This window comes from Dendrobates tinctorius, unplaced genomic scaffold (genome assembly GCF_039654945.1).
Source record: "Dendrobates tinctorius isolate UK_male_01 unplaced genomic scaffold, ASM3965494v1 ptg000073l, whole genome shotgun sequence".
Classification (NCBI taxonomy): domain Eukaryota; kingdom Metazoa; phylum Chordata; class Amphibia; order Anura; family Dendrobatidae; genus Dendrobates; species Dendrobates tinctorius.
In genome coordinates this window covers 29,515,214-29,587,302 of record NW_027361741.1, presented here as the reverse complement: position 1 = coordinate 29,587,302, position 72,089 = coordinate 29,515,214, and the positions used below count along the sequence as shown (strand labels likewise).

General features: G+C 43.1%; 1 long non-coding RNA gene across 1 annotated transcript; it reads right to left on the bottom strand.

Moving 5' to 3' along the window:
* Positions 1-20,832: 20,832 nt before the first annotated feature.
* LOC141096317 (uncharacterized) lies at positions 20,833-62,243 on the bottom strand. Its single transcript, XR_012233651.1, has 3 exons — positions 62,108-62,243; positions 43,237-43,378; positions 20,833-20,887 (listed from the first exon to the last, which is right to left on the bottom strand). It is a non-coding gene; the product is annotated as an uncharacterized lncRNA (long non-coding RNA).
* Positions 62,244-72,089: the final 9,846 nt, after the last annotated feature.

Sequence of the window (72,089 nt, the reverse complement as noted above, 5' to 3'; positions counted from 1 at the left end):
AAACACGACATGGTGTCCGCTAACGATTGGAGCTAATTTTCCATTCAAAAAGTCAAATGGTGCTCCTTCCCTTCTGGGCCCAAACAGTGGTTTATGACCACATATGAGGTATTGGTGTACTCAGGAGAAATTGCCCAACACATTTTAGGATACATTTTATCCTGTTGCCCATGTGAAAATGAAAAAACTGAGGCTAAAATAATATGTTTGTGAAAAAAAGTCCTTTTTTTTTTTTTACAGATCAATTTTTGAAGCACCTGGGGGTTCAAAGTGCTTACTGTCCATCTAGATAAGTTCCTTGGAGGGTCTAGTTTCCAAAATGGGGTCACTTGTGGGGGAGCTCCAATGTTTAGGCACACAGGGACTCTCCAAACTCGACATGGCAACCGCTAAATATTCCAGCATAATTTCCATTCAAAAAGTCAAATGGTGCTTCTCCCTTCTGGGCCCTGACGTGAGCCCAAACAGTGGTTTATAACCATATATGAGGTATCGGTGTACTCAGGAGAAATTGCCCAACAAATTTTAGGTTCCATTTTATCCTGTTACCCATGTGAAAATGAAAAAATTGATGCTAAAAGAAAATTTTTGTTGGAAAAATGAAAATGTCCATTTTTGTCCTTCCACATTTCTTTAGTTGCTGTGAAGCACCTGAAGGGTTAATAATCATCTTGAATGTAGTTTTGAGTAGCTTGAGGGGTGCAGTTTTAAGAATGGTGTGAGTTTTGGGTATTTTCTGCCATATAGACCCCTCAAAGTGACTTCAAATGTAAGGTGGTCCCTAAAAAAATGGTTTTGTAAATTTTGTGGTAAAAATGAGAAATCGCTGGTCAACTTTTAACTTCCTAACAGAAAAAAATGTTGTTTCCAAAATTGTGCTGATGTAAAGTAGACATGTGGGAAATGTTATTTATTAACTATTTTGTGTCACATAACCCTCTAGTTTAACGGAAAAAAAATTCAAAATGTGAAAATTGCGAAATTTTCAAAATTTTTGCCAAATTTCCGTTTTTTTACAAATAAATGCAAAAATTATCGACCTAAATTTACACTATCATGAAGCCCAATATGTCACAAAAAAAAAGTCTCAGAATCGCTAGGATCCGTTGACGCGTTCCTGAGTTATTACCTCATAAAGGGACACTGGTCAGAATTGTCAAAAATGGCCAGGTCATTAAGGTCAAAATAGGCTGGGTCTGAAGGGGTTAAGTTATCGCTCTTTTTATCTTACAAAGTTCTGAACTTTTGTTAACCTCTAAAATAAAAATAAACCTTTACAAATTTGGTCATTTTGTGTTTGTGCTGCCCTGGAGAATCAGGTCATTTTTACAATGAATGCTGTGAAAGCAAACTCCCCAAAAAACAATGGCGGAATTGCGATTTTTTCAACATTCAATGCACTTGGAATTTTTCTTTGCGTTTCTCAATGCAGTATACGGTAAAATGAATGGTGTTATTCAAAACTACAACTCATCTCATGAAACCAAGCATATCACTATTTCAAGGGAAAAATGTTAAAAATGTACAGCTCTTGGAAAAAAACAAATAATGCAAAGTTACTCAGCATTATATATATTGGATCCATATAGAAACTGTACATTAATGATCCAAGGTAAACCATATAATGTTCATCCATACAACAACGTTACGGTGCTTTTGTTTTACAGAAAAATAATGCGGATAATGCGAGGGAGGCTACTCTTGAAACTGAAGGATTCAATTAAACATTTCCTTAAATGTGCCAATTCACCATCAGTGCCGTTTATGACGTCATGGATTTTATTTTTTTTTTACCTTCATTTCAATGTGATGACAACTTCCATGTCTCAGGGTTTCTAATCTTAAGGCTGCCATACATATTAGATGAATGTCGACTGAACCTGCTAATTTTGGACATACACTCCAGCCGTTTATGTATATGGTAGTGGCCCAACTTTGCTTGACATCAAAAGTCATAAGAAAGAAGTATTGGGCATGTTGGATGTCAGCATGCCCCATCTTTTTTCCTCAAGGAAGATAAGCCAACACAAGAGTTCATGTGGACGGTGGGTCATCAGGAATAGGTGGCTGAAAGAATGAAGGTTCAGCTGAAAGTTATCAAAGGAGGATGACCAACACTGTGAAACATTTTACTCACTTAAATTGAAATCAGATAATAGGAGATTTTTTTTAATTCTGTGAACAGATGTCCCGTAGGATGTACCATATTTAATTTTAAGCTTGCCATATTATACCATACTTATAGCTGTTTTCCTTATAGTTATGCCTTCTTTTAAAATGAATGTAAATGTAAAAGGGGTTTTTCCATCTGACATATCAAAAGGATAAACCAGAAATGTATGATGGCTGCAGGCCCCAACCCTGGGACTTAAAGAGAACCTATGGTGGGGCTGTGTTATTAATAGGCTGTAAGCCAGATGTTCTGCATCCTTTGTGTGTGAACAGTGCCGCATACAGATAGTGTTTGTTTGCACTGGTGTACCAAATAGCCAGTCCCTGATTGTAGGTTGGCTGTCTCATCGGTATTACTGTACCTGTGTAGTCGCCACCTTTATTTGGGTCCGCTGCACCCTTATAGTGCATTTGTCTTTAGGCCTAGACAGTTAAGCTTCTTTCCCTGTTTTTTCATGTGTTTTTACCATATGGAGGACTATGAGGGTGCATTATAATGTATGGAGGACCAAAAAATTCATAATAGAAGGAGCGTAGATACCTGGCACTTTATGCTTTTCTACAGATTCTATGCTGATAGTTCCCTTCATATTATTTTTTTTCTTACTAGGGATCTAGATCCTGGATGGAAGACTGAGGAATTTAGCGAGCAATGTGATTGTTTAGTATTAATTATTTAATATGTCTGTACATATTCTAAAATATATGAATAAAAAAATGTTCAAAAAATATTAGGCACCCAAAAGAATTTAAGAAAAAAATCGATTTTAGTGTGGAAAAGTAGGAAAGCATTAAAAAAATTTGTATTAATCTGATATTGCTGTAATTGTTCTGACCTAAAGAATAAAGCTGTCTAATCACTTATATCGCACGGTGAATATCATGAAAAAAAATAAATATAAGCCAACTTTTATATTTATCCTGCGCTCTATGCTGAGAATGATGTGAGTTGTAGTTTCACAAAACCTGGAATGTCCATAGTTCCTGCAGCTACAAAATGTGTGAAAATGTGAAGCAATGGGAATGGTTTCTCTCACAAACAATGACTCCTGCTCTTACATGTCATTTGTGTATTGTCAGATGTATCACCAGCAAAGAAACACTCAATGTTCTTGTTTTAAATGCATTTTACTTTTGGGAACTTTCCCTTACTCGCCCGCCTCCTCCAGCCTTGATGCTGACCAATGTGATCTGCAGATTATTACTACTTGTTATCAATATTAATTAACTCCTGTGGAGAAATCACTCATGGTCATTTGTGACATCATCAAATACAGGAGGCCATTGTTACCTCACAGCATGATGTCACAATGACTGTGGGTCTATATAAACGGGTGTTCAGGGGGCAAAGGCTCATTTCAGAAGATGAAGATGAGGAGAGCAGAGGATACAGGATGGAGGATACAGGTAAATAAGAAACCTTACAGGGATTTCTCAGTGAACTTACCTCCAACATGGACCCTCCACGTCTACAGATTGTGGCTGTAAGGTGCTGGATTTCTTCAGTCCTTGCTGGTAGAATCTCTACACTTGGGTGATCAAGGTTCTTTGTGAGGTCACACAGCGGAATGTTGGGCACTGAAAGTTCTATGCAGAAAACATGGGGACATCAGAGAGGTCAGCACAAAGATGGCACCTCCAATGGAGACATTACAGTAGTTACTACGGTCAGTGGCTGGCACAGATTGTTGGTGGGGGTTCTGTCACTTTAATTTAAGATTATTGGGGCAAAAAGTCTACCATTGTGCCCCTACCTGGGAGAGAGGTTGGTGTACATACAGTATATTGGGGAAATATATTTATTTATATACTTTCTATTTATTTTACTGTTTATGTTACTTATATATAAAAGCATTTGAAGCAATTTTTTTTTCAAATCATATTTATTACACCATTTTTAATTGCCTACATCAAAACTTAAAATTCGCAGTAACAGGAACGTGGATACCTGACACTTTATGCTTTTCTACAGGTTTTATACTGATACTTCCACTTATATGTTTTTTTCTTTCTAGGGAGAGAATCTGGATCCTGGAAGACTGAAGAATCTAAAGCGATCAATGCGATTGTGTAGTATTAATCATTTAATATGTCTGTGCATACTGTACATATTTACATGCCTTAGCACTATAGAGTGCAACTTTATTTGTTTTCTAACTGTATACGGTCCTGATAGGACAGTTATATGTCTGTATATTAAGGGGTAGTGTTTGTAGGGGGGTAGTGTTCTGTTTTTTTTACAGGGGAGATGAACATAGTCAGGCTATGAGCTCCAGGAAGATCTGCAATCCGGAAACGAGTCTCCATATTGAGTATCATTGCTCTATACTTATCAGTTAGTTAGTTTGTTGTTCGGCCTTGGTCCAGGGTTCTCGAACTGATCGCCTTTTCCCGGGGTCAAGAAGGAATTTTTTCCCTGTAACACAAATGTGTGCAGGTTTTTTGCCTTCTTCTGGATCATTGGCTTTAGGTAGGGGAAGAGATTGTAATTAATAAAATATGTTTAAAATCAATGATCTGTGTCCTTATATCTTTATTTCATACTCAGGTATTTGTATATGTTAGTTCTCATTTATGATCCATGACTATGAAGGTATACAGAAATACAAGGGTGGTAATTATGTGTCTCCTAATGTAATGTCTGTATTTATAATGCATACTGTACAAAGAGCCATAGACAAAATATCTGAAATAGTGGAAATTATTATCCTCATAGAAAATAATTGCGGTCTTGACTCAAATATCGAGTATAATGGAAGTCAATAAGAAACTCAAGCATTTCCTAACAGGAGAGCTGGCGGGGCAGGAAAATCACTGAAAAATGGATATAAACTATGCTCAAATGGAATGGGAACATCACGTGGAAGACGCCAGGATGCATCTCTAACTCCAAGATCTCTGCTGGAAACTAAGTAAATAATTTTAAATGATGTGGGGGTCCTCATTATTTTTTAAAACCAGCCAAGGCAACGTAGACAGCTGAGGGCTCATATTATCACAATTGAAAGGCCATGATCATTTGTCACTTCCCAGCCTAAAAAAACCCTGCAGCCTCTCCAGGATTGGTACATCACAGTAAATGTGCCAATTCTAGGGCTTTGCCCATTTCCTCCGGATTGGGGGAAGTTATGGGGGTGTCTTATAAACACCAGGATGCATCTCTAACTCCAAGATTAGAGATGAGCGACTTTGCCTTTTTTCGGGTCGAGTCGGGTTTCATGAACGAAATCGGCCGATTATCGTGAAAAGTCGAAGGCCAACTGAAACACGAAACCCAATGCAAGTCAATGGGGAAGCAAAGTCGGCAGGGAGTGGAGGACATTAAACACACTTACAGTGCCCATTTGAATGGCAAAAACATCAATTTTTATTACTGAAGCTTGTCAACCTTAATTTACTTCATAATAATAGTTACACACTGAAAAATGGGGGTTATTTGGCTAAAGTTGTGGAGGGGTAGGGCTGGCTCCAGGTTTTCATGTGCCCTGGGCCAAAGAGCGCCCCTTTAACACATACCACAACTCATGATGCTCCGATTCGGTGGAGAAATAGCAGTATAGTACAATGAAAAATACTTCACTTTTTACATCTCATGACTGATATCGATTTTAAATTCTCCAATAGCTCCAAAAACGGACAGTATATTACTCCATACAGTATTATGGGCACCGCATAGTGCGCTATACAGAGTAATGAGGCCCATATATTTCTCCATACAAAATCATTGGTCCCATATAATGTTTGAAACAGTATATGATGAGCTCCACATAATGCTACAGTATATGTTGGTCCCCATGGATGAAGCTCCACTGTCTTATGGGCCCAAATAATGCTCCATATATAATGGGCCCCATTTCTAATGCTCCAGTGTATAATGGGCCCTGTAAATGCTGCTCCAGTGTCTGATGTCCACCTTTGGAATGCTCCAGTGTATGGTGGGCCCCATCTATCATTCTCCAGAGTATAGTGCTCCCCAAAAATTGCTGTCCCAACATTGAAAACAATTAAATAAGTTTCCTCGCTAGGGAATCCCTGTACAAGTATGGACTCATCGTAGTCCCCATCTTCCATCTCACTGCACTTGGCTGTTTAGGCAGAGGGCGTACAGACGTGATGTCATTGAGCTCTCTGATCAGAATATCACTGTCAGGACATGCGGAAGACGTCATGGCGGTGGAGCAGGGAGAGGTAAGTATTTCAACTTTGCAAGTGCTGTGATCCGGAGCAAGCAGGGGGGCCCACTCGGCGACGGCACTGGCACAGGGCCCCTCATAGTACGGCGGTGTGTCTGATGGCGGGTGGCCCCTCCCACCGGCAGAGACACTTTTGCGTACTATGAGGGGCCCTGTGCCAGCACCGTCGCCCATGAGTATGCCCCCCACCTGCTCAAGGAACCTGAACTTTCATCTGCACCTTCCTCTTTGTCACCTTATTAAAGCAGTGGGGAAGATATCTAATGTTAATTTAATAACAAATTAAATATAATAATATAATATAAACTAAATGTGCAAACAGCCCCACTGAGACAATGGATGGCAGACCATCCGGTAACAAACCACTATGCACACTGAGTTTGGTGGAAGGTGAAACTGACAAGGTGTCATATACTTGTAATGAATGCAGCAACACAATGAATAGATAAAATACCCTTTATTAAAAAATTATTGATGGGTGTACACATTAAGCATAAAAGGCATCCCCAAAATTTATACATGGCATAATATCATGGTAGGCTATAAAAATTTTTTTATAGAAATGGCAATGTGGTCCCCAAGATAGCTGTATATAATATATGGTACTATTGGAAAATAATATATATGTGCCTAAATCAAAAAGCAATTAATTCCAGTGTGTGATACAAATTCATCATGCAAAGAGCAAAAATCGCATTGTACAATGGGGAAAAAAAAGTGTTAAAGAATTAATACCTCATGAGCCAAGGGTGGATGCCTGAGAACGCTCCCCGACGCGCGTTTCGGAGAAGAAAGCTCCTTCGTCAGGGGGACGAAGGAGCTTTCGTCTCCGAAACGCGCGTCGGGGCGCGTTCTCAGGCATCCACCCTTGGCTCATGAGGTATTAATTCTTTAACACTTTTTTTTCCCCATTGTACAATGCGATTTTTGCTCTTTGCATGATGAATTTGTATCACACACTGGAATTAATTGCTTTTTGATTTAGGCACTTATATATTATTTTCCAATAGTACCATATATTATATACAGCTATCTTGGGGACCACATTGCCATTTATATAAAAAAAAATTATAGCCTACCATGATATTATGCCATGTATAAATTTTGGGGATGCCTTTTATGCTTAATGTGTACACCCATCAATAATTTTTTAATAAAGGGTATTTTATCTCTTAGTCACCTTGTAAGGTGGTATAGTATGCGGGAAGGGGAACCTGAATTTCCTCAGGGTCAGATTCTGGCTGTGTAGAGTGTGAGGGGAATGTAGTGGTCTGTGTCAATGTACCAGCAGAATCATCTAGCAGTGGCTGGGCATCAGTGCACTTGTGGCGTCCCTAGGAGTACGGTCACCACAGTGGCATTACCTTCCTCCTAGGTAGTGTGATGTCATGCTTGGGAGCAACGAAGGATCTCTCTAGCAGTACAACCAACACACAACACATTTCCCACTCCAGGCCAGCAGGGAGACCTCTGAACCTGACTGCTGAGGAGCTGCTCTCTGTGGTCGGGAGGAGGTAAGTTAGGGCACTCTGTGCAGGGAAGGGGAGCTGGAGGATGAGCAGAGTTAAGGCTCACTCCTAGCTGGAGCGCATGGTCCGGATTCCGGTCTCCGAGTTTGTAGGGACACTGACGTTCCTGCAGCAGAAACCGGAGGAAGAAGCAGCTGTAAATGCTCTGTACCCAATAAAGGCTCAGAGGCCCCAGCATCGACGTGTGGGAGCCAGAAGGAAAAGGCTATGGCTGCCTGGCATACGAGAAAGTTCCAAAAGAGAGTCAACAGGGGGAACTTCATTGAACTCAGCACTGCGAGTACCTCAGATAAGCGCTAGAACGGAGGCCACACTACCTATCTGCAGAGAGAGAATTCGAAATTGGCTTCCAGGCTGACCAACTCCTCCATCTGTACTCTGGGTCCTGGACAGCACTTACCAAGTACAGGTAAAGGAACTGCACGACTGTGTCTGTCATCTTTCTCCTGCGTCTGGCGCACGGCTCTGCTACATCCTGCACTGCACACCATCTACCAACTCTTTCATCTGCCCTGCGACTACGGCCCTACCTGGGCAGGGCTTCTACATCTTAGCTGCACCACAAAATCTGTCCCAGAGAAGTGACACTGCAGCGCTGGTCAATCTAATCAGAAACCACAGGTGGTGTCACGTATCATTCACCTATAAACATAATTCACCCCTTTGCATGGACACCCAGGGCCACGGAACGGGTCACCACCACCGTGACACATCCCTGTGAGACACCGACCAAGTACCGATAAACCCCACTGCCCTGGCTGGCCACCCACACTCCATGTCTGATTCATCTTGGACTTGGGAATTCACGATTTGACTTGATAACCCAGGCATGGCATGATAGAAAGAGCTACATGGACTAATGTGAAGTGTGGCCTGCTGCATCATTCACTTTTGGTGGGGGTGAAGGACACAAGGAAAGGGGTTCTTCCCGACCAGGAGCCAGCACTTGACGACAGGAGTAACTCATAGACACTCAAACGCTCAGGATGGATCACACCACAATATAACAAGAAGATCCGTAAGAAATAATCACACATGTGGGACAATGTTCCAGGTGTCAATGATACACTTAGTGTTGGCTGGAGGAGAACTTCCTGGCAGAAAGGGTACAGTATCACCAGATACCAGGTATATATAGCATAGTTTAAACATTAACAATGTACTTCTATATATCAGGAGTAGTGTTGAGCCACCCCACTAGTGTTTTGGTTCGTCGCACAGGAGGCAAGTTCGTCAAATGTTCGTCGAACGTTCGAAGAACACCGTCGAACCCCATTGAAAACAATGGCAGGCAAACACAAACACATACAAACACATAGAAAACAATTACAAAACACCTTTAAAGGTGTCCCAAAGCAGACAAAATGCTCAGAAAAAAAAATAACATATGGAAAAGGGCAACTACATTTAGAAAAGAGGTGGAGGAGTAAAAGGAGGAGGTGGAGGAGACACAGATATAGGCTTGTCATGCCTTTATGAAGTCAAGAAAGGCTGGATTAAAAAACTTAAAATACAAACCAAAAAAAAAAAAAATTCTGAAATCGAACACACGATCATATACCTTCAGACTTCCCACCAATAAATTATGCCAACTGCCGATGGGGCGGCGCTATTCCCACGAACCTCCAAACTACGTCCATGAAGGCAAAGTGTTTGGCCTCCTTGGGCTGTATGATTGCAAATGCAAAGCTGAACCTTAAAGGATTGTCCAAAAGAGCACCACCAGGAGTGGAGCCTGTGGCTTAATTGGACTCCACCCGGGAAACCACAACCATACAAGCTACAGAAAAGATGGACAGATTGCAAGCTTTGTCAATTCTGTGTGTGGTGTGGTATGTCAGTTTGTAGTTGTGCTAGTGATTTCTCAGCTTTATTCCGTTAACGACCGAGACTCCGGCATGCCCCCGCGGTACGTGTCAAGCTTACTAGAGGGATACGCGAGGCTCTGGCACGCGAGATCGAGCAATAACAGGTCTATCATGCCCTTACATGTCCGGGGCTGCATACGCACTACACTGAAAGGACCAGCTTTTGTCGCTTACAGGTGCTGATAACCCACTGAACACCGTTAGTGATGGGGATCTGGGATTCCAATTATTCCCCGCGAACGATGATTTCCCAGTAAGTGCAGGTCAACCGCAATTACGGAATTAGGCCTAACCAGCATTCCTGACAAAATGAAAAAATTGCGTGTCCAAACCACAGGTGCTGTAGCTTGCTTAACAGCTCGGCAGCCGTTCTCAGGCCCAGTATGGATTCAACAACATTGTAGAAAGTTGATAAAGGGTACAGTTTCACCTGATAACACGTATATATGTAGCATAGTTTACACATTAAAAACCTATGTCTATAGATCAGGAGGCAGGCTCAGACGGTCTCAGGCCCAGTATGGATTAGACGTGATTGGACAAAGGTGAGAAAGGGTAACGTATCACCGGATTACAGGTATGTATAGCATAGTTTACACATTAAAAGCCTATGTCTATAGATCAGGAGGCTGGCTCAGATGGTCTCAGGCCCAGTATGGATTAGACGTGATTAGACAAAGGTGAGAAAGGGTACATTATCACTGGATAGCAGGTATTTATAGCATAGTTTAAACATTTAAAATCTTCGTGTTCTCAGTATGGATTAGACAACAATCTAAAAAGTAGAAAAAAGAAAATGTTTTTGAAGCGTACACCAGTATACACTTTTGGTGGTATTTTTAAATCTTCATATATATTTCTGTCTCAGTAAGACAGTACAGCCTCTCCGCAATAGGAAATGAGATGCATACAATTACTGACAAAGTCTAGTGATTGCAGAAATCTAGGAATTAATAATCATGGGAAAAACTTCCGTCACAATTCTCAGAGGCGATGCTGATCCTCAATTTATCTGTGTGGAGACAGCGAAAACATAACTTTGTGAAGAAAGTGTTGCTGTATCGCAATACCATTGGGAGGTTTACAAAATGGCATATGTTGATCTGGGACATTCAGCTGCTGCTAAAGGCGAAATTGGTCAAGTCCGAGGAAGAGGAGGACCAAAGCAAGCCATTTTTCTGGCAACCTATGTGTCATCAGGGTAAGGTGGGACAAAATCCTTGGAAACCCATGCATGGTTCATTTTAATGAAGGTTAGATCATCCACATTTTGGGTTGACAGACGTGTCCTTTTTTCTGGCAGGATTGATCCAACTGCACTGAAGACTCTTTCTGATAGCACACTTGCAGCTGGGCAAGCGAGCTCCTGTAAGGCATATTGTGCCAATTCAGGCAAGGTATCCAGTTTAGCGGCCCAATAGTCAAATGGGAATGACCAATGAGGGAGAACATCGATATGGGACGAGAAGTAGTTTGTAACCATAGTTGACAACTGCTGTCTCCTGTCACTTTCAATCGATGCAGTATTACCAGTCGTGTGAGCGGGACTTGAAAAATCAGTCCACAACATGGTCATGAAACCCCTGTCTCCAATGCCACTTCTGATGTGTGCACCACGAACACCTCTTCCAAGCTGCCCCTGGCCCCTACGGCTCGTGTGAGAACCATCACCGCTGCTGTGTGCTGGGAATGCCTCAACCAACCGGTTTACCAGAGTTGCTTGTTAGCCAATATTAGGTCAAGGTTCTCCTGTGGCATTATGTTTTGGAATTTGCCTTTATAGCGTGGATCCAGGATGCTGGCCAACCAGTAGTCGTCATCGTTCATTATTTTGGCAATGCGGGGGGTCCCTTTTTAGGATCTGCAAGGCATAATCTGACATGTGGGCCAATGTTCCCGGTGTCAATGATGCACTGCGAGTGCTGTGTGGAGGAGCACTTTCTGGCAAATCCACATCCCTCCAGTCACGCACAAACCCTGTACCAGACCTTGCCACGCCAACATTTTCTTTTGCCCCACGAGAAGCATCCTCTTCCCCTAAATAATCATCCCCATCATCATCCTCCTCCTCTTCCTCCTCCACCTCGTCCAGGAGAGGTCCCGGAGCAGACAATGGCTGACTGTCATCAAGGCTTCCCTCCTACTCTTCCTCCTCATCTACCTCGGCTGCAGACGCCTGCTCCTTAATGTGCGCCAAAATTTGCATGAGCAGACGCATAAGTGGGATGTTCATGCTTATGATGGCATCGTCTGCGCTTACCAGCCGTGTGCATTCCTCAAAACACTGAAGGACTTTACATAGGTCTTTCAGCTTCGACCACTGCACACCTGTCAACTCCATGTCTGCCCTCAAAGTGCCTGTCCGTGTATCCTCCCACAAATGCATTATGGCCTGCCTCTGTTCGCACAGCCGCTCAACCATGTGCAGGGTGGAGTTCCACCTTGTTGCAACGTCGATAATTAGGCGGTGCTTGGGAAGGTGGAGCAATCGCTGCAGCTTCTGCATACGACTGGAGTGTACCGGCGACCGGCGGATGTGCGAGCACAGTCTTCCAACCTTATGGAGGCCTGTTAACTCCGGATAATTATTGAGGAAGCACTGGTGCACCAGGTTCAAGGTGTGAGCCAAGCAAGGTATGTGTCTGAGTTTTGAAAGGGCTATGGCTGCCACAAAATTCCGGCCGTTATCACTAACTACCTTGCCTGCCTCAAGATGTAGACTGCCCAGCCATGAATCAGTTTGTCGCTGAAAGTAGTCGGTCAGTACCTCCGCGGTGTGTCTGTCGCCCAAACACATCATCTGCAAGACAGCCTGCTGAAGCTTTCCTCTAGCTGATCGATAGGGGGACACCTCGTGTGCAACACTGGCAGCTGCGGATGGAGTGCTCGTGCGACTGCGCTCTGTGGACGAGCTTTCGCTTCTGGAGGAGGAGGAGGGTGGAACGCCTACAGCTGTTTCCTATACCGTGGGCAAGGCAGCACTGTCCCACCACCGCTGTCCCCTGTGGACCCTGCATCCACCACATTAACCCAGTGCACAGTGATGGACACGTAACGGCCCTGGCCATGCCTACTGGACCATGCATCAGTTGTGAGGTGCACCTTTTCACTCACTGATTGCTTGAGTGCATGGACAATGTGGTCTTTCACATGAAGGTGGAGGGCTGGGATGGCTTTGTGAGAAAAGAAGTGGTGACAGGGTAGGTCATAGCGTGGTACTGCATAGGCCATGAGTTCGTGGAAAGCTGCACTTTCAACCAACCGGTAGGGCATCATCTCTAACGAGATTAGTTTGGCAATGTGGGCGTTCAAACCCAGTGTACGCGGATGAGAGGATGAGTACTTTCTTGTCCTACTCATAGTCTCTGGTAAGGTGAGCCGGACTTGAGAGCTGCATATGGTGGAACGAGCGGTGGACATGGCGGACTGAGAGAGGGTTGATGATGGTGATGCAGTTGGTGTTCTTTCTGATGGCCTAGATTCAGTCTTTCATTGATATAACATTGTGATTCCCTGACTGCTTTGGCCTTTTGACAACACCTCAACATTTGCTGCTGGTGGTGTGCTAACCGGTGGGCTTACAGTGGGGGAAACAATGTAGCGTTGCTGACTACCTTCCTTGGGAGCTGTTGCACATGTGGTATGTGAGGTTTGGTAGACCGTCCACGCTTGCAAGTGCATGGTGGTTAAATGTCTAAGCATGCAACTGGTATTCAAATTTCTCAGATTTTTCCCTCGGCTAAAGGTCTTTGCGCACTTCTTACAGATAACCTTTGCCTGATCATTAGGATTTTGTTCAAAAAAGTGCCATACTGCACTCTTCCTACTATGGAAGACATTTTGAGGCCTTGCACGCTGTGCTATTTTGACCGTCTGGTCAAGCTGTCCTGCAACTCTTTTGGTTTTTGTACCCCATTTTTGGACTGCTCCAGACCTGCCAGATAACGGCTGTTGCGATGACGATTCCTGCTGCGGATGCTCCTCCTCAACTTCTGAGCTAATGGCAGCGGCACCCTCTTCCCCCAATGGATGCCAATCTGGGTCAACAACTGGGTCATCCATCAATATCATGTGCACCTTCCTCTGTGTCACCGTGTATGGTGGTATAGTATGCGGGAAGGGGCACCGGAGTTTCATCAGGGTCAGATTCTGGCTCAGTACACTGCAAGGACAATGTAGTGCTCTGAGTGAATGTACCAACAGATAAATCTAGCAGTGGCTGTGCATCAGTGTACTCCATGTCAGATTCATCTTGGACTGGGGAATTCACGATTTGACTTGATAACCCAGGCATGGTATGAGAAAAGAGCTCCATGGAGTAATCTGTAGTGTAGCCTGCAGCATCCTTCACTTTTGGTAGGGGTGAAGGACACAAGGAAAGGTGTTGTTCCTGACCAGGAGCCTCCACTGACGACGCAGTGCTTTTATTTTTTGAAACTTCAGAAGAGGAGGTGATAGAGCTTGAGGCTGTGTCAGCAATGTAAGCCAAAACTTGTTCCTGAAGCTCCGGCTTTAAAAGCAGTTTACCTACTCCCAAAAAAGTGAGCCTACGAGGCCTTGTGGAGCCAGACAATGACGCCAGCTCACCACCTCCTGCCTTAGGTGCTATTGTGCTTTTGCCACAACCAGCAGAAGCACCACCACCAACACCACCATCAGGACCAGCTGGCAACCCCTGCCCACTTCCACGGCCTCTTCCACCATACTTCTTCATTTTTTTGAAAAAGGTACCCAAAATAACAACAGCTACATGGTACTGTAAAACAAGGTAAAGGGTCTATAGAGTATTGGTGAGAATTTGAAGCTCACTGTAAATTGGAGGACGCTGAACTATTGTCTCAGGCCCAGTAGATATTACACCGCAATGTGACAGGCAGAAATTGGCTGGTGTATGAGAAGACAGAAGCTGTATATAGTATTGGTGAGAATTTGAATCTCACTGTAGATTGGAGGACGCTGAACTATTGTCTCAGTCCCAGTAGAGATTACACCGCGATGTGACAGGAAGAAATTGGCTGGTGTATGAAAAGGCAGAAGCTGTATATAGTATTGGTGAGAATTTGAAGCTCAATGTAGATTGGAGGACGCTGAACTATTGTCTCAGGCCCAGTAGAGATTACACCGCAATGTGACAGGAAGAAATTGGCTGGTCTATGAGAAGGCAGAAGCTGTATATAGTACTGGTGAGAATTTGAATCTCACTGTAGATTGGAGGACGCTGAACTATTGTCTCAGGCCCAGTAGAGATTACACTGCAATGAGACAGGCAGACATTGGCTGGTGTATGAGAAGGCAGAAGCTGTATATAGTATTGGTGAGAATTTGAAGCTCACTGTAGATTGGAGGACGCTGAACTATTGTCTCATGCCCAGGCAGATTACACCACGATGTGACAGGCAGAAATTGCCTAGTGTATGACTAACTACAAGGTGTATATAGAATTGTGCAGAATTGGAACCTCCCTAGAGAGTAGGTCTGTAAGAACGGACAAACTTCTCGACTTTTTCTTACAGAGTCACACACAGATAGCTTCAATTTGGCCGTGATAACAGCCGGTACACGGTACTGTGTGAGGAACGTACACCGCTGTACGGTGTGTGAAAAAATGAATGCTCAGTAACTCACCAGGACAAAACAATAAAATTTGGATTACTTTGAAAAAAGCAGTTTGCTCAGCAGTGTGAAAACAGCAATGCAGCTATCAGGGAGCCTTAAAAGGCAGCCTAATAACCAACAGAGCTGATGCACCAAAATATAGCCTCCCCTTGCACTGCACAGTAACTGGTGTGTTGTACAGGCAAAATCGCTAGCAGCAGAAGTAGTTTTTGGTATCTTCTTCACTGCCTAACGCTCTCCCTACAGAATCAGCAGCTCTTTTATACCCCCTGTGACGCCACACATAGCAAGCCAATCACTTGCATGCCCTTCACAAACATGGTGGTAACCGCTGCCTATGTCATCACGTTGCCCACAGTGTCCGTTCTTCCTCATTGACTGAAAAAGGGCGCAAAAGCATCTTTTGAAACGCGACTTTGGCGCGATGGTCGCCGACCTCGTGGCCGACTTCACGCTAAGGTCGGGTTTCGTTTCATGAAACCCGACTTTGGCGAAAGTTGGAGACTTTTGAATTTTTTTCGACCCGTTTCGCTCAACTCTATCCAAGATCTCTGCTGGAAACTAAGTAAATAATTTTAAATGATGTGGGAGTCCACATTATTTTTTAAAACCAGCCAAGGCAACGCAGACAGCTGAGGGCTCATATTATCACGATGGGAAGACCATGATCATTTGTCCCTTCCCAGCCTTAAAAAACCCTGCAGCCTCTCCAGGATTGGTACATCACAGTAAATGTGCCAATTCTAGGGCTTTGCCCGTTTCTTCCAGATTGGGGGAAGTTATGGGGGTGTTTTATAAACACCTCACCATTACTAACCCCTGGGCTTCACCTGACATTACACAGCTGAGATCAACCCCCCAAAAAATTACCCCAATTATCTCCATTACTAACCCCTGGGCTTGTGCTGACATGGACCCCCAAAAATATTACACCGATTGCCACAACAGGGCAATCGGGAAGAGTAGGATAAAGCAACAGAATTGGAGAATCTCATGTGATTCACCTATTCTGAGGCAGCTGTGGACTGGTATTTCTAAGCTGGAAAGGGCCAAATATCGATAGACCTTCCCAATCTGATAATATAAGCCTGCGAGCTGTCAGCTTTACATTGGCTGGTTACCAAAAAAAAGGGAGACCTCAAGTCTTTTAAAAAATATATATTTATGATATTTGTCTGTGATGCATTTTTTAGGTGCGTTTTCAGCCGCAAAACATGCGGCGTGGGCACTTGAGCATGGCGCTTGAGCACCCACTATACTTGATCAAATTAAATATATATAGCTGGGAATTCGGAATAACAAAAGAACCAAGTTCCTAAAGTCAGGATACTCTCCATTATATACAATTAGAGAATAAAGGATATTGGGAGTGTAGATCCCTTATAATACAATATATGGATGTGACATCAAGAAAATTCTAGACCTTGTTTTTTCCAAAAATTACACAACATATTTAATCAAAATTATACAAACAAGAAAACTCAAAAATGGACAAATTACCATGTAGAAAAAGTTGTGACTATAAAAACAATACAACCATGGGGCAATACAATAGGCATACAGCGTATCAGGGAGTAAATAGGGTCACAAAAATATATAAGGTAATATACAGAGTAAGATTCATTATAATACATGACCCATAGGCATGGGGTGTGAGGATTTGCATAAAATTTATTAAAATTTATAATACACAGGAGAAGTCAATGAGGTGATTGCTCACGAAAATAGACTATTTTCCATATAAGTATATATTACATTCTACAGGATGGTGGGGAAGGAGACAGTAGGTTGAGGGTTGCAGCAGCTCCAGTGATGGTGAGGCGGTAGCTCCAGTAGTGGTGAGGAGGCAGCGGGGATCATTGCAGGCTGTAAGCTTTCCTGAAGAGATGGTTCTTCAGGTTACATCTGAAGGATCCGATTGTGGTTGATAGTCGGACGTGTTGGGGCAAAGAATTCCAAAGGATGGGGGCTATTCTGGAGAAGTCTTGGAGGCGGTTGGGTGAGGAGCGAATAAGTGTGGAGGAGGGAAGGAGGTCTTGGGATGACTGGAGATTACATGAGGAAAGGTATCGGGAGATTAGTTCAGAGACATATGGGAGAGACAGGTTATAGATGGCCTTGTAGGTCAGTATTAGCAATTTGAATTGGATACGCTGAGGGAATGGGAGCCAGTGAAGAGATTTGCAGAGGGTAGAAGCGGAGGCGTAGCGAGGAGATGAATTAGTCAGGCGGCAGAGATAAGGATGGACTGGAGAGGTGCGAGGGTGTTAACAGGGAGGCCACAGAAAAGGATGTTGCAATATTCGAGGCGGGAGATGATGAGGGCATGTACAAGCATTTTAGTAGAATGAGGGTTGAGGAAGGGATGGATTCTGGAAATATTTTTGAGCTGGAGGTGGAGAGAGCTTGGATGTACGGTTTGAAGGACAGGGCAGAGTTAAGGGTTACTCCGAGGTAGCTGACCTCTGGTACGGGGTAAAGTGTGATGTCGTCAATTGTTATAGATAAGTCGGCTAAGGGAGATCTGTGAGATGGGGAAAGATGATCAGTTCAGATTTGTCTACATTGAGTTTGAGAAAGTGAGAGGAGAAGGAGGATATGGCTGATAGACACTTCGGGATTCTAGACAACAGAGAGGTGACGTCTGGGCAAGAGAGGTAGATCTGAGTATCATCGGCGTAAAGGTGGTACTGGAATCCATGGGACTTTATGAGTTTCCCCAGGCCAAGTGTATAGATTGAGAAGAGTAGGGGTCCTAGAACAGCCTTGGGGGACTCCAACAGAGAGAGGGTGGGATGAGGAGGTAGTGTGGGAGATGCTGAATGTGCGGTTGGAAAGGTATGAGGAGATCCAGGATAGGGTGAGGTCTTTGATGCCAAAGGAGGAGAGGATCTGTAGTAGGAGGCATTGGTCAACTGTGTCGAAAGCAGAGGACAGGTCAAGAAGGAGGAGTATAGAGTATTGTCCGTTAGCTTTGGCTGTAAGTAGGTCTTTGGTAATTTTGGTCAGGGCTGTCTCTGTGGAATGATGGGGATGGAAACCAGATTGTAGATTGTCAAAGAGAAAGTTAGATGAGAGGTGGGAGGAAAGGTCAGCGTGGACATGCTGTTTCACGAGTTTAGAAGTGAATGGGAGCAGCGATATTGGGCGATAGCTGGACATGGCTGTTGGGTCAAGAGTTGGCTTTTTAAGGATAGGAGTGATTGTGGCATGTTTGAAAGCAGAAGGGAAAGTACCGAAATTAAGTGATAGGTTGAAGAGGTGGGTTAGGGATGGGATAAGAGTGGGTGGCAAGGTTGGGGAGGATGTGGGATGGGATGGGGTCGAGTGCACAAATGGTGAGGTGTAATTTGGGGATTAGATGAGCAAGCTCCCCTTCATTGATGTTGGATAAGGAGGTTATGGGGTTTGGGCATTGGTCTGGTATACAAAGGGGCTGTGGTGGTTGAATAATAAAGACGTGCCGTGTTTGGTCTATCTTGTTTTTGAAGTGCATGGCGAAGTCCTCAGCAGAGATTAGGGAAGTTGGAGGGGGCAGTGGTGGGCGGAGGAGGGAGTTAAGAGTATTGAACAACTGTATGAGGTTGTGGGATAAGGTACATACAAGGGATATAAAGTAGGCCTGTTTAGTAGAGGTGAGGGCAGATTTGAATGCAAGTATTGCTTGCTTGAGTGCAGTGAAGTCATCTTGGGAATGCGTTTTCTTCCAGCGCCATGCAGAAATTCTGGATGCTTGCCGAAGTTTTTTAGTGGTGTTATTGTGCCAGGGTTGTCTATTGATTTGTCGCACTCTGCTATGCATGACAGGGGCGACCGAGTCAATGGCTAATGCGAGAGTGGCATTGTAGAAACTAGTGGCAGTGTCTGTGTCGTGGAGTGAAGATATGGAGGACAGTGGTAGGATAGAGTCAGAGAGTATGTGAGTGTCTACATGTGCAAGGTTTCTGCGGGGGTGCGCATGTTGCTGGACATGGGTGACAGGTGAGGACTCGGAGGACAGTGATGAGAAAGAGAGTAGATGGTGGTCAGATAGAGGGAGAGGTTGTGAAGTTAGATAGGGAGCAGAGACGGGAGAAGACCAGGTCTAATGTGTGTCTGTCTGTGTGGGTGGCTGAGGAGGACCACTGAGTAAGTCCAAAAGATGAAGCGACAGGAGTTTTGCGGCTGCTGACTGGTGGGTGTCAATGGGGATGTTGAAGTCACCCATGAAGATGGTGGGAATGTTAACAGAGAGAAAGTGAAGGAGGCAGGTAGAGAATTGGTGAATGAAGACAGTGGTTGGGCCTGGAGTTCGGTATATGACAGCCACTTGGAGGTTGTAGGGAGAGTAGATGCGGACAGAGTGGACTTCAAAAGAGGGGAGGACAAGGGAGGGAAGAGGTGGGATTGGGTTGAAGGTGCAATTGGAAGAAGGCCCACTCCTCCATCATGTCTGTTGCCAGGAGGAGTGTGGTTGAAGTGGAGGCCGCCATAGAATAGTGCAGCAGGGGAGGCGGTGTCGTAGCGTGTCAGCCATGTTTCAGTGAGGCCAAGGAAGGAAAAATTGCGGGAGGTAAAGAGGTCGTGAAACACATGGCGTTTATTGCAAATGGAGCGGGCATTCCAGAGGGATCCCGAGAGAGAGCAGGGTGGTGGGCGTCAAGGGCATAGATTTGAGGTGAGAAAGATTTCGGGTGTTTGTTTTGGCTTGGGAATGATAGAAGGGGTAATAATGGGAGCTATGAGCTGTGGGGGTCCAGAGTTGGGAGATAAGTCACCAGCAGTGAGGAGAAACAGAGAGAGGCAGAGCAGGTGGGAGGAGAGTGGGAGATTAGTTTTGTGTGTTATTAGGAGAGATCTGAGGTTGAGGAGCAGGTCAGCGGTTGAGGTCAGGTGGGGGCAAGAGGAAAGGAGGGATTATTGCTTGGTTAGAAGGTGCTGGGTCTGTGGATAGCGAAGGAGAGTCAGGAGTAATGTAGGCAAAACCATTAGAGCATATTTCAGCATGGTAAGAGTAAGTGTGGAGCTAACAGAAAATTTTTTTGTATATTTTAACAAAGGTTAGGCGTACCTTCTGGTCACTTCTGGCTCATTTCTGGCATATTTCTATTGTTATCCTTAAAAAAGGCATCATTGCAAAAGACAGCCCAAGGTCTAGACAGCCCTGTGCCTCTGAATTTATTGCAACTTAACAGCACATGAAAAAGCCCAAGTGTGATCAGAAGGGAGGAGCAGAAGGAAGGCTGGACACAGACACAGGAGATGATTAATTAGAAGTCAGAAGAGAAAATGCAAAAGGAGATTGATTCACATGGACAGATAAGGCCAAATTGTCTGTTAGAATCAAGAAAATAAGGTGAGAAAGGAGTCAGCAGACATACCAGTAATAGAGAGATACAGGGTGATTGGAATCAGGAAAGATGGGTTATGGTATTGCAGCATTTATTTAGGTATTTTGACGAAACATACCTCCCCCTTACTACTAACCCAGAAGTGAAGTATGATCGGCGGTGACACTCACAAACCAGGCCTGAAATCATAATATAGGTATATTAATAAGTTTAATCAATTTTAATCAAGATATTATTTTTGTTCTGGACTACCCCTTTAATGACCACCATTGCAACTCTTTTCATTTTAACACAATTGAGGAAAAATTTTCTTGCGCGCGATTTAAGGTGAAAATGCATCAGCCATATGTCATTAGCAACAGCAGCATCTACATGGTTAACAGTGAGAGGAAGCTCCCTCTTTAACCCCATGGACACTTGATTGTGGGGTGCTAGCTACGGTGGCATGTTAGACACTGCTTATGGCATGGCCTAACAGGCTAAGTGTCAGTGTAAGGCTGGAGTCACACACAACGTATATAAAAAAAAAAAAAATCGGTCTGTTTTTCTCAGATGAGAATGGCAGAAATGTTTCATGTAGAGTGATCCGTATGTGAGCCGTGTGTAATGCGAGGATGCGATTTCCTCGCATCAAAGTATCCGAGTGACATCCATATAATACGGTCTATTTACACTAATGTTAAAAAGTTTAGGGTCACTTAGAAATTTCCTTATTTTTGAAAGAAATCAGTTTTTTTCCAATAAAGCTGACATTAAATGATTCAGACATACACTTTATATATTGTTAATGTGGTAAATGACAAATCTAGCTGCAAACATCTGGTTTGCAATGCAATATCTTCATAGGTGTTTAGAGGCCCATTTGCAACAACCATCACTCCAGTGTTCTTATGGTACTTTGTGTTTGCTAACTGTGTAAGAAGGCTAATGGATGGTTAGAATACCCTTGAAAACCCTTGCGCAAGTATGTTAGCACAGCTGAAAACAGTTTGGCTGATTAGAGAAGCTATAAACCTGACTTCCTTTGAGCTAGTTGAAAATCAGGTGCATTATATTTGTTGGTTCCATTAAACTCTCAAAATGGCCAGATAAAAGAACATTCATGGGAAACTCGACAGTCTATTCTTGTTCTTAGAAATGAAGGCTATTCCATGCGAGAAATTGCCAAGAAACTGAAGATTTCCTACAAGGGTGTGTACTACTCCCTTCAGAGGAGAGCACAAACAGGCTCTAACCAGAGTAGAAAGAGAGGTGGGAGGCCCCGCTGCACAACTGAGCAACAAGACAACTATATTAGAGTATGTAGTTTGAGAAATCGACGCCTCACAGGTTCTCAACTAGCCGCTTTATTAAATAGCACATGCAAAACGCCAGTGTCAACGTCTACAGTGAAGAGGCGACTCCGGGATGCTGGCCTTCAGGGCATTGTGGCAAAGAAAAAGCCATATCTGAGACTGGCTTATAAAAAGTAAAGATTAATATGGGCAAAAGAACACAGACGTTGGACAGAGGAAAATGGGTAAAAACTGTTTTAAGGACAGACAAATCCAAGTTTGAGGTGTTTGGATCACTCAGAAGAACATTTGTGAGACGCAGAACAACTGAAAAGATGCTGGAAGAGTGCCTGACGCCATCTGTCAAACATGGTGGAGGTAATGTGATGGTCTGGGGTTGCTTTGGTGCTGGTATAGTGGGAGATTTTACAAGGTAAAAGGGATTTTGAATAAGGAAGGCTATCACTCCATTTTGCAATGCTATGCCATACCCTGTGGACAGTGCTTGATTGGAGCCAATTTCATCCTACAACAGGACAATGATCCAAAGTACACCTCCAAATTATGCAAGAACTATTTAGGGAAGAAGCAGGCAGCTGGTATTCTATCTGTAATGGAGTGGCCAGTGCAGTCACCAGATCTCAACCCCATTGAGCTGTTGTGGGAGCAGCTTGACTGTATGGTACACAAAAAGTGCCCATCAAGCCAAACCAACTTGTGAGAGGGGCTTCTGGGGGTGAAATTTCTCCAGATTACTTCAGCAAATTAACTGCTAGAATGCCAAAGGTCTGCAATGCTGTAATTGCTGCAAAGAGAGCATTCTTTGACGAAAGTAAAGTTTGAAGGAGAAAATTATTATTTCAAATAAAAATCTATTTTTCGAGCCTTGTCAATGTCTGGACTAGATTTTAAATTCATTGGTGGCAACTCATTTGATTAATAAAAGTATGAGTTTCCATGGAAAACACAAAAATGTCTGGATGACCCCAAACTTTTGAACGGTAGTGTATATATACAGTGGGGCAAAAAAGTATTTAGTCAGTCAGCAATAGTGCAAGTTCCACCACTTAAAAAGATGAGAGGCGTCTGTAATTTACATCATAGGTAGACCTCAACTATGGGAGACAAACTGAGAAAAAAAAATCCAGAAAATCACATTGTCTGTTTTTTTTTTCATTTTATTTGCATATTATGGTGGAAAATAAGTATTTTGTCAGAAACAAGCAATCAAGATTTCTGGCTCTCACAGACCTGTAACTTCTTCTTTAAGAGTCTCCTCTTTCCTCCACTCATTACCTGTAGTAATGGCACCTGTTTAAACTTGTTATCAGTATAAAAAGACACCTGTGCACACCCTCAAACAGTCTGACTCCAAACTCCACTATGGTGAAGACCAAAGAGCTGTCAAAGGACACCAGAAACAAAATTGTAGCCCTGCACCAGGCTGGGAAGACTGAATCTGCAATAGCCAACCAGCTTGGAGTGAAGAAATCAACTGTGGGAGCAATAATTAGAAAATGGAAGACATACAAGACCACTGATAATCTCCCTCGATCTGGTGCTCCATGCAAAATCCCACCCCGTGGGGTCAGAATGATCACAAGAACGGTGAGCAAAAATCCCAGAACCACGCGGGGGGACCTAGTGAATGAACTGCAGAGAGCTGGGACCAATGTAACAAGGCCTACCATAAGTAACACACTACGCCACCATGGACTCAGATCCTGCAGTGTCAGACGTGTCCCACTGCTTAAGCCTGTACATGTCCGGGCCCGTCTGAAGTTTGCTAGAGAGCATTTGGATGATCCAGAGGAGTTTTGGGAGAATGTCCTATGGTCTGATGAAACCAAACTGGAACTGTTTGGTAGAAACACAACTTGTCGTGTTTGGAGGAAAAAGAATACTGAGTTGCATCCATCAAACACCATACCTACTGTAAAGCATGGTGGTGGAAACATCATGCTTTGGGGCTGTTTCTCTGCAAAGGGGCCAGGACGACTGATCCGGGTACATGAAAGAATGAATGGGGCCAAGTATCGTGAGATTTTGAGTGCAAACCTCCTTCCATCAGCAAGGGCATTGATGATGAAACGTGGCTGGGTCTTTCAACATGACAATGATCCAAAGCACACCGCCAGGGCAACGAAGGAGTGGCTTCGTAAGAAGCATTTCAAGGTCCTGGAGTGGCCTAGCCAGTCTCCAGATCTCAACCCTATAGAAAACCTTTGGAGGGAGTTGAAAGTCCATGTTGCCAAGCGAAAAGCCAAAAACATCACTGCTCTAGAGGAGATCTGCATGGAGGAATGGGCCAACATACCAACAACAGTGTGTGGCAACCTTGTGAAGACTTACAGAAAACGTTTGACCTCTGTCATTGCCAACAAAGGATATATCACAAAGTATTGAGATGAAATTTTGTTTCTGACCAAATACTTATTTTCCACCATAATATGCAAATAAAATGAAAAAAAAACAGACATTGTGATTTTCTGGATTTTTTTTTCTCAGTTTGTCTCCCATAGTTGAGGTCTACCTATGATGTAAATTACAGACGCCTCTCATCTTTTTAAGTGGTGGAACTTGCACTATTGCTGACTGACTAAATACTTTTTTGCCCCACTGTGTGTATATATATATATATATATATATATATATATATATATTTATATGTGTCAGTGAGACACATATATATATATATATATATATATATTTCATAAAGATTTAGATAGCAGAATAGGTTAGTATTCAATTATCAGCATCCGTAAAATCATTACAGAACCCAACAGGATATGAGACATGGTTTACATATAGTAATCCATTGCATATCCCTCACTAACACTACTAACATTATATGTGTGTTAAATTTTGGAGCTGTAGGTGTTAAATTAAAGGATTCATTCACGAAATAAACTGGCGTGGGCTTCCGCCCAATTTTGTCCGCCAGAGAGGGCAAACCAGTGACTGAGGGCAGATATTAATAGCCAAGAGAGGGTCCCCCTGGCTAAAATAATCTCCCCCAGCCACCCCAGAAAAGACGCATCTATAAGATGTGCCAATTCTGGCACTTACCCGCTCTCTTCCCATTGCCCTGTAGTGGGTGGCATATGGGGTAATAAGGGGTTGCTATTGTAAGGTGACATTAATCCCTGGTTAATAGTGGAGAGGTGTCAATAAGACACCTATCCATTATTAATCCACTAGTCTGAAAGGGGTTATAAAACACACACACATTAAGAAAAAAGACTTTTAATGAAACAAACACACATTTTATCCATCTTTATTATACTCCCAATCTACTTGAAGCCATCGTTCTCCTGTAAAAGAATCCAAAATAAAAAAGCAACATTATCACATACTGTACAGTCTAGGCCGAGATACGGTGGAAATCGCAGCATGCTGCGATTTTTCTCTCACGTATAATACGGGCGAGAAAAAAGCGGATGATGGGAGCTGCCCCATAAATTAACACTGGTTCAAGTGCCATGTGATTTTTTCTCGCATAGCACTCGTCCGTATTTCTCTCTAATGTGACTCTGGCCTAACCGTGATCTGCAGTACAGCAATACGGAAGTAGTATTGCAGAAGGACTAAGTAAAAAGTCAATAAATTTTATAACAAATTAAAAAAAACAGGTAAACATTGTGGAAAAATTTGTGCTTATTTATTATTTTTTTACTTACTTATATAGCGATATTGATTTCCCCAGGGCTTTATCGACATCAAATGTGTAAAGATGTTTATATAAAGAGTTTAAAGACAGAAATAACAAAAAAACAAACAATCATGCACAAAATTGGTATCGCCTCGTTTGTAACAATGCAAGATCGGAAACTGTTACATTATTTGTTTTGTGTTGTAAATACCATAAAAAAATAAAAACTGACAAAAATGTAGGTTTTTCATGATACGAACAGGAAAAAAAAAAGAGAACAAAAAAGCAATCAAATACATGTATGTTGAAAAAGTATAGTATCACTGGAAACATCAATGTGTCCCGTAAAAAGAAAGCCTCGTACAGTTCTGTTGGAGGAAACATAAAACGTTATAGACTTTAGAATACAAAGCTGAAAAACAAATTATTTTTCAGCAAAAAATGTTTTACTTTAACCCCTTCACAACTTGCGCTGTATATGTACTGCGCATGTCGTGTCTCTCCCTTTGATGTGGGCTCCGGCGCTGAGCTCACATCTTTCCCAACATATGTCATCTGTTTTGAACAGCTGACATGTGCTCCCAACAGTCGCAGGTGGAATCGTGATCCATCCACGGCTGTTAAACTGTTAAATGCCACTGTTGTAGTCAATCTCTGATAGTGGCACTTAGTGTGATCGTGCCAGAAGCGCATCACTAATCCTACCCATCGGCACCTGTGTCACATGACCGCAGGTCGCCAATGGGTTGACATGACAACCCGTGGTCTGCAGGAGATCCCTGTGCTTGTCATTGATGGACTGCTGTGAGCAGCAGTCGGTGATCATAGCAAGTGAGCATTTCTGTTACATACAGGTGATCTGATCATCGCCTGTGTGTAGCAGAGGCGATCGAATTACTAAAGCTTCTAGTATGCCCAGGAGACTATTGAAGCAAGCAAAAGAAGAAAAAAATGTTTTTTTTATTAACAAATACCCCATTCAAAATTAAAATATAAAAAAATACACATATTTGGCATTGCCAAGTTCAGAATCGCCCAGTCTATCAAGATATAGAAATAATTAATCCGATTGGTAAACGGCGCAGCGAAAAGAAAATTAAAAACGCCAGATTTATGTTTTTTTGGTCCAGCAACACTGCATTAAAATGCATACTGACAGAAAAATAAAAAAAGTTATGGCTCTGGGAAGAAGGGGAGCAAAAAACAGAAACGCAACAATGAAAAAGGGCTGCGGCATGAAGGGGTTAAGTTTTAAAATGAGCAAAATATAAAAGCCTAAATAAATCTAGTATCACCACGGTCATACTGACTGCAAGATAAAGCTGACATATCCCTCCAAAATATATGAATAAAAATGGTCAAAAAATATTTTGCACTGAAAATTTAAAAAAAAAAAATCAATTTTAGTGTGCAAAAGTAGGAAAACATTAAAAAAAAATCTTGTATTACCCTGGTATTGCTGCAATTGTTCTGACCTAAAGAAAAAAGCTGTCTTATCACTTATACCGCACGGCGAATATCATAAGAAAATGATTAAAAAGATACTTTTTTATATGTATATATCAGACACCTGCGCTAACTGCCTGTAAAGACGGTTAATAGAAATGGGGTTTTTGCACAAGAGGAGATTCAATTGTGTAGTTAAACAGGTATAATCAATGGTAAAGATGAAACCAAACAAATGATACTCCATGGTGCTCAATGAATAGATTATGCTCAGTGGTTAATACCACTAGTCCTTATTATGCCCACAAAAAAAAACTTAAGCGATGTTGAACTTTCTCTGATAAGAGGCATGGATGGAATCAATGCCGGAACTTGTGGTTGTAATGGCACATGCTGGTGGTTCAGTGTTGAAGGAGGTAATGAGGCGTTCTGTGACAGCACCAAGTGGGCGTCCCCCCTATCAGGTGCACTACAACTTCCACAGGAGCTGGGAGCTGGGGAGAGCAGGCGGCGGTAGCGTGTTCCAGTGTACACGTGCGCACCAGGCCTGACGAAGACGGTCTGTGAACCTTGAAAATGCGTCGGCACTAGTTTGGTCCTCCTGCGCTCCCATCCCCACTTGCGGTGATGTCACCCGCCCCCTCACCCTGACGCTGTTTTGGCGCTGGTGCGCACGTGTACGCTAGAACACGCTGCCGCCTGCTCTCCCCAGCTTCTGTGGAAGTTGCAGTGCAGGTCACAGGGGCCGCCCCCTTGGTCCTGTCACAGCACGCCTCATTACCTCCTTCAACACTGAACCACCAGCATGTGCCTTTACAACCACAAGATCCGGCATTGATTCCATCCAGGTTCAGGTCCCCTAAGGAAACTAAAAACTAAAGTAAAAAAAAAGAGTAATAAAATAAAAGGCAATAAAATATATATATACCTTAAAATTCAAATCACCACTTTTTCCAAATTTAAAAATAAAAAGCTAAAAGAATAAATATTGCTGTGTTTTTATTGGTTCAATATATATAAATAGCAAATTATTTAGAAGGCAATCTATGTACCCCAAAGTGGTGCCAATAAAAACAACAACTTGGCATATAAAAAAAATCAAGCCTTCATTAAGTTATCGCTCTTTTTATTTTACAAAGGTCTGAACTTTTGCTAACCACTAAAATAAAAAAAACTTTACAAATTTGTTATTTTGTGATTGTGCTGAACGGAGAATCAGGTCACTTTTACAATGAATGCTGTGAAAGCAAACTCCCCAAAAAACAATGGCGGAATTGTGTTTTTTTTAACATTCAATGCACTTGGAATTTTTCTTTGCATTTCTCAATGCAGTATACGGTAAAATGAATGGTGTTATTCAAAATATAACTCATCTCATGAAACCAAGCATATCACTATTTCAAGGGAAAAATTTTAAAAATATACAGCTCTTGGAAAAAAAAACGCAAAGTTACATAGAATTATATATATTGGATCCATATAGAAACTGTACATTAATGATACAAGGTAAACGATACAATGTTCATCCATACAACAACGTTACGGTGCTTTTGTTTTACTCTTACAGAAAAATAACGCGGATAATGCGAGGGAGGCTACTCTTGAAACTGAAGGATTCAATTAAACATTTCCTTAAATGTGCCAATTCACCATCAGTGCCGTTTATGACGTCATGAATTTTATTTTTTTTTACCTTCATTTCAATGTGATGACGACTTCCATTTCTGATCTTAAGGCTGCCATACATATTAGATGAATGTCGACTGAACCTGCTAATTTTGGACATACACTCCAGCCGTTTATGTATATGGTAGTGGCCCAACTTTGCTTGACAGCAAAAGTCATAAGAAAGAAGTATTGGGCATGTTGGATGTCAGCATGCCCCATCTTTTTTTCTCAAGGAAGATAAGCCAACACAAGAGTTCATGTGGACGGTGGGTCATCAGGAATAGGTGGCTGAAAGAATGAGAGTTCAGCTGAAAGTTATCAAAGGAGGATGACCAACACTATGAAATATTTTACTCACTTAAATTGAAATCAGATAGATTTTTTTTTTAATTCTGTGAACAGATGTCCCTTAGGATGTACCATATTTAATTTTAAGTTTGCCATAGTAAACCATATTTATAGCTGTTTTCCTTATAGTTATGCCTTCTTTTAAAATGAATATAAATGTAAAAGGGGTTTTTCCATCTGACATATCAAAAGGATAAGCCATAAATGTATGATGGCTACAGGCCCCACCACTGGGAATTAACCCCTTCACGACCTTTGACGCCACGTAGGCGTCATGAAAAGTCGTGCCAGAATGACCCATGATGCCTATGTGGAGTCATGACTTTAAAGCCCCCCTGCGGGTCGGGTGACCTAGGTCACTGAAAGGTCACCCGACCCGCAGATACAGGTGGCTTTCTTCTTCACCACAGGGGGCGTGGCTTCACCCCCCCGTGCCTACGATCGCTCTGATTGGCTGTTAAAAGTGAAACAGCCAATCAGAGCGATAGTAATATTTTATCAATGAAAATTGATGAAATATTACAATCCATCCATGGCCGATGCTGCAGTAGCATCGGACATGGCTGGAGACTGTGATCCGAACCCCCCCACCAGGTCACGGGGCCGATCGGCCCCCGATACCGACTGACGGCGGCAATGTGCCGCCTCCGTCATCATTGGCTCCCCTCCCCCTTCTCTGTGCTTCCCCCACCTTCCGACCCCCCGGTACCTCCGATGTCCCCCTCCGCCTCCCGGTGTCCCGCGGTCCCGGACCATGGGCGCTGCCATCTTGAAAATGGCGGGCGCATGCGCAGTCCGCCCGCCAGCTGCAATTTCCCTTCATTCTATTATGATCACTGTGAAAAACTCTCACAGTGATCAAAATAGAATGAAAAGTAAATAAACCCCCCGTTTATCACCCCCATAGACAGGATCAACTAATAAAATAAAGAAATTATTTTTATTTTTCCATTAGGGTTAGGGTTGGAAAAAGGGTTAGGGTTGGAAAGAGGGTTAGGGTTGGAAAGAGGGTTAGGGTTGGAATTAGGGTTAGGGTTGGAACTAGGGTTAGGGTTAGAACTAGGGTTAGGGTTAGAACTAGGGTTAGGGTTGGAATTAGGGTTACGGATAGGGTTAGGGTTGTGTTGGGATTAGGATTATGGTTAGGGTTGGGATTAGCGTTAGGGATGTGTTGGGGTTAGGATTGTGGTTTGGGGTGTGTTGGGGTTAGGGTTGGAGTTAGAATTATGGGGTTTCCACTGTTTAGGCACATCAGGGGGTCTCTAAACGCGACATGGTGCAACCATTGATACCAGCCAATTTTGCGTTCAAAAAGTCAAACGGTGCTCCCTCCTTTCCAAGCCCCGACGTGTGCCAAACAGTGGTTTACCCCAACATATGGGGTATCAGCGTACTCAGGAAAAATTGCACAACAACTTTGGTGGTCTAATTTCTCCTGTTACCCTTGGGAAAATAAAAAATTGGGGGCTAAAAAATTATTTTTTTGGAAAAGAAATGATTTTTTTATTTTCACGTCTCTGCGTTATAAACGTCTGTGAAGCACTTGGTGGTTCCAAGTGCTCACCAGACATCTAGATAAGTTCCTTGGAAGGTATAGTTTCCAAAATGGGGTCACTTGTGGGGGGTTTCTATTGTTTAGGCACCTCAGGGGCTCTGCAAACGTAACGACGACCGCAGACATTTCCATCAAAGTCTGCATTTCAAAATGTCACTACTTCCATTCTCAGCCCTTACGTGCGCCAAAACAATGGTTCCTCCCCACATATGGGGTATCAGTGTACTCAGGACAAACTGGACAACAACGTTTGGGGTCCAATTTCTCCTGTTACCCTTGTTGAAAAAAAAATTGCTGGCTAAAAAGAATTTTTTTTTAGCAAAAAAAATTATTTTTTGTTTTCACGACTCTGCGTTATAATTTCTGTGAAGCACTTGAGGGTTCAAAGTGCTCACCACACATCTAGATCAGTTCCTGGGGGGGTCTAGTTTCCAAAATGGGGTCATTTGTGGGGATTTTCAACAGTTTAGGCACATCAGGGGCTCTGCAATGTAACATGATGCCTGCAGACCATTCCATCAAAGTCTGCATTCCAAAACGTCACTACTTCCCTTCCGAGCCCCGATGTGTGCCCAAACAGTGGCCCCCACCCACATATGGGGTACCAGCGTACTCAGGACAAAATGGACAACAACTTTTGGGGTCCAGTTTCTCCTGGTACCCTTGTGAAAATAAAAAACTGTGCACTAAAAAATAATTTTTTGAGTTAAAAAAAATATTTTTTATTTTCACGGCACTGCGTTATAAACTTTTGTGAAGCACTTGGGGGTTCTAAGTGCTCACTATGCATCTACAAAAGTTCCTTAGGGGGTCTAGTTTCCAAAATGGGGTTAATTGTGGGGGAGCTCCAATGTTTAGGCACACAGGGGCTCTCCAAACACGACATGGTGTCCGCTAACGATTAGAGGTAATTTTAATTTCAAAAAGTCAAATGGCACTCCTTCCCTTCTGAGCGCTGCCGTGTGCCCAAACAGTGGTTCCCCCCCACATATGGGGTATCGGTGTACTCAGAACACATTGCACAACAACTTTTGTGGTCCAATTTCTCCTGTTACCCTTGCGAAAATAAAAAATAGCGTGCTAAAAAATCATTTTTGAGGAAAAAAAATGATTTTTTATGTTCACTGCTCTGCGTTATAAACTTCTGTGAAGCACCTGGAGGTTCAAAGTGCTCACTACACATCTAGGTAAGATCCATAAGGGGTCTAGTTTCCAAAATGGGGTCACTTGTGGGGGTTTTCACTGTTTAGGCACACAGGGGCTCTCCAAACGCGACATGGTATCCGATAACGATTGGAGCTAATTTTCCATTCAAAAAGTCAAATAGCGCTCCTTCACTTACGGACTCTGTCGTGCGCCCAAACAGTGGTTTATGACGACATATGAGGTATCGATGTATTCAGGAGAAATTACCCAACAAATTTTAGGATCCATTTTATCCTGTTGCCCATGTGAAAATGAAAAAACTGAGGCTAAAAGAAAATTTTTGTGAAAAAAAAGTACTTTTTTTATTTACCGATCAATTTGTGAAGCACCTGGGGGTTCAAAGCGATCACTATGCATATAGATAAGTTCCTTGGGGAGTCTAGTTTCCAAAATGGGGTCACTTGTGGGGGAGCTCCAATGTTTAGGCACGCAGGGGCTCTCCATACGAGACATGGTGTCCGCTAAATATTCCAGCATGTTTTCCATTCAAAAGTCAAATGGCGCTCCTTCCCTTCTGAGCCCTGCCGTGCGCCCAAACAGTGGTTTATGACCACATATGAGGTATCGGTGTACTCAGGAGAAATTGCCCAACAAATTTTAGGATCCATTTTATCCTGTTGCCCATGTGAAAATGAAAAAATTGATGCTAAAAGAAAATTTTTGTTGTAAAAATTAAAATGTCCATTTTTTCTTTCCACGTTGCTTTAGTTCCTGCGAAACACCTGAAGGGTTAATAATCTTCTAGAATATAGTTTTGAGTAGCTGGAGGGGTGCAGTTTTTAGAATGGTGTCACTTTTGGGTATTTTCTGCCATATAGACCCCTGAAAGTGACTTCAAATGTGAGGTGGTCCCTAAAAAAAATGGTTTTGAAAATTTTGTTGTAAAAATGAGAAATCGCTGGTGAACTTTTAACCCTTATAACTTCCTAACAAAAAAAAAATTTGGTTCCAAAATTGCACTGATATAAAGTAGACATGTGGGAAATGTTATTTAGTAACCACTTTGTGTCACATAACTCTCTGGTTTAACAGAATAAAAATTCAAAATGTGAAAATTGCGAAATTTTCTAAATTTTTACCAAATTTCTGATTTTTTCACAAATAAACGCAAAAATTATCAACCTAAATTTACCACTAACATGAAGCCCAATATGTCACGAAAAAACAGTCTCAGAATCGCTAGGATCCGTTGAAGTGTTCCTGAGTTATTACCTCATAAAGGGACACTAGTCAGAATTACAAAAAATGGTCAGGTCATTAAGGTCAAAATAGGCTGGGTCATGAAGGGGTTAAAGAGAACCTTTCACTATTTAAAAGGAGCATCCCCTCCAATTGCCGCTTCTCAAATGAATCTGGAACAGGTTTTCTTTGATCGGTGGGTATGTGACACCCGGACACCTGACCGATCAGCTGTTCTCAGTGTCAGTCAGAACTGCACAGCACAACTTCCCGGACTGTATAGTGTCCGTGGCCAGGTACTGCACATCCGCCTCTTATTGAAATCAAGAGCCACTATTTCGTCAGTGGGGCAGTGCTGTGCAGTCTCGCAACTGAGCAATTCCAGCCACCACCAACATGAGGAACAGTTGATTGGCGGGGGTGCCGGGTGTCACATCTCCCTCAACCAGACATTGATGATCTATTATAAGGATAGGCCATCAATGTTAACGTCTCAAATAATCCCTTTAAAAATACAAATCTATAACTATGTTGATGCTCTGCTGTCAGAGGAGAAGTGGCCGATCATGCATGGCTTTCTTCATTCATTTTTATACGAGAGTTCCGAGAATTGCTGAGAACACTTGTTCGCCAACTTTTCATACCTCCCATACGGCGTCAAATTACCTTCTCCATGTTTACTAAAGCCAAGGAGACACAGGGGCAAGGCTACGGGCAAAGCCAAACTGAGAGGTGTGGAGAGAGGAGGAGGGGTGAAGGATTTTCTGCATACTTGCATGCAAATGGGTTACTGGATAACCAGGCGACTATAAGGCAAGGTTCACATTGCGTTAATGCAGCCCGTTCAACACATAGCGTTGGCAGACTGCATTAACGCTACTGTCATATTGTCATTGCGTTTACCGATCATGCTAGCGCAGCTTCCCTATCTGTGCTAGCAGTGACGGAACCTCGGACGCTGCAGACCGCGTCCGAGGGTCCATCACAGAATGACGGCACATCGCGAACGCAAGCCGATTATGACATGCGTTGGCAATGCGCTCGTCTATTGCAGTCTATGGGTGCGCTAACGCATCCGTTACATAGCGTTAATGCCGCTATGTAACGGATGCGTTAAATGCTGCCCACAAACGTAATGTCAACCCAGCCTTATTCCAGTCAGTCTCCATGTACAGTAGGACGAATGTGACGACTCCTGGAGTGGCACCAACCCTCCCAGGGCGAGCTGGCCTAGTGAGGACCACCCCCTATACAGGGAGTGTCAGGAGCAAGCCCCACGGGATAAAGTACCGCGACTGCTGGCAACAGGCGGCCGTCTCACAGGAGACACGTGTGAGTCTGCAGGGAGGTGCAGGGTGTACTCAGGAACAAAGGGTGTGTACATGGGAGTGAGCTAGATACAGGATAGTGCAAGACGGGTACACGAGAGCACGTATGGCGAGCAGCGACTAGTACGTCCGGGGCTGAGCAAAACAGGACGCGTGCAAGGAGCACGTCAGAGTACTGAGTGGGGCAGCAGGTGTGCCAGGAGGTGTAACAGAGTACAGAGACAGAGTGTGTGCCAGGAGGCATAACTGAGTACAAAGCAGAGAGCGGATTCAGAGCGTGTGCCAAGAGGCACAATAGAGTCGAAGACATAGTGCAGGTTCAGAGCGAGTACACCGAGAGGCACGGCTGAGTATAGGGCAGGGCCTGAATACAGCGCACAGCCAGGCAGGGACACACCAGACCAAGCCAGGAAGCACAACAATAATCAGGCACCTCCCATAGGGGGAGGTAGTCTGATATAGCACATGACCACTAAAGCTTCCGGGTCAAGTCCTCCATTACCATAGAGAGGACAGACCTGGAGAATGAACAGACAAGAGCGCGCAAGCGCATACCCAACATGGAGGAGGTGGGAGCCTGGGTACGAGAAGTGCGCGTGCGCACCCGACGGGACCCCTGGAGCGACCGCGGCTCCGGAAGAGATGACGTCAGGACCAAAGTCCCGTCTCCAGATGAGCACGGCGTGACAAAGAACAGCTAGGAAGCACAAACTGCTGCCCAAACAAGTCAAATGCTAATGAACGTTCATTAGTACGTGTAGGTTTAAATATTTTGGAGATGTAATTTAGGTCTACTTTAGAGGGAAACTGTTATGCTGAAAATGTCTGATCTGCAAGAGAAGAGTCCAGTGCGAGGTGCTACGCAGTGATTGACAGTCTACCCTGTATCACTGTGCATGCAGAGATGGCTGTCAAGCACTGAGCAGGACCGCCCACTGGAGTCCTTGGATTTCTGTGATTAAAATACAAATTTTATACTGGATCTTTTCCAACAAACCTATATGTCATTCTGCTCAACTTTTCCTCCTCTATATCCACAGATCGCACCTCATGTACAACATGACAGGTTCCCTTTAAAGACGTCTTATGAATTTTTGTTTTTTTTTGGTGTTGAATTAATTATGTATATTATTCATCAAATGAACTGTACACTATTACTGTAGCAATGCAATGTAGTCACAAATAGTAGTTCCACTTGGCTGATTGAAATGCACTGAATGTTTTTTATACTTCTAATTATAAGTTATTTCTATAATGTCTCTTAGGACAGTTTTACATTAGTGCAAAAAAGCCCATGTTACGGTTGCAAGCACAGGTAAACCATGGGTGAAATGACACAAAATGACATCATAGATATCTATGGTGATGTCAGTTTGTGTCATTAGACTCATAGTTGGGGGAGGGGGGCTTAATTACTGTAATTACTCTTGTGTAAAACTGAGCCCTGAAATCTCATCTCCTGAGATTTCAGTGCCGAGATCTCCATCTGCGCATGGGCGGTGGCCATTTTCCAGGAAGAAATCCACAGGAAAGCAGGCATGAAGCGGCAGAGACCCCCCACGATGAACGGGACAGAGCGCGGAGGTGGCGGTAACCACCGGGGGACAGAGCGCGGCGGTGGCGGTTGGAACCGGGGGACAGCGCCATGGCAGCACTGGGGGACAGCACCGCGGCAAGTACTGGACACCCTCTGCGGCAGCACAGAAAGGTATATCCTCTTTGTAAGACGCACCCTCATTTTCTCCTCAAATTTGGGGGAAAAAAAGTGCATCTTATAAAGTGGAAAATACGGTACTTGTGTATAAGCCGAGCCGTGTATAAGCCGAACCCCCCTAATTTTGCCACAAAAACTGGGAAAACTTATTGACTCACGTATAAGCCTAGGGTGGAAAATGCAGCAGCTACTGGTAAATTTCAAAAATAAAAATAGATATCAATAAAAGTAAAATTAATTGAGACATCAGTAGGTTAAATGTTTTTGAATATCCATATTGAATCAGGAGCCGCATATAATGCTCCATACAGTTACTGATGGGCCCCATAACATGCTCCATACAAAATGCACCCTATATAATGCTGCACAAAGGTTAATAATGCCCCAATAAGATTATCCATAGAATAATATGCTGCATATAATGCTCCATAAAGGTTATAGCCCCATAAGATGCTCCATAGATTATGCCCCATAAGATGCTCCATAGATTATGCCCCCATAATATGCTCCATTTATTTTGCCCCAATAAGATGCTCCATAGATTATGCCCTCATATGCTGATCCATAGAATATGCCCCCATATGCTGCTCTATAGAATACGCCCCCATATGCTGCCCCATAGAATATGCCCCCATATGCTGCTCCATAGGATATGCCCCTATGCTGCTCTATAGAATATACCCCCATATGCTGCTCCATAGAATATGCCCCCATAAGATGCTCCATATATTATGCCCCCATGTGCTGCTGCAAAAAAAAAAATGCCATATTCACCTCTCCAGCTCAGGACCCGGCACCTGAGATATTCACCTGTCCAGGGTCCATCGCTGACACAGGATGCAGCAGACAGCGGTGAGCAGCGATGGACCCCGGACAGTTGAATATTGCTATACTTACCCCCTCCTGGCGCGGCCTCTGCAGCCCCGCTTCTCCAAGGTCTCCCGTCATGCCTTCAGCGGTCACGTAATACCGCTCATTACACTCATGAATATGCGTATATTCATGAGTTTAATGAGCGGTACCACGTGACCGCTGAAGGCAGGAAGGGAGAACGTGGAGAAGCGGGGGGGCTGCAGAGACCGCACCAGGGAAGGTAAGTATCATCTCTGACACCCCCGCTCCCCCGCCGACCCCCAGGTATATGACTCGTGTATAAGCCGAGAGGTGGACTTTCAGACCAAAAATATGGGCTGAAAATCTCGGCTTATAAACGAGTATATACGGTATTTACCCATAAGGTTCACAAATTCCCTAATACCGGAAACAGCGCAACTCAATACAATATCACCATCAAATACTCCAAATTCAGTTAAGAAAAAGAGAACTTAGAGTTTTTCAAGCTAAAATAACAAATGTTATTATGCATAATTAAAACATAAACCAAAGCATAAATACTGATAGGACACAGGGCAGAATAAATAGGACCTTATAGAGCACAATTGTAGTAAATATCACTTAATCATAAGTCTTTCAAAATAAGTATGCACTAAAATACAAAATATAAAGTGCATATGTGCTTAAGTAAACAGAAATTCCAACTATAAAATTGACCAGTATAAAGTGCAACTGATTCTACCCTAAAGAGAACACCTGGCTGTATGCCCATTCAAAAGCTGGAAGGATATTCCAGTACTCTGGTGTTAAGAAAGGGAGATTAAGCTCTAAATCTTAATGTAGTATTGAGTGCACTCCCAACCAAATAATATTATAACATTAGTGCATAAAACCCAAAATAAGGGAAAGGTGCTCAGGAATATAAGGTGCCATAAAAGTACAAACTTACATGAAATTATGCAGTAACGCTGCCCTGACCCGCCGCCCCTACGTGCGTTACGCTGCAGCTTCTTCAGGAGGCTTGGTTTACTCATAATCAGGTGTTAGTATTTATAGTCAGAGCCACCAATAAGAACGGTCAACCAACAATGTGACGTATATGTCTTAGCGCATGCGCAATAGAGTTTCAAACGGAACGAATTACAGCTCCTTATGTAATGTCAATAGATGAACAGCGCATGCATGGGGATCTTCTCACTCAGTACCGGAAGCTCTCATAGATCGCTTCCAAAAGTGCGCGCTTTGTACATTGCGTGGATGTTCCGTCACTCTAAAATAGGAAGCCCTCACTCGGCGCTCCCAGAATGCAGCAGGGCACGTTGCATAGCAACGCGCTGCTACCATCAAACTGAATAAGCACTTTGTGAGAGTCTCAGGTGAAGGAAGAACCAGGCATGCGCACGCTACCAGACCCATAGAGATGAGACTAATAGATTGCTATACCAAATAAACAGCCTCGAATTCTAGACATTAAATATCAAAAGCCATAATAAAAAGTGACATATAACGTGCAATCATATTAAATAGTACATAAGTATAATACGTATAACGTATCTTTCGTTTTTTGGTCTTATTGTTTTAATTTTTATTTTATATTTCATCTACTTTAGTTCATTATGGGACCGAGTGCCCATGATGATTTCCTTATGAAGATCTTTTACTGCAAGATATGGAATTCGGCATCCATTGAGAATTATGAAGCCTACACAAATAACTTCACATTATATTATATGTAGCACTTTATATGGAATTTAGGTTCCATTACTTCACTATGTAATTTTTATGTCTTTTATATATATAAAAAATATATTTGTTTATATGTTTTTTATCAATTAATTTTTTTGATTTTTTTTTACATCATTTTATTTACGACCCAGTTATTAAAACTTGTGTATCACTTATGTACTATTTAATATGATTGCACGTTATATGTCACTTTTTATTATGGCTTTTGATATTTAATGTCTAGATTTCCAAGCTAATGACAAGAAAAACTGACGACACATCTAGAACTAGTCTGAATAGGTGCATACCAAAAAACAGCTTGCATATCAAATAAGGAAATGGTTGCACTCAATTGCATTAAGGCATATCAAATATGAAATGTGTGAAATACGAATAGCATAATGGCTTTTGTAATCTAAAAAAACATATGAGATACTTAGCACAAAATTTGGCCAAAAGATGTGAGCCCATTCACCAACGTCAAGGTGATCTCATTGAACGGGTCCCTATACTTACTGCCTTGTGTGAACTAACCTCTGGCTAATAACATGGTAAAGCCTGTATTTATTTGAAGATAGGAACCAAAATGTGATTGGATGTAATTAGAATCACAGCCTGATGAAGGGCGGAGTGCTCAGTCAGAAAGCTAACATACAAATGACAGAAAAAACTGATGGCACATCTAGAACTAGTCTGATTAGGTGCATACCAAAAAACAGCTTGCATATCAAAAAAGAAAATGGTTGCACTCAATTGCATTAAGGCATATCAAATATGAAATATATGTGCTAAGTATCTCAAATGTTTTTCTAGATTACAAAAGCCATTATGCTATTTGTATTTCACATATTTTATATTTGATATGCCTTAACGCAATTAAGTGCAACCATTTCCTTATTTGATATGTAAGCTGTTTTTTGGTATGCACCTATTCAGACTAGTTCTAGATGTGCCGTCAGTTTTTTCTGTCATTTGTATGTTAGCTTTCTGACTGAGCACTCCGCCCTTCATCAGGCTGTGATTTTAATTACATCCAATCACATTTTGGTTCCTATCTTCCTATAAATACAGGCTTTACCATGTTATTAGCCAGAGGTTAGTTCACACTAGGCAGTTAGTATAGGGACCCGTTCAATGAGATCACCTTGATGTTGGTGAATGGGCTCACATCTTTTGGCCAAATTTTGTGCTAAGTATCTCATATGTTTTTCTAGATTACAAAAGCCATTATGCTATTCGTATTTCACACATTTCATATTTGATATGCCTTAATGCAATTGAGTGCAACCATTTTCTTATTTGATAGATTTCCAGGCTGTTTATTTGGTATAGCAATCTATTAGTCTCATCTCTATGGGTCTGGTAGCGTGCGCATGCCTGGTTCTTCCTTCACCTGAGACTCTCACAAAGTACTTATTCAGTTTGATGGTAGCAGCGCGTTGCTATGCAACGTGCCCTGCTGCATTCTGGGAGCGCCGAGTGAGGGCTGTTCATCTATTGACATTACATAAGGAGCTGTAATTCGTTCCGTTTGAGACTCTATCGCGTATGCGCTAAGACATATGCGTCACAATGTTGATTGACCGTTCCTATTGGTGGCTCTGACTATAAATACTAACACCTGATTACAAGTAATCCATGTCTTCTGAAGAAGCTGCGGCGTAACGCACGTAGGGGCGGCGGGCCAGGGCAGCGTTACTGCATAATTTCATGTAAGTTTGCACTTTTATGGTACCTTACATTTCTGAGCACCTTTCTCTTATTTTGGGTTTATGCACTAATATTATAATATTATTTGGGTGGGAGTGCACTCAATAATAAATCAAGATTTAGAGCTTAATCTCCCTTTCTTAACACCAGAGTATTGGAATATCCTTCCAGCTTTTGAATGGGCATACAGCCAGGTGTTCTCTTTAGGGTAGAATCTGTTGCACTTTATACTGGTCAATTTTATAGTTGGAATTTCTGTTTACTTAAGCACATATGCACTTTATATTTTGTATTTTAGTGCATACTTATTTTGAAAGACTTATGATTAAGTGCTGTTTACTACAATTGTGCTCTATAAGGTCATATTTATTCTGCCCTGTGTCCCATCAGTATTTATGCTCAGTTTTATGTTTTAATTATGCATAATAAAATTTGTTATTTTAGCTTGGAAAACTCTACGTTCTCTCTTTCTTAATTGAATTGGGAGTATTTGATGGTGATACGGTATTTACCCAGTTGGTAAATATCATCATTGCTCCATGATATGGGTTGAGATTTGTGGAGTGAACAAGCTCTCACCAATCTTCTACAAATTCACACTTCCCATCAGACCCATATATGCCCCTCTTCTCAGATATTGCAGCCATGTTTAATTAATACCTGTGAGGCAGTGGCAAGTGACGCTACTGCTATGGGACCGTGATCTGGAGGGCACTTGCCAGTGTCGGCACTGGCCCCCGCCCGTCAAATCAAGTTCAACTGTATTGTCATCCTGAATGCCATTACAGTTGAAAGAAATCACTAAGGAAGGAGGGTCAGCTGACTATGGAGAGCATTATACTATATAAAGGACTATGGGGGGTGAATTATTATACCATATGAAGGACAATGGAGTGTAGATTATACTATATTAAAAACTATTGGGGTGCATTATATTATAAGAAGGACTATGGTGGGTGCAATATACTATTTATAGCACTACAGGGGTGAATTGTACCATATGGAGGACTATGGGGGTAGATTATACTATATGGAAAACTATAGGAGTGCAATATACTATAAGAAGGACTATGGTGGGTACATTATACTATATGGGGGACTATGGGGGTTTATTATACTATATGGAGTACTATGGGGGTGCATTAGACTATATGGAGAAATAGGAGGGGTGCATTGTACTGTATAGTGGACTATGGGGGGAGCATTATTATATACAGAGAACTATGGGGGTGCATTATATTATATGGAGAACTGTGGGGGTGCATTATACTATAAGAATGACTATGAGGGGTGCATTATACTACATAGAGGACTATGGTGGGAGCATTATGCTATATGGAGGACAAAACCACAAAAAGAAGACTTGAAAATCCTCCAATAATCTAGAAAAAACACACCAAAAAAACAGGCAAAGAAGCTTACCTGTCTAGGCCTCAAGACAAATGCACTATCAGGGTGCAGCAGACCCAAATAAAGATGACAACTACACAGGTGCAGTAATACCGATGCTACAGCCAGCCAGACTCACAGCCAGATTGTAGATTCAGAGATTGGTCGTTTGGTACACCAGTGCAAACAAATACAATCTGTATGCGGCACTGTTCACACACAAAGGATGACTAGCATCTGGCTTAAAGCCAATTAATAATGCCCTATTGCGGGCTGCGTTATAAATAGGCTGTAAGCCAGATGCTCTTCATCCTTTGTGTGTGAACAGTGCCGCATACAGATAGTATTTGTTTGCACTGGTGTACCAAACGGCCAGTCCCTGATTGTAGGTTGGCTGTCTCATCGGTATTACTGCACCTGTGTAGTCGCCACCTTTATTTGGGTCCGCTGCACCCTTATAGTGCATTTGTCTATAGGCCTAGACAGTTAAGCTTCTTTGCCTGTTTGGTGGTGTGTTTTTACCATATGGAGGACTATGGGGGTGCATTATAACGTATGGAGGACCAAAAAATTCTTAATAGAAGGAGCGTAGATACCTGGCACTTTATGCATTTCTACAGATTCTATACTGATACTTCCCCTCATATTATTTTTTTTCTTACTAGGGATCTAGATCCTGGATGGAAGACTGAGGAATTTAGCGAGCAATGGAATTGTTTAGCATTAATCATTTAATATGTCTGTACATATTCCAAAATATATGAATAAAAAAATGTTCAAAAAATATTAGGCACCCAAAAGCATTTACAAAAAATCGATTTTAGTGTGGAAAAGTAGGAAAGCATTAAAAAAAATTTGTATTATTCTGATATTGCTGTAATTGTTCTGACCTAAAGAATAAAGCTGTCTTATCACTTATATCGCACGGTGAATATCATGAAAAAATAAATAAAAAGCAACTTTTATATTTATCCTGCGCTCTATGCTGAGAATGATGTGAGTTGTAGTTCCATAAAACCTGGAATGTCCATAATTCCTGCACCTACAAAATGTGTGAAAATGTGAAGCAATGGGAATGGTTTCTGTCTTAGACAATGACTCCTGCTCTTACATGTCATTTGTGTATTGTTAGATGTATCACCAGCAAAGAAACACTCAATGTTCTTGTTTTAAATGCATTTTACTTTTGGGAACTTTCCCTTACTCGCCCGGCTCCTCCAGCCTTGAGGCTGACCAATGTGATCTGCCATATTATTACTACTTGTTATCAATATTAATTAACTCCTGTGGAGAAATCACTCATGGTCATTTGTGACATCATCAAATACAGGAGGCCATTGTTACCTCACAGCATGATGTCACAATGACTGTGGGTCTATATAAACGGGTGTTCAGGGGGCAAAGGCTCATTTCAGAAGATGAAGACGAGGAGAGCGGAGGATACAGGATGGAGGATACAGGTAAATAAGAAACCTTACAGGGATTTCTCAGTGAACTTACCTCCAACATGGACCCTCCACGTCTACAGACTGTGGCTGTAAGGTGCTGGATTTCTTCAGTCCTTGCTGGCAGAATCTCTACACTTGGGTGATGAAGGTTCTTTGTGAGGTCACACAGCGGAATGCTGGACACTGCAAGTTCTCTGCAGAAAACATGGGGACATCAGAGAGGTCAGCACAAAGATGGCACCTCCAATGGAGACATTACAGTAGTTTAGCACGGTCAGTGGCTGGCACAGATTGTTGGCGGGGGTTCTGTCACTTTAATTTAAGATTATTGGGGCAAAAAGTCTACAATTGTGCCCCTACCTGGGAGAGGGGTTGGTGTACATATATTGGGGAAATATATTTATTTATATACTTTCTACTTATTTATTTTACTATTTATGTTACTTCTATATAAAAGCATTTGAAGCAATTTTTTTTTCAAATCATATTTATTACACCTTTTTAATTGCCTACATCAAACCTTAAAATTCGCAGTAAAATGATCGTGGATACCTGGCATTTTATGCTTTTCTACATGTTTTATACAGATACTTCCACTCTTTTTTTTTTGCTTATTAGGGAGAGAATCTGGATCCTGGAAGACTGAAGAATCTAAAGCGATCAATGCGATTGTGTAGTATTAATCTGTCTGTGCATACTGTACATATTTACATGCTTTAGCACTACAGAGTGCAACTTTATTTGTTTTCCAACTGTATAGGGTCCTGATATGATATTACTGTCCTATGTCTGTATATTAAGGGGTAGTGTTTGTAGGGGGGTAGTGTTTTATTTTTTTACAGGGGAGATGAACGTAGTCAGGCTATGAGCTCCAGGGTCTGATTTGACGAGGAAAGGTGAGGCGTGTTACCCGGACAAAGAAGATCTGCAATCCGGAAACGAGTCTCCATATTGAGTATCATTGCGCTATACATATCAGTTAGTTAGTTGTAGTATGGCCTTGGTCCAGGGTTCTCGAACTGATCGCCTTTTCCCGGGGTCAAGAAGGAATTTTTTCCCTGTAACACACATTGGCTGAATGTGTGCAGGTTTTTTGCCTTCTTCTGGATCATTGGCTTTAGGTAGGGGAAGAGATTGTAATTAATAAAATATGTTTAAAATCAATGATCTGTGTCCTTATATCTTTATTTCGTACTCAGGTATTTGTATATGTTAGTTCTCATTTATGATCCATGACTATGAAGGTATACAGAAATACAAGGGTGGTAATTATGTGTCTCCTAATGCAATGTCTGTATTTATAATGCATACAAAGAGCCATAGACAAGATATCTGTGTCTGGACGCAGCGAGTACCGCAAAGCGAACCCATATGACACACGTGACACTGGATACACCGCCTCCAGTGGGGTGAATTTAAATAATAAGACATGCAGCTGGATACGCCGCCTCCAACAGGCGAATTTAGGTATTACACGTAAATCTGGAAATCCCGCCTCCAGTAAGGCGAATTTAAATAATAAAGGGGGAACCTGGGTAACATTAACAATGGTGGGCCCTGTGATAGGGAATAGGGAAGTGGAGACCTCCTGAGCTCCCCTGAGCCAGTGTCCCTGCACTCCTAACGTTCCCAATGCCGGTTACGCACTGGGCGCGCAACAGGAACCTAAAAACCCTAGCTCGTCCTGACCTAAACCCTCACTAGGGAATTGGTCGGTGCGGAAGCTAATCCCACCGCTGCACTAAAACACACATGAGGAAAGATGACAAAACAGGGGAAACACCACTGAGCTTTGCTCTGTTGCGTACGCTCCTAGCAACAGAGCCCACCACCTGTGTGCATCTTCTCCTCCACCCGGATCCATCACCATAACTGGATCCTTCACCATAGTGCAGCCTTGGAGCAGAGTCCACCACCAGTTTGCAGCTGTCCAGTAAAAGAGTCCCAAAGATGAATTCAGCTCCTGCCCAAAAAGTCCAGCATGCTTGAGTCCAGCTCTCAGCAACCAATCCCGCATGCGAGTGCAACTCTCTCCATAGTCGTCACTCCACAAAGCCATGCAAGCACTTCCTGCAAACACCATAAACTGTGACTCCACCACGACATGCCAGCCTTTTTTGCAGACCACATAGCTGCAACTCGTCTCCTCTGGCTGGGCTGCGCAGGACTCAGGTTCAGCTCCTTCTTTCACCCAGGCTTCCTTGTGAATGACTAATACAATCAATATCACCAACAGTGAATGATACACCTGACATTCATTTATAGAGCATTCACACCTGTTACCTAATCACATGCACTTAACCAAAGAACTAAAGTGCGCTGCCGCTCACCACCACCGGGGAAACTTAGAATGAACGACACCACGTGTAATAATTCTAATGGCCACCGAGGGGCAATCAACCCACTTTGGCACCTAGCCAAAGGAAAAAAGTTCACTTATCCATTTTACCTTGTCAGATCCAGCCTGGATCATGACAATATCTGAAGTAGCGGAAATTATTATCCTCTTAGAAAATAATTGCGGGCTTGACTCGAATATCGAGTATAATGGAAGTCAATGAGAAACTCAAGCATTTTTTGGAAAGTTCCTAACAGGAGAGCTGGTTGGCAGGAAAATCACTGAAAAATTGATGAAAACTGTGCTCAAATGGAATGGGAACACTATGTGGAAGATGTCTGGATGCATCTCTAACTCCAAGATCTCTGCTGGGAACTAAATAAATAATTTTAAATGATGTGGGGGTCCTCATCATTTTTTAAAACCAGCCAAGGCAACACAGACAGCTGAGGGCTTATATTATCAGGCTGGGAAGGCCCATGATTATTTGTCCCTTACGAGCCTAAAAGAAAACCCGCCGCCTCTCCAGGATTGTTACATCACAGTAAATGTGCCAATTCTGGGGTTTTGCCCATTTCTTCTGGGTTGGGGGAAGTTATGGGGGTGTTTTATAAGCACCTCTCCATTACTAACCTCTGGGCTTCACCTGACATGACACAGCTGAGATCAACCTCAAAAAAATTACCCCGATTGTCTCCATTACTAACCCCTGGGCTTGACCTGACATGAATCCCCAAAAATATTACCCCAATAGCCACAACAGGGCAATTGGGAAGAGTCGGGTAAAGCGACAGAATTGGAGCATCTCATGTGATGCACAAATTCTGAGGCAACTGCGGACTGGAGTTTCTAAGCTGGAAAGGGCTCAATGTCGATAGACCTTCCCAATCTGATAATATAAGCCTGCAAGCTGTCTGCTTTACATTGGCTGGTTACCAAAAATAAAGGGAGACCTCACATCATTTAAAAAAAATATATTTAAGATACTTCTCTGTGATGCATTTTTAGGTGCATTTTCAGCCGCAAAACATGCGGAGTGGGGACTTGAGCATGTCGCTTGAGCATCCACTATACTTGATCAAATTAAATATATATAGCTGGAAATTCGGAATAACAAAAGAACCATGTTCCTAAATTTGAGTTACTCTCCAAAATATCCAATTAGAGAATGAAGGACATTGGGAGCGTAAATCCCTAAAATACAATATATGGATTTGACATCAAGTAGATTCTAGATCTTGTTTTTGCCAAAAAAATTACACAACATATTTGATCAAAATGATACAAACAAGAAAACTAAAAAATGGACAAATCACCATGTAGAAAAAGTAGTGACTATAAAAACATGCAGGCAACAATACAACCATGGGGCAATAAAATAGGCATACAGCGTATCAGGGAGTAAATAATGTCACGAAAATATATCGGGTAATATACAGAGTAAGATTCATTATAATATACAACCCATAGGCATGAGGTGTGAGGATTTGCATAAAATTTATTAAAATTAATAATACACAGGAGAAGTCAATGAGGTGATTGCTCACGAAAATCGACTATTTTCCATATAAGTATATATGACACATACCCCTGTTTCAGAAATCATTGTAATCACAACCTGTTATAAGGGTCAGAGGTAAAAGAGTATGTGAGCTTAAGCACAAAAACAATCATCATAGTGTGACAAGTGTCAGCAGCACAAACCAGAGAAAAATGCCTCTTACCCACATGCTGTTTAAGCCTAAGTATTTCACCAGAGCCCCAATGTGTGTTTCGCTGTGGCTTACTTTGGGGGGGGCAGTCGAGTATTGACATGTGGAGAGCACCCTTGGCCATCACTAGTACCTCTTAATAACAATCCTAATGGCTTGCCCCTACTAATAACACTCCTAGTGGCACGCCCCTCCTAATAACACACCTAGTGGCACATGCATCCTAATAACCCTCCTAGTAGCAGGTCCTTCCTATTTACACTCCTAGTGGAACGTTCCTCTTAATAACGCTCTCAGTGGCACATCCCTCTTAGTAAATCCACTAGTGGCAGGTCCCTCTTAATAACTCTACTAGTAGCAGGTCCCTAGTAATAACACTCTTAGGCCTGTTTCACACATCAGAAACATGTGCCAGCGGATCGACGGATGTACGGATCTGCCGATCTTGCAAATTTAAAGGAACCGTGCCTGGTTAAAAAATAATACCGGTGATGTAGTGTTCTCCATGGCGCTGCCGAGATCTCGCGGGAGCCAGGGTGGGAGTAATGGCACGGCTGAGATCTCGAGGGAGCCGGGACCAGGGGACATGAGCAGGTGTGATGGATCGCGGGAGGGATAACCTGGGGATTATTGCGGGATGTTAGCGCCAACCATCGCGCGATGTGGGGAGCAGACATCGCGGGAAGTGATGGTAGAAAAATCTACCAGCAGCCAGACAGAATTGGGGGTTAAATCACTACATGGCAGATCCGCGGCCCGAAAAAACGTTGCATGGCCCATCCGGTCATGTCAGCGGAAGCCAAAATCTTGGCGGATCTGTTGACATGCGGATGTAACGGACGACCATCAGTCAAAATCCGCCAATAATGCTAGTCAATGGGGGAAAAAAAGGATCCGCCAAGAAAAATGGCGGATCTGTTTTTTCTCCAAAACGGCGGATTTTGACTGATGGTCAAAAACGGATGAGTGAAACAGGCCTTAGTGGCAGGTCACTCCTAATAACACTTCTATTGACAGGTCCCTCCAAATAACACTCCTTGAGGCACGTCCCTCCTAATAACACTCCTTTAACTTTGATATTTACTTAAATGGAATCTGTCACCCCATTTTTGTCATATGAGATGCGGCCACCGCCATTAGGGGCTTATCTACAGCATTCTGTAATGCTGTAGATAAGCCCCTGATGTAACCTGAAAGAGAAGAAAAACACTTTAGATTATACTCACCGGAGGGGGCGGTCCGGTCCGATGGGTGTCGCGGTCCGGTCCAACTCCTCCCATCTTCATACGATGCCGTCCTCTTCTTCCCTTGCTGTAGTAGCTCCAGCGCAGGCGCACTGCTCTGCCCTGTTGATGGCAGAGCAGAATACTGCAGTGCGCAGTCACCAGACCTCTCCCAACGTCTGCTTACTGCAGGACTCTGCTCTGCCTGCAACAGGGCAGAGCAGTGCGCCTGCACTGGAGCTACTACAGGAAGGGAAGAAGAGGACGGCATCGTATGAAGATGGGAGGTGTTGGACCGGAACGCGACACCCATCAGACCGGACTGCCCCTTCCGGTGAGTATAATCTAATGTGTTTTTCTTATCTTTCTGGTTACATCAGGGGCTTATCTACAGCATTACAGAATGCTGTAGATAAGCCCCTGATGTCAATGCTGGCAGCTCATAGGGAAATAAAAGGGTGACAGTTTCCCTTTAAGGAAAGTGAACCCCATACGCTCAAAACTACCTCTGCCCTCATTCTCCCCTCTACTGCTCAGGTCTCCTTGTTTTGGCTCTAGCGGTGACATCAAGTCAATGACACCGTTGAAGCCAAACACTGAGCTCAGCGACTGTGCTGAGATAGACGGCGTGAACCGCTGATCTGCTCAGTGGTAACCTGCAGCAGGGATGCGCGTTGTTGAAGTGACATCACCCCTACAGCCTAAACACCGAGATTCAAACAATGGTGGGAAGTAGGTTCTGGTGCCGAGGATGGGGGAGTGATGGTTTTCTTTGTTATTTTTGGTATTTTAGAGCCATTGGGTAGACTTTTATGAAACTGGAAAACCCCTTTAAATATATTAACATACCTTTATAAATTATCAATAAAAAAATCATACAGTTTAATAATTCTAGTATCAAACAGAAGATTATTCAATGGACTCTCTGGATTGCAGAACAATTTGGTCAGTAAACGCTGCGGGTTGGACGCTGCATACATTTGGATACACAAGGTTTGTGTTATACATCGTACATCCTCCTCTAAAAGCAGCAACCAAAGCTACAGCACTGTAGCTCTGATCACTGCTGTTTAACCACATGAATTTGTCATGTCGGGCACTGTTCGCACCAGGGTGTCCGGCAGACAGCGGTAATACCCCATCCTACCACTTTGTTCTCAGCGGCGCTGGTTGGTCTTCTGATCCGGCTTGGATTGGGTTAACCAAGTTGTCATTCTGGCTGAGGGCTTAGCCACGCCCTCTGTCTTTAATTTGTCCTGCGTGACTATGAGCGTCGCCGACTATAGCTCTTGCCATGTGCTAGCGATACCGGTCTGGAGTGGTGGTCTATGGAGCATACTGTGTCTGGTGTAGTATATTCCGTTGTTGCCATTTTGCCTCCCTGTGTTGTATTTTTTGGTTGCCCTTGCACATTATTGTATTCTCCTATGTGTACGCGGTGTGGTGCATTTCCTTTATCCCTGTCCATACTTATTTGTGGGGTCTGGTGTTTGGTCTCCTCACTGGGTGGAGGGTGGTGGGTTCAGCTTAGGGCTGGACAGGAGACAAGGACAGGGTGGAGGCCCAGGCAGGCACACCTTCAGTGTAAACCCTGGGTTGAGGGACAGACAGGGTTTCCCCTAGTCTCAGGGACACCGCAGGGGCCCCGGGGTTTTAGCCTATAGTTTCCTAGACATCCCATGACATTATAGTCGGCCCAAATTTTATTTACCATGGATCATATAGTCTCCATAACCAAGCAGCTGGAGGCTCTGTCCATACAGGTCACTGAACTGAGGGGGCGGTCCAGCAACAAGGACTGTCAGTTCCTGCTGTGCAAACTGAGGCAGCAGTCAGGGCAGCTGAACCCAAGTTACCTCTCCCTGAACGATTTTCTGGTGATCGCTGTAAGTTCGTTGTATTTCGTGAATCCTGCAAATTGTATTTTCGTATGTGTCCACTCTCCTCAGGAAATGAGGCTCAGCGTGTGGGCTTGGTAATTTCCTTGCTGAGTGGTGATCCACAAGCATGGGCCTTTTCACTACCTTCTGGTTCACCTGCATTTGATTCCGAAGACTTTTTTTTTTCTGCTCTTGGTTTAATCTATGACGATCCTGACAGACTGGCGTTAGCAGAGTCTAAAATACGCTCTCTGCTCCAGGGTGAGCGACTGGCGGAGGATTAGAGTACGGAATTTCGTCGCTGGGCTGTGGACACTCAATGGAATGACCCTGCACTAAGGAGTCAATTTTTGCATGGGGTTTCTGGAAGGGTTAAACAAGCTCTGCTAATGTATGAGACTCCCGCCTCTCTGGAGGCTGGTACGGTGCTTGTAGTACGCATTGATCGCCGCTTTTGTCAGAGGTCGCAGGAGACATTGCCTGTGGGGGGGCAGTTTCTGGTGAGGTTGCCTCGAGTGAATCCATGGAACCTATGCAGATCGCTGGTATATCACATACACATAATAACAAGCATAAATGTCCCTTGCCCAGAAAGCAAGGGGTCTGTTTTTTTTTAGGCAAAAAAGGACATTAATGCTTGCCCCCTGGTACCTAAGAAAGACGTGCCGGCGGAAAACTGCTAGGCTCAGAGGGTTTGGAGGAGTCTAGTCGGAGCCATTGCATATCCTCCATGGTGGTCTCCCAGTGTATGCTCCCTGCCAAGGTAGTAATCGGGGGCCAAGAGCTGTCGATTACTGTATTTGTAGATAGTGGTTCAGCAGCTAATCTCATTGATGAAAAGTTTGCGCGTACAGCGGGATTTAAGGTGGAAAAGCTGCCTACTCCATTCCGGGTGGTTACCATCAATGCCTCCCCTCTCTCACAAGGGGAGATTAAAGAGTTTGTGGCTGATGTAAAACTCCACATTGGGGTCCTACACTCTGAGCGGGTAACATGTAAGGTGCTCAGTAATTTACCTGCTCAGGTAGTTCTGGGGTTTCCATGGTTGTCTATGCACAATCCGGTGATTGATTGGAAAACCCAGGACATAATCCAGTGGAGCAGATATTGCCAGGAGAGTTGTCTGGCCACGTGTATCTCCGCTGTGACTCCCAGCATCCCGGAGCCACTGCTGGACTTTACTGATGTATTTTCTGAAAGAGGTTGTTCAGAGCTGCCCCCGCACCGACCCTATGACTGTGCTATTAGGTTAAAACCGGGGGCCAAGTTACCGAAAGCCAGGATGTTTAATATCTCAGGTCCTGAGAGGCAAGCTCTCAAAGAATACAATGCAGAAAGTCTAAGCAAAGGGCACATCAGGCCTTCATCATCTCCATTGGCGGCGGGGTTCTTCTTTGTCAAGAAGAAAGATGGCGGATTACGCCCGTGTCTGGATTTCAGGGAACTCAACCAGATTACGGTTCATGACCTATACCTGATGCCACTGATACCCGATTTGTTCAACCAGGTGTCTGGTGCCAAATGGTTTTCCAAGCTTGACCTCAGAGGGGCGTACAATCTCATAAGAGTCCATCAAGGGGATGAATGGAAGACGGCATTTAATACCCCTGAGGGTCATTTTGAGAATTTGGTGATGCCATTTGGGTTGACTAGCGCGCCAGCAGTATTTCAACATTTCATAAATGATGTCTTTTCTCGTCTCTTGGGGAAATTTGTTATTGTATACCTTGATGTCATTCTTATTTACTCACGCGACCGTGATGCACACATAGAGCATATTAGGCAGGTATTGCAGTTGCTCAGGGAGAACAAGCTCTATGCCAAGCTTGAGAAATGTGTATTTGTCATCCAAGAATTACCTTTTTTGGGTTCTGTAATTTTCCGCCTAAGGGTTTAAAATGGACACCGCTAAGGTGCAAGCGGTGCTGCAGTGGGATTGGCCTGATAATCTCAAGGCGCTTCAGCGATTCCTGGGCTTTTCCAACTATTATAGGAAATTTATTAAGAATTTTTCTATGATTGCTAAACCGCTCACCGACATGACTAAAAAAGGTACCAATTTTTCTGTCTGGTCTGAGGCTGCTGTGCGCGCGTTTGAATTCCTCAAAAACAGATTTGCTTCAGCTCCAATCCTGGTTCAGCCTGATGTCTCCCTACCATTTACCATGGAGGTGGATGCATCTGAGGTTGGAGTGGGGTGGTACTGTCTCAGAGTCCATCCTTGGGCAAATTGCATCCGTGTGCCTACTTCTCCAAGAAGCTGTCACCTGCCGAGCGTAATTACGATATTGGTAACAGGGAATTGTTGGCCATCAAGTTGGCATTTGAGGAATGGCAACACTTCTTGGAGGGGGCTGTCCATCAGATTACTGTTATAACAGACCATAAAAATCTGCTTTATTTAGAGTCTGCTAAACACCTGTCCCCCAGACAGGCTCGCTGGGTGTTATTCTTCACCCGGTTCTATTTTTTTGTGACATACCGACCAGGTTCTAAGAATACTAAGGCGGACGCCTTGTCCAGATGTTTTCCGGGTGGAGAGCCATGTGAGGATCCGGTGCCTATTCTCCAAAAGGGAGTTGTGTTCTCGGCTCTCACGACAGTAGTTGAGGCAGAGATTGCTGAGGCTCAGGAGGAGGTACCGCCGGATCTGCCTCCTAATAAATCGTTTGTGCCACTACACCTACGCTTAAAGGTGTTAGGGGGAACATCACGATACTGTCACGGCGGGCCACCCAGGGGTTAAGAGCACTCTGGAACTTGTATCACGTCGTTTTTGGTGGCCCAAAATCTGGCAGGACGGGGCCTCATATGTGTCAGCCTGTACCACGTGCGCACGGGCCAAGACACCACGCTCCCGTCCTGCTGGCACGTTGAATCCTCTCTGTGTTGCCCAGTACGCCATGGACTGAGATTTCCATGGATTTCATTATGGATTTGCCCTCCTCGGCTGGAAACACGGTCATTCTGGTAATAGTTGACCGGTTCCCTAAAATGTCGCATTTCGTTGCTTTGCCATCTTTGCCCAATGCGAAGACCCTTGCTCAGGTATTTATTCGCGAGGTGGTCAGACTTCATGGTGTCCCATCTGACATTGTATCTGATAGAGGTACACAATTTGTGGCAAAATTTTGGAGAGCTTTTTGTTCACACCTAGGGATTAAATTGTCTCATTCATCGGCTTTCCATCCGCAGTCCAAAACCTGGAACAATACTTACGCTGTTTTGTGTCTGACAATCAGGAAGAGTGGTCGGCGTTTCTTCCTCTGGCTGAATTCGCGATAAACAATCATTGTCAGGAATCGTCTCGGGAATCTCCCTTCTTTTGTGTTTATGGTCAACATCCCCAATTCTGTACCTTGCGCCAAGGGTGCTCTGCGGGCGTCCCTGAAGAGGACCCGTTGGGAGCACAATTGTCATCCATTTGGAGGAGAGCAAAGCAGCGCTTGCTGAATGTAACTTCTAGGTACAAACGTGTGGCTGACAGTAGACGTGTGCCAGGTCCGGACCTGTGTGTGGGTGATTGGGTGTGGTTGTCTACAAGGAACATCAAACTCAAAATACCATCGCTTAAGTTGGGTCCCAGGTTCATTGGTCCATTTAGGATCTCCGCAATTATCAACCCTGTGGCATTTCGTTTGGAGTTACCTGCCATATACAAGATACATAATGTGTTTCACAAGGCGTTACTTAAGAAGGTCGTTAGTGCTGTTGATGTTTCTCCCGTGCCACCACCTCCCGTCTTGGTGGATGGCACGTTGGAGTTTGAAGTGTCCAAGGTGGTTGACTCTCGGGTAGTGCGTCGCACTCTACAGTACCTGGTCCACTGGCGTGGCTATAGTCCTGAGGAGAGGACTTGGGTGCCGGCTTCGGACATACATGCGGACCGATTGGTTACAGTGTTTCATCGCCGCCATCCGGACAAGCCGGGTCCTCGACATTGTGAGGTTCCTGGGGTCCCTCGTAGAAGGCGGGGTACTGTATCTGTGTAAGTGTGCGTGCGTAGCCCATTCACTATCTCCATCCATCCTTCACTCCTGCAAGATGGCTGGACCTTCATTGTAAATACACCATTGTAAATACACACATGTACTCTGTATCTCCCTCACCTCATTGTAGATTGTACGCTCTCACGAGCAGGGTCGTCTTATTTCGTCTTATTTTGCATTAATTATTGTATTGTTAGCGTTGTTACTTATGACTTGTGTTTTGAAACTGTTAAACTGTAAAGCGCTGCGGAATATGTTGGCGCTATATAAATAAAGATTATTATTATTATTATTATTATTACTGTCATGTCGGACACTGTTCGCACCAGGGTGTCCGGCAGACAGCGGTAATACCCCATCTTACCACTTTGTTCTCAGCGGCGCTGGTTGGTCTTCTGATCCGGCTTGGATTGGGTTAACCAGGTTGTCATTCTGGCTGAGGGCTTAGCCACGCCCTCTGTCTTTAAATTGTCCTGCGTGACTATGGGCGTCACTGACTATAGCTCTTGCCTTGTGCTAGCGATACCAGTCTGGAGTGGTGGTCTAAGGAGCATACTGTGTCTGGTGTAGTATATTCCGTTGTTGCCATTTTGCCTCCCTGTGTTGTATTTTTTGGTTGCCCTTGCACATTATTGTATTCTCCTGTGTGTACGCGGTGTGGTGCGTTTCCTTTATCTCTGTCCATACTTATTTGTGGGGTCTGGTGTTTGGTCTCCTCACTGGGTGGAGGGTGGTGGGTTCAGCTTAGGGCTGGACAGGAGACAAGGACAGGATGGAGGCCCAGGCAGGCACACCTTCAGGGTAAACCCTGGGTTGAGGGACAGACAGGGTTTCCCCTAGTCTGAGGAACATCGCAGGGGCCCCGAGGTTTTAACCTAGTTTCCTAGGCTTCCCATGACAGAATTCTGCTTTGAATCTCTAAAAGTGACATTTAACATTTAAAGAATGCCTTTTCAAGATCCTACAAATGCAATTGTGGGGTTCTGATGGTAACTGGTGGACTGAAAGCCTTCATGGCACTCATGTGTAGCCCAGTCACAAACTGGGATTCATAGGAGACTATTATTCTCCTATTTGCTGCAATACTATTATTAATATAATGTTCACAGGACAATTTTTCCTGTAAATCATGCTGTCAAAACTGCATGGTCTCCCACAACATAAAATGTCTAATAAAGTGAAGTAAACTCCATAATAAGACCCTAAATACTATGATATAGCAATAAATAGATTAAGTGATCTCAGGTTCAGGTCCCCTAAGGAAACTAAAAAATAAAGTAAAAAAAAAAAGTAATAAAATAAAAAGTAATAAAATATAGATATACCTTAAAATTCAAATCACCCCTTTTTCCCAATTTAAAAATGAAAAAACTAAAAGAATAAATATTGCTGTGTTTTTATTGGTACAATCTATATAAATATCAAATTATTTACAAGGCAACCTATGTACCCCAAAGTGTTGCCAATAAAAACAACTCGGCATAAAAAACAAGCCTTCATTAACCCCTTCACGACCCATAGGCGTCATGAAAAGTCATGCCCAAACCACCCATGAAGCCCCCGTAGGCATCATGCTATAAATAGCATTCCTGCGGGTCAGGTGACCGGGGTCACTGAAAGGTCACCCATCCCGCACACAGAGGACACTCTATTGTTAATCCCAGGGGGCGTGGCTTAGCCCCCACGTGCCTATGATCGCTCTGATTGGCTGTTAAAAGTTAAACAGCCAATCAGAGCGATTTGTAGTATTTCACCAATGAAATTTGGTGAAATATTACAATCCAGCCATGGCCGATGGCTGGACACCGACACCTGACCCCCCCCACACCGACTGGCGGGGCGATCAGCCAACAATGGACGGCAGCGATCAGTCGCCGCCATCATCATCTGCTCCCCCTCCCCTTCCTTTCGCTCCCCCCACCTTCCGATTCCCCCCCAGGTACCTCCGATGTCCTGCTGTGGCTCCCGGTGTCCCGACATCCGGATCATGGGCGCCGCCGTCTTGCAAAATGGCAGGCGCAAGAGCAGTGCACCTGCCATAGTACAAGATGGTGGTGCCCATGAATTTGCCGGCTGCCCATTCATTTTTCATTTTGATCACTGTGATAAACTCTCACAGTGATCAAAAAGAAAAAAAGTAAATACACCCCCCATTTATCATCCCCATAGCCAGGCACAAATAATAAAATAAAAAGTATTTTTTTTCCATTTAGGGTTAGAATTAGGGTTAGGGTTGGAATTAGGGTTATAGATAGGTTTAAGGTTAGGGTTAGAAATAGGGTTAGGGTTAGAATTAGGGTTAGTGTTAGAAATAGGGTTAAGGTTGGAATTAGGGTTAGAATTAGGGTTAGGGTTGGAATTAGGGTGAGGGGTGGAATTAGGGTTAGGGTTGGAATTAGGGTTAGGGTTGGAATTAGGGTTAGGTCTGGAATTAGGGTTAAGATTTGGGTTAGGGGTGGGTTGGGGTTGGGATTAGGGTTAGGGGTAGAGTTGGGATTAGGATTAGGGGTGTGTTGGGGTTAGGGTTATTATTAGGGTTGGGTTAGGGTTAGGGGTGTGTTGGGGTTAGAGTTGGAGTTAGAATTGAGGGGTTTCGACTGTTTAGGCACATCACGGGGTCGCCGATCGCGACATGGCGCCACGATTTATTCCAGCTAATTTTGCGTTGATAATGTCAAACAGCGCACCTTCCATTCTGAGCCCCGATGTGTGCCCAAACAGTGGTTTACCCCCACATATGGGGTATCAGCGTACTCAGGAAAAATTGCACAACAACATTGGAGGTCTAATTTCTCCTGTTACCCTCGTGAAAATAAAAAATTGCAGCTAAAAAATGATTTTTGTGAAAAAAAATGATTTTTTATTTTCACCGTTCTGCATTATAAACTTCTGTGAAGCACTTGGGGGTTCAAAGTGCTCACCACACATCTAGATAAGTTCCTTGGGTTGTCTAGTTTCCAAAATGCGGTCAGTTGTGGTGGGTTTCCACTGTTTAGGCACAATAGAGGCTCTGCAAACGTAAGATGACGGCCACAGACCATTCCATCACATCAGTATTTCAAAACGTCACTACTTCCATTGCGAGCAGCGACGTGTGCCAAACAGTGGTCCCCCCCCACATATGGGGTGCCAGCGTACTCAGGACAAACTGGACAACAACTTTTGGGGTCCAATTTCTCCTGTTACCATGTTGATAATAAAAAATAGCAGGCTAAAAAATCATGTTTTGAGGAAAAAAAAATATTTTTATTTTCACGGCTCTGCGTTATACACTTCTGCAAAGCATCTGGGGGTTCAAAGTGCTCACTACACATCTAGATAAGTTTCTTGTGGGGTCTAGTTTCCAAAATGGGGTCATTTGTGGGGGAGCTCCAAAGTGTAGGCAGACAGGGCCTCTCCAAACACGACATGGTGTCCGCTAACGATTGGAACTAAGTTTCCATTCAAAAAGTCAAATGGCGCTCCTTCCCTTATGAGCCCTGCTGTGTAGTGCCCAAACAGTGGTTCCCCCCCACATATGGGGTACCAGCGTACTCAGAACAAACTGAACAACAACTTTAGGGGTCCAATTTATCCTGTTACCCTTGTGAAAATAAAAATAGCGGGCTAAAAAATCATTTTTGAGGAAAAAAAATGATTTTTTATTTTCATGGCTCTGCGTTTATAAACTTCTGTGAAGCACTTGGGGGTTCAAAGTGCTCACTACACATCAAGATAAGCTCATTTGGGGGTCCAGTTTCCAAAATGGGGTCACTTGTGGGGGGTTTCTACTGTTTATGCACATCAGGGGCTCAACAAATGCAACATGATGCCCACAGAACATTCCATCAGTCTGCATTCCAAAATCACGCTCCTTCCCTTCTGAGCTCTCCCATGCGCCCAAACAGTGGTTCCCCCCTACATATGGGGTATCGGTGTACTCAGGACAAATTGCACAACAACTTTTATGGTCCAATTTCTCCTGTTAGCCTTGTGAAAATAATAAATAGCGGGCTAAAAAATCATTTTTTATTTTCACTGCTCTGCGTTATAAACTTCTGTGAAGCACTTAGGGGTTCAAAGTGCTCACCACACATCTAGATAAGTTTCTTGTGGGGTCTAGTTTCCAAAATGGGGTCACTTGTGGGGGACCTCCAATGTTTAGGTACACAGGGGCTCTCCAAACACGACATGGTGTCCGCTAACGATTGGTGCTAATTTTCCATTCAAAAATTCAAATGGTGCTCCTTCCCTTCTGGGCCCAAACAGTGGTTTATGACCACATATGAGGTATTGGTGTACTCAGGAGAAATTGCCCAACACATTTTAGGATACATTTTATCCTGTTGCCCATGTGAAAATGAAAAAACTGAGGCTAAAATAAATTTTTTGTGAAAAAAAGTCCTTTTTTTTTACAGATCAATTTGTGAAGCACCTGAGGGTTCAAAGTGCTTACTGTCCATCTAGATAAGTTCCTTGGAGGGTCTAGTTTCCAAAATGGGGTCACTTGTGGGGGAGCTCCAATGTTTAGGCACACAGGGACTCTCCAAACTCGACATGGCAACCGCTAAATATTCCAACATAATTTCCATTCAAAAAGTCAAATGGTGCTCCTCCCTTCCGGGCCCTGACGTGCGCCCAAACAGTGGTTTATAGCCATATATGAGGTATCGGTGTACTCAGGAGAAATTGCCCAACAAAGTTTAGGTTCCATTTTATCCTGTTACCCATGTGAAAATGAAAAAATTGATGCTAAAAGAAAATTTTTGTTGGAAAAATGAAAATGTCCATTTTTTCCTTCCATATTGCTTTAGTTGCTGTGAAGCACTTGAAGGGTTAATAATCATCTTGAATGTAGTTTTGAGTAGCTTGAGGGGTGCAGTTTTAAGAATGGTGTCAGTTTTGGGTATTTTCTGCCATATAGACCCCTCAAAGTGACTTCAAATGTGAGGTGGTCCCTAAAAAAATGGTTTTGTAAATTTTGTTGTAAAAATGAGAAATCGCTGGTCAACTTTTGACTTCCTAACAAAAAAAAAATTTGTTTCCAAAATTGTGCTGATGTAAAGTAGACATGTGGGAAATGTTATTTATTAACTATTTTGTGTCACATAACCCTCTGGTTTAACGAAAAAAAATTCAAAATGTGAAAATTGCGAAATTTTCAAAATTTTTGCCAAATTTCCATTTTTTTACAAATAAATGCAAAAATTATTGACCTAAATTTACACTAACATGAAGCCCAATATGTCACGAAAAAACAGTCTCAGAATCACTAGGATCCGTTGACGCGTTCCTGAGTTATTACCTCATAAAGGGACACTGGTCAGAATTGCCAAAAATGGCCAGGTCATTAAAATCAAAATAGGCTGGGTCATGAAGGGGTTAAGTTATCGCTCTTTTTATCTTACAAAGTTCCAAACTTTTGTTAACCTCTAAAATAAAAATAAAAAACCTATACAAATTTGGTCATTTTGTGTTTGTGCTGCCCTGGAGATTCAGGTCATTTTTACAATGAATGCTGTGAAAGCAAACTCCCCAAAAAACAATGGCGGAATTGTGATTTTTTTCAACATTCAATGCACTTGGAATTTTTCTTTGCGTTTCTCAATGCAGTATACGGTAAAATGAATGGTGTTATTCAAAACTACAACTCATCTCATGAAACCAAGCATATCACTATTTCAAGGGAAAAATGTTAAAAATGTACAGCTCTTGGAAAAAAACAAATAATGTAAAGTTACTCAGCATTATATATATTGGATCCATATACTGTAGAAACGGTACATTAATGATCCAAGGTAAACCACATAATGTTCATCCATACAACAACGTTACGGTGCTTTTGTTTTACTCTTACAGAAAAATAATGCGGATAATGCGAGGGAGGCTACTCTTGAAACTGAAGGATTCAATTAAACATTTCCTTAAATGTGCCAATTCACCATCAGTGCCGTTTATGACGTCATGGATTTTATTTTTTTTTACCTTCATTTCAATGTGATGACGACTTCCATGTCTCAGGGTTTCTGATCTTAAGGCTGCCATACAAATTAGATGAATGTCGACTGAACCTGCTAATTTTGGACATACACTCCAGCCGTTTATGTATATGGTAGTGGCCCAACTTTGCTTGACATCAAAAGTCATAAGAAAGAAGTATTGGGCATGTTGGATGTCAGCATGCCCCATCTTTTTTCCTCAAGGAAGATAAGCCAACACAAGAGTTCATGTGGACGGTGGGTCATCAGGAATAGGTGGCTGAAAGAATGAAGGTTCAGCTGAAAGTTATCAAAGGAGGATGAACAACACTATGAAACATTTTACTCACTTAAATTGAAATCAGATAATAGATTTTTTTAATTCTGTGAACAGATGTCCCTTAGGATGTACCATATTTAATTTTAAGCCTGCCATATTATACCATATTTATAGCTGTTTTCTTATAGTTATCCCTTCTTTTAAAATGAATGTAAATGTAACAGGAGTTTTTCCATCTGATATATCAAAAGGATAAACCAGAAATGTATGATGGCTACAGGCCCCACCACTGGGACTTAAAGAGAACCTATGGTGGGGCTGCGTTATTAATAGGCTGTAAGCCAGATGTTCTGCATCCTTTGTGTGTGAACAGTGCCGCATACAGATAGTATTTGTTTGCACTGGTGTACCAAATAGCCAATCCCTGATTGTAGGCTGGCTGTCTCATCGGTATTACTGCACCTGTGTAGTCGCCACCTTTATTTGGGTCCGCTGCACCCTTATAGTGCATTTGTCTTTAGCCCCAGACAGTTAAGCTTCTTTGCCTGTTTTTTGGTGTGTTTTTACTATATGGAGGGCTATGAGGGTGCATTATAATGTATGGAGGACCAAAAAATTCATAATAGAAGGAGCGTAGATACCTGGCACTTTATGCATTTCTACAGATTCTATACTGATACTTCCCCTCATATTATTTTTTTCCTTACTAGGGATCTAGATCCTGGATGGAAGACTGAGGAATTTAGCGAGCAATGTGATTGTTTAGTATTAATTATTTAATATGTCTGTACATATTCTAAAATATATGAATAAAAAAATGTTCAAAAAATATTAGGCACCCAAAAGAATTTAAAAAAAATCGATTTTAGTGTGGAAAAGTAGGAAAGAATTAAAAAAATTTGTATTAATCTGATACTGCTGTAATTGTTCTGACCTAAAGAATAAAGCTGTCTAATCACTTATATCGCACGGTGAATATCATGAAAAAAAAAAATAAAAAGCAATTTTTATATTTATCCTGCACTCTATGCTGAGAATGATGTGAGTTGTAGTTCCACAAAACCTGGAATGTCCATAGTTCCTGCACCTACAAAATGTGTGAAAATGTGAAGCAATGGGAATGGTTTCTCTCACAGACAATGACTCCTGCTCTTACATGTCATTTGTGTATTGTTAGATGTATCACCAGCAAAGAAACACTCAATGTTCTTGTTTTAAATGCATTTTACTTTTGGGAACTTTCCCTTACTCGCCCGGCTCCTCCAGCCTTGATGCTGACCAATGTGATCTGCAGATTATTACTACTTGTTATCAATATTAATAAACTCCTGTGGAGAAATCACTCATGGTCATTTGTGACATCATCAAATACAGGAGGCCATTGTTACCTCACAGCATGATGTCACAATGACTGTGGGTCTATATAAACGGGTGTTCAGGGGGCAAAGGCTCATTTCAGAAGATGAAGACGAGGAGAGCGAAGGATACAGGATGGAGGATACAGGTAAATAACAAACCTTACAGGGATTTCTCAGTGAACTTACCTCCAACATGGACCCTCCACGTCTACAGATTGTAGCTGTAAGGTGCTGGATTTCTTCAGTCCTTGCCGGCAGAATCTCTACACTTGGGTGATGAACGTTCTTTGTGAGGTCACACAGCGGAATGTTGGACACTGAAAGTTCTATGCAGAAAACATGGGGACATCAGAGAGGTCAGCACAAAGATGGCACCTCCAATGGAGACATTACAGTAGTTACTACGGTCAGTGGCTGGCACAGATTGTTGGTGGGGGTTCTGTCACTTTAATTTAAGATTATTGGGGCAAAAAGTCTACCATTGTGCCCCGACCTGGGAGAGGGGTTGGTGTACATACATTGGGATAAATATATTTATTTACATACTTTCTATTTATTTTACTATTTTATTTTACTATTTATGTTACTGATATATAAAGGCATTTGAAGCAATTTTTTTTTCAAATAATATTTATTACACCATTTTTAATTGCCTACATCAAAACTTAAAATTCGCAGTAACAGGAACGTGGATACCTGACACTTTATGCTTTTCTACAGGTTTTATACTGATACTTCCACTCATATGTTTTTTTCTTTCTAGGGAGAGAATCTGGATCCTGGAAGACTGGAGAATCTAAAGCGATCAATGGGATTGTGTAGTATTAATCATTTAATATGTCTGTGCATACTGTACATATTTTCATGCCTTAGCACTATAGAGTGCAACTTTATTTGTTTTCTAACTGTATACGGTCCTGATAGGACGGTTATATGTCTGTATATTAAGGGGTAGTGTTTGTAGGGGGGTAGTGTTCTGTTTTTTTTTTACAGGGGAGATGAACATAGTCAGGCTATGAGCTCCAGGAAGATCTGCAATCCGGAAACGAGTCTCCATATTGAGTATCATTGCGCTATACATATCAGTTAGTTAGTTGTAGTATGGCCTTGGTCCAGGGTTCTCAAACTGATCGCCTTTTCCCGGGGTCAAGAAGGAATTTTTTCCCTGTAACACATTGGCTGAATGTGTCCAGGTTTTTTGCCTTCTTCTGGATCATTGGCTTTAGGTAGGTGTAGAGATTGTAATTAATAAAATATGTTTAAAATCAATGATCTGTGTCCTTATATCTTTATTTCATACTCAGGTATTTGTATATGTTAGTTCTCTTTTATGATCCATGACTATGAAGGTATACAGAAATACAAGGGTGGTAATTATGTGTCTCCTAATGTAATGTCTGTATTTATAATGCATACAAAGAGCCATAGACAAGATATCTGAAGTAGTGAAAATATTTGCGGACTTGACTCGAATATCGAGTATAATGGAAGTCAATGAGAAACTCAAGCATTTTTCGGAAAGTTCCTAACAGGAGAGCTGGTGGGGCAGGAAAATCACTGAAAAATCGATGAAAACTGTGCTCAAATGGAATGGGAACACCATGTGGAAGATGTCTGGATGCATCTCTAACTCCAAGATCTCTGCTGGGAACTCAATAAATAATTTAAAATGATGTGGGGGTCCTCATCATTTTGAAAACCAGCCAAGGTAACACAGACAGCTGAGGGCTTATAATATCAGGCTGGGAAGGCCATGATTATTTGTCCCTTACCAGCCTAAAAGAAAACCCGCAGCCTCTCCAGGATTGTCACATCACAGTAAAAATGTGCCAATTCTGGGGCTTTGCCTATTTTTTCTGGGTTGGGGAAGTTATGGGGGTGTTTTATAAACACCTCTCCATTACTAACCCCTGGGCTTCACCTGACATTTCACAGCTGAGATCAACCTCAAAAAAATTATCCCGATTGTCTCCATTACTAATCCCTGGGCTTGACCTGACATGAATCCCCAAAAATATTACCCCAATAGCCACAACAGGGCAACTGGGAAGAGTCGGGTAAAGCGACAGAATTGGAGCATCTCATGTGATGCACCAATTCTGAGGCAGCTGCGGACTGGAGTTTCTAAGCTGGAAAGGGCCCAATGTCTATAGACCTTCCCAATCTGATAAGCCTTCAAGCTGTCTGCTTTACATTGGCTGGTTACCAAAAATAAAGGGAGACCTCACATCATTTAAAAAAATATATATTTATATTTGTCTGTGATGCATTTTTAGGTGAGTTTTCAGCCGCAAAACATGCGGAGTGGGGACTTGAGCACGGCGCTTGTGCACCCACTATACTTGATCAAATTAAATATATATAGCTGGAAATTCGGAATAACAAAAGAACCATGTTCCTAAATTCGGGTTACTCTCCAAAATATACAATTAGAGAATGAAGGGCATTGGGAGCGTAAATCCCTAAAATACAATATATGGATGTGACATCAAGTAGATTCTAGATCTTGTTTTTGCCAAAAAATTACACAACATATTTGATCAAAATTATACAAACAAGAAAACTCAAAAATGGACAAATCACCATGTAGAAAAAGTAGTGACTATAAAAACATGCAGGCCACAATACAACCATGGGGCAATAAAAAAGGCATACAGAGTATCAGGGAGTAAATAGCGTCACAAAAATATATCGGGTAATATACAGAGTAAGATTCATTATAATATACAACCCATAGGCATGGGGTGTGAGGATTTGCATAAAATTTATTAAAATTAATAATACACAGGAGAAGTCAATGAGGTGATTGCTCACGAAAATCGACTATTTTCCATATAAGTATATATGACACATACCCCTGTTTCAGAAATCATTGGAATCACAGCCTGTTATAAGGGTCAGAGGTAAAAGAGTATGTGAGCTTAAGCACAAAAATGACCATCATAGTGTGACAGGTGTCAGCAGCACAAACCAGAGAAACATGCCTCTTACCCACATGCTGTTTAAGCCTAAGTATTTCACCAGAGCCCCAATGTGTGTTTCGCTGTGGCTTACTTTGAGGGGAGGGGGAGTCGAGTATTGACATGTGGAGAGCACCCTTGGCCATCACTAGTACCTCTTAATAACAATCCTAATGGCATGCCCCTACTAATAACACTTCTAGTGGCACATCCCTCTTAATAACACTCCTAGTGGCACATGCATCCTAATAACACTCCTAGTAGCAGGTCCTTCCTATTTACACTCCTAGTGGCACGTCCCTCTTAATAAATCCACTAGTGGCAGGTCCCTCCTAATAACTCTACTAGTAGCAGGTCCCTAGTAATAACACTGCTTGTGGCACGTCCCTCCTAATAACACTCCTATAACTTTGATATATACTTAAATGGAATCTGTCACCCCATTTTTGGCATATAAGATGCGGCCACCGCCATTAGGGGCTTATCTACAGCATTCTGTAATGCTGTAGATAAGCCCCCGATGTAACCTGAAAGAGAAGAAAAACACTTTAGATTATACTCACCGGAGGGGGCGGTTCGGTCCGATGGGTGTTGCGGTCCGGTCCAACGCCTCCCATCTTCATATGATGCCGTCCTCTTCTTTCCTTCTTGTAGTAGCTCCGGCGCAGGCACTCTGCTCTGCCCTGTTGCAGGCAGAGCAGAGTCCTGCAGTACGCAGACGTCGGGAGAGGTCTGGTGCCTGCGCACTGCAGTATTCTGCTCTGCCATCAACAGGAAGGGAAGTCACTGAGCTCAGCGACTGTGCTGAGATAGACGGCATGAGTTGCTGATCTGCTCAGGGATTACCTGCAGCAGTGATACGCGCTGTTGAAGTGACATCACCCCTATAGCTAAAACACCGAGATTCGAACAATGGTGGGAAGTAGGCTCTGGTGCCGAGGACGGGGGAGTGATGGTTTTCTTTGTTATTTTTGGTATTTTAGAGCCATTGGGTAGACTTTTCTGAAACTGGAAAACCCCTTTAACTATATTAACATACCTTTATAAATTATCAATAAAAAAATCATACAGTTTAATAATTCTAGTATCAAACAGAAGATTATTCAATGGACTCTCTGGATTGCAAAACAACCTGGTCAGTAAACGCTGCGGGTTGGACGCTGCATACATTTGGATACACAAGGTTTGTGTTATACATCGGACATCCTCCTCTAAAAGCAGCAACCAGAGCTACAGCACTGTAGCGCTGATCATTGCTGCTTAACCACATTAATTCTGCTTTGAATCTCTAAAAGTGACATTTAACATATAAAGAATGCATTTTCAAGATCCTACAAATGCAATTGTGGGGTTCTGATGGAAACTGGTTTCCTGCTGAAAGCCTTCATGGCACTCATGTGTAGCCCAGTCACAAACTGGGATTCATAGGAGACCATTATTTTCCTATTTGCTGCAATACTATGATATTATTAATATAATGCTCACAGGACAATTTTTCCAGTAAATCATGCTGTCAAAACTTCATGGTCTCCCACATCATAAAATGTCTAATAAAGTGAAGTAAACTCCATAATAAGACCCTAAATACTATGATATTGCAATAAATAGATTAAGTGATCTCAGGTTCAGGTCCCCTAAGGAAACTAAAAAATAAAGTTAAAAAAAAGTAATAAAATAAAAAGTAATAAAATATATATACCTTAAAATTCAAATCACCCCTTTTTCCCAATTTAAAAAAGAAAAAGCTAAAACAATAAATATTGCTGTGTTTTTATTGGTACAATCTATATAAATATCAAATTATTTACAAGGCAACCTATGTACCCCAAAGTGTTGCCAATAAAAACAACTCGGCATAAAAAAACAAGCCTTCATTAACCCCTTCACGGCCTATGACCCCTATATAGGTGTCATGAAAATTCGTGCCCAAACGACCCATGAAGCCCCCCGTAAGAGTCATGCTATAAATAGCATTCCTGCGGGTCGGGTGACCGGGGTCACTAAAAGGTCAAGTATGACCCCAAGACAGCAGGCATGTTGCTCGGGAGTAATAGTGGAACCACACACAGAAAAGGCAATGTCGGGTATAGGTACATTAGTAGAGGGAGGAAACACAAGGAGTTCAGTCTTTGACAGGTTCAGCTTCAGATATAGTGAGGACATGATGTTAGACACAGCGTTTAGACAATCGCCTGTGTTTTCTAGAAAGGCTGGCGTGATGTCAGGAGAAGAAGCGTATAATTGGGTGTCGTCAGCATAGAGATGGTACTGGAGACCAAATCTACTGATTGTTTGACCAATAGGGGCAGTGTACAAGGAGAAGAGGAGGGGGCCTAGAACCGATCCTTGAGGAACCCCAACAGTAAGGGGAAGGTGAGAGGAGGAGGAACCGGCAAAAGATACAGTAAAGGAGCGGTCAGAGAGATAGGAGGAGAACCAGGAGAGAACGGTGTTATTGAGGCCAATGGAATGGAGCATAGTGAGGAGGAGATGATGATCCACAGTGTCGAATGCTGCAGAGAGATCCAAGAGAATTAGCATGGAGTTATGACGATTTGATTTAGCAGTTAGTAGATCATTAGAGACTTTAATGAAGGCAGTTTCAGTAGAGTGTAAAGAGCGGAAACCGGATTGGAGAGGGTCGAGAAGAGAGTTATCAAAGAGATAGTGGATAAGACGGGAGTGGACCAGGCGTTCCAGGAGTTTAGAGATGAAGGGAAGATTAGAGACAGGTCTATAGTTAGCGGCACAGTTTTGGTCGAGGGATGGTTTTTTAAGTAGTGGATGTATGATGGCATGCTTAAATGAGGAGGGAAAGATACCAGAAGAGAGAGAGGTTAAATATTTTAGTTAGGTGAGGGGTGACAGCAGGGGGAAAGGACTGGACGAGATGTGATGGAAATGGGTCACTGGTGCAAGTGGTTGGGCGAAACAGCCAATCAGAGCGACTTGTAATATTTCACCAATGAAATTTGGTGAAATATTACAATCCAGCCATGGCCGATGCTGCAATAGCATCGGCAGTGGCTGGACACCGACACCCGATCCCGCCACACCGACTGGCGGGGGCGATCGGCCTCCGCCAGCGATGGACGGCAGCGATCAGTCGCCACCATCATCATCTGCTCTCCCTCCCCTTCCTTTCGCTCCCCCCACCTTCCGATTCCCCGCGGTACCTCCGTTGTCCTACTGTGGCTCCCAGTGTCCCGCCGTCCGGATCACAGGCGCCGCCATCTTGCAAAATGGCGGGCGCATGAGCAGTGCGCCTGCCATTGTCCAAGATGGCGGTGCCCATGAATTTGCTGGTTGCCCATTCATTTTTAATTTTGATCACTGTGATAAACTCTAGTCTCTCACAGTGATCAAAAATGAAAAAAAAAGTAAATACACCCCCCGTTTATCACCTTCATAGCCAGGCACAAATAATAAAATAAATAATATATTTTTTTTCCATTTAGGGTTAGAATTAGGGTTAGGGTTGGAATTAGGATAATAGATAGGGTTAGGGTTAGAAATAGGGATAGAGTTAGGGTTGCAATTAGGGTTAGGGTTGGAATTAGGGTTAGAATTAGGGTTAGGGTTGAATTAGGGTTAGGGGTGGAATTAGGGTTAGGGGTGGAATTAGGGTTAGGGGTGGAATTAGGGTTAAGATTAGGGTTAGGGGTGGGTTGGGGTTGGAATTAGGGTTAGAGTTGGGATTAGGTTTAGGGGTGTGTTGGGGTTAGGGTTGTGGTTAGGGTTATGATTAGGGTTGGGTAAGCGGTCTGTTGGGGTTAGAGTTGGAGTTAGAATTGAGGGGTTTCGACTGTTTAGGCACATAACGGGGTCTCCAAACGCGACATGGCGCCACAATTTTGCATTCAAAATGTCCAAACAGCGCTCCCTCCATTCCGAGCCCCGATGTGTGCCCAAACAGTTGTTTACCCCCACATATGGGGTATCAGCGTACTCAGGAAAAATTGCACAACAACTTTGGAGGTCTAATTTCTCTTGTTACCCTTGTGAAAATAAAAAATTGCAGGCTAAAAAATGATTTTTGTGAAAAAAAAATGATTTTTTTATTTTTATGGCTCTGTGTTACAAACTTCTGTGAAGCACTTGAGGGTTCAAAGTGCTCACCACACATCTAGATAAGTTCCTTGGTTGGTCTAGTTTCTAAAATGGGGTCACTTGTGGGGGGTTTCCACTGTTTAGGCACATCAGAAGCTCTGCAAACGTAACATGACGCCAGCAGACCATTCCATCAAGTCGGTATTTCAAAACGTCACTACTTCCCTTCCGAGCCCTGACGTGTGCCCAAACAGTGGTCCCCCCCACATATGGGGTACCAGCGTACTCAGGACAAACTGGACAACAACTTTTGGGGTCGAATGTATCCTGTTACCCTTGTGAAAAGATTTTTTTGTTTTCACCGTTCTGCTGTCGCGTGCCCCGTCCTGTGTGACACGGCCCGCAGGCCAGTAACTAATACAAGACAAAGGGGAAAGGGAAACAGTTACAACGCTTGGCCCTGCGATAGGGAGCGGGGGACGTGGAGACCTCCTGCACTCCCCTGAGTCAGTGTCCCTAACACGCCTAACGTTCCCTATACAGGCTCCTCACCTTTTGCCGACCAGGATACCTGTCACCCTAGCACACCCTACACCTATTCCTTACTAGGGAGCAGGGTGGTGCAGGCACTAGCCCACCGCTGTACTACTAACACCAACCTGAGGAAAAGTGACAAACAGGGAAACACTTAGCTTTGCTCTGTTGCTAACGCTCCCAGCAACAGAGTTCAACACCTGAATGCATCTTCCTCCGACCGTGTCCTACACCTGGGTGCAGCTTTACAGCAACAGCGTCCAGCGCTGAGTGCCGCCTTGGAGCAACAGAGTCCAGCACCTGAGTACAGCTGTCCAGCTACAGAGTCCAGCACCTGAGTGCAACTGTCCAGCAACCGAGTCCAGCACCTGAGTGCAGCTTTCCAGTAACAGAGTCCAGCAAACTGAGTGCAGCTCTACACCATAGCTGCCACTCCACCAAGCTTTGCAAGAATTCTTCACTGACACCATAGCTGCCACTCCACCATGCTTTACACGAACTCCTCGCTGACACCATAGCTGCCACTCCAGGACTCTGACTGAGCTGTCCTGGACTCTCCCCCAGCTCCTTTCTTCACCCAGGCTGGTAGAAGAAAAAACCAATAATAATATCACCAACGTGAGTGAGCACAACTGACACACCAATATTGAGCAAACACACCTGTTAGTGATTCCCGTGCAATTACACTAACCACCACCGGGGGGCAAACTAGAAGTAAAAACACCAGTGCAATGACCCTACTCTCCACCGGGGGCAAAACTATCTATAAGCACAAAGCTTAGAGAGAGTAAAAAAGAAGGTTACCAGTGCTTTTATCTGACATGATCCAGCATGGATCATGACATTTGCATTATAAACTTCTGTGAAGTACTTGGGGGTTCAAAGTGCTCACCACACATCTAGTTAAGTTCATTGGGTGGTCTAGTTTTCAAAATGGGGTCACTTGTGGGGGGGGGTTTCCACTGTTTAGAGGCTCTGCAAACGTAACATGACACCCGCAAACCATTCCATCAAGTCGGTATTTCAAAAGGTCACTACTTCCCTTCCGAGCCCCGACATATGCCCAAACAGTGGTCCCCTCCCACATATGTGGTACCAGCGTACTCAGGACAAACTGGACAACAACTTTTGGGGTCCAATTTCTCCTGTTACCATTGTGACAATAAAAAATAGCGGGCTAAAAAATTATTTTTTGAGGAAAAAAAATTATTTTTATTTTCATGGCTCTGCGTTATACACTTCTGTAAAGCACCAGGGCGTTCAAAGTGCTCACTATGCATCTAGATAAGTTCCTTAGGGGGTCTAGTTTCCAAAATGGGGTCATTTGTGGGGGAGCTCCAAAGTGCAGGCAGACAGGGCCTCTCCAAACACGACATGGTGTCCACTAATGATTGGAGCTAATTTTCCATTCAAAAAGTCAAATGGCGCTCCTTCCCTTCTGAGCCCTGCCGTGCGCCCAAACAGTGGTTCCCCCCCACATATGGGGCACCAGCGCACTCAGGACAAACTGAACAACAACTTTAGGGGTCCAATTTATCCTGTTACCCTTGTGAAAATAAAAAATAGCGGGCTAAAAAATCATTTTGGAGGAAAAAAATGATTTTTTATTTTCATGGCTCTACGTTTATAAACTTCTGTGAAGCACTTGGGGGTTCAAAGTGCTCACTACACATCTAAATAAGCTCATTGGGGGGTCTAGTTTCCAAAATGGGGTCACTTGTGGCGGTTTCTGCTGTTTAGGCACATCAGAGGCTCTAAAAACGCAACATGATGCCCGCAGAACATTCCATCAGTCTGCATTCCAAAATCGTGCTCCTTCCCTTCTGAGCTCTCCCATGCACCCAAACAGTGGTTCCCCCCCACATATGGTGTGTCGGTGTACTCAGGACAAATTGCACAACAACTTTTGTGATCCAATATCTCCTGTTAGCCTTGTGAAAATAAAAAATAGAGGGCTAAAAAAAATTTTTTGAGGAAAAAAAGGATTTTTTAGTTTCACTGCTCTGCGTTATAAACTTCTGTGAAGCACTTCGGGGTTCAAAGTGCTCACCGCACATCTAGATAAGTTCCTTGTGGGGTCTAGCTTCCAAAATGGGGTCACTTGTGGGGGAGCTCCAATGTTTAGGTACACAGGGGCTCTCCAAACACGACATGGTGTCCGCTAACGATTGGAGCTAATTTTCCATTCAAAAAGTCAAATGGTGCTCCTTCCCTTCCGGGCCCTGCCGTGCGCCCAAACGGTGGTTTATGACCACATATGAGGTATTGGTGTACTCAGGAGAAATTTCCCAACACATTTTAGGATTCATTTTATCCTGTTGCCCATGTGAAAATGAAAAAACTGAGGCTAAAAGAAAATTTTTGTGAAAAAAAGTCCTTTTTTATTACGGATCAATTTGTGAAGCACTTGGGGGTTCAAAGTGCTTACTATGCATCTAGGTAAGTTCCTTGGAGGGTCTAGTTTCCAAAATGGGGTCACTTGTGGGGGAGCTCCAATGTTTAGGCACACAGGGACTCTCCAAACTCGACATGGCAACCGCTAAATATTCCAGCATATTTTCCATTCAAAAAGTCAAATGGTGCTCCTTCCCTTCCGGGCCATCACGTGCACATAAACAGTGGTT